The 66,991-nt window shown below is 29.1% G+C and overlaps 4 protein-coding genes, 1 long non-coding RNA gene and 2 pseudogenes across 6 annotated transcripts; 3 read left to right on the top strand and 4 right to left on the bottom strand.

Annotated features, from left to right (window-relative positions):
* Window positions 1-15,314: 15,314 nt before the first annotated feature.
* LOC122514982 lies at window positions 15,315-16,064 on the bottom strand (annotated as a pseudogene).
* Window positions 16,065-16,227: 163 nt separating this feature from the next.
* Window positions 16,228-16,708, top strand: LOC122514981 (annotated as a pseudogene).
* A 7,297-nt stretch (window positions 16,709-24,005) lies between these two features.
* LOC122514946 (gametocyte-specific factor 1 homolog) lies at window positions 24,006-24,804 on the bottom strand. Its single transcript, XM_043632097.1, has one exon. The coding sequence runs from the start codon at window positions 24,792-24,794 to the stop codon at window positions 24,399-24,401; it is 396 nt and encodes a 131-aa protein (XP_043488032.1). The 5' UTR covers window positions 24,795-24,804; the 3' UTR covers window positions 24,006-24,398.
* Window positions 24,805-27,369: 2,565 nt separating this feature from the next.
* LOC122514980 (telomerase reverse transcriptase-like) lies at window positions 27,370-37,471 on the bottom strand. The gene is made up of 12 exons (XM_043632117.1): window positions 37,142-37,471; window positions 32,411-32,467; window positions 32,153-32,325; window positions 31,514-32,064; window positions 31,106-31,428; window positions 30,812-31,020; window positions 29,712-29,968; window positions 29,451-29,644; window positions 29,126-29,356; window positions 28,778-29,037; window positions 28,491-28,685; window positions 27,370-27,416 (listed from the first exon to the last, which is right to left on the bottom strand). Exons 2-12 carry the CDS (start codon window positions 32,461-32,463, stop codon window positions 27,370-27,372), a joined length of 2,493 nt encoding a protein of 830 aa, XP_043488052.1. The 5' UTR covers window positions 32,464-32,467; window positions 37,142-37,471.
* Window positions 37,472-45,433: 7,962 nt separating this feature from the next.
* On the top strand, window positions 45,434-49,068 carry LOC122514941 (transcription initiation factor TFIID subunit 10-like). 2 transcript variants are annotated; one of them, XM_043632090.1, is made up of 5 exons: window positions 45,434-46,601; window positions 47,374-47,775; window positions 48,206-48,340; window positions 48,421-48,485; window positions 48,592-49,068. In XM_043632090.1, the coding sequence occupies exons 3-5, from the start codon at window positions 48,227-48,229 to the stop codon at window positions 48,791-48,793; spliced, it is 381 nt and encodes a 126-aa protein (XP_043488025.1). In that variant the 5' UTR covers window positions 45,434-46,601; window positions 47,374-47,775; window positions 48,206-48,226; the 3' UTR covers window positions 48,794-49,068. The 2 variants fall into 2 exon arrangements, 1 of the variants encoding a protein (XP_043488025.1); XR_006303154.1 differs by lacking the exons at window positions 48,206-48,340; window positions 48,421-48,485; window positions 48,592-49,068 and having other exon boundaries at window positions 47,374-47,640.
* Window positions 46,372-47,375, bottom strand: LOC122514958. Its single transcript, XR_006303174.1, has 2 exons — window positions 47,213-47,375; window positions 46,372-47,005 (listed from the first exon to the last, which is right to left on the bottom strand). It is a non-coding gene; the product is annotated as an uncharacterized LOC122514958 (long non-coding RNA).
* Window positions 49,069-59,187: 10,119 nt separating the features above from the next.
* On the top strand, window positions 59,188-61,977 carry LOC122514938 (sushi, von Willebrand factor type A, EGF and pentraxin domain-containing protein 1-like). Its single transcript, XM_043632085.1, has 3 exons — window positions 59,188-59,214; window positions 60,998-61,264; window positions 61,341-61,977. Exons 2-3 carry the CDS (start codon window positions 61,006-61,008, stop codon window positions 61,730-61,732), a joined length of 651 nt encoding a protein of 216 aa, XP_043488020.1. The 5' UTR covers window positions 59,188-59,214; window positions 60,998-61,005; the 3' UTR covers window positions 61,733-61,977.
* The last annotated feature ends 5,014 nt before the right edge of the window (window positions 61,978-66,991 follow it).

Genomic DNA, 66,991 nt, shown 5'->3' with positions numbered 1-66,991 from the left:
GGATTGAAAGTATGAGAAGATAAGCTTCTAATTATTATTATTTATTTATTTACACAAAAAAATAAAGGAAACCTATTTCAATCGACCGATAAATATATATATATATAAGAAAGAATAAAAAAATGATTTTAAAATATGGATATCAGTCGACGCAAAATATAAGAGAGGTATATCGAATATACTATACTTATTAGTTCACTGAAAAAGGGCCAAACTTACTAAATTGGGGAAGGGGGAGGAAATTGATCTAAGGGTAAGTCGACGACGCTGAATGGAATGGTGCTAATTTTTTTGCAATAGGATCCCGCGTTTTTTAGCAAAAGGGTAAAAAAGGTAAAAAAGGGTAACAATGGCCTTATCTTGGAATCTAGGCATTTAATCGAAAAAAGTTTTAAACAAAAGTTGTAGAGAATTGAAAAATACATAAAAATGTTCAAAGGGTTATCTTCGTATCTGCCAAAATAAGCGAGAAAAGATGGTAAAATATAATTGTAAGAGTGGGGTTAGTCCCGCCTCTCAGTCGGCTTTTACACGCGAGCGGGCTAGTGTGCGTGCGAGCGTCGTGTCTACTAATCATAAACGAAGGATCTTCGACAATCTTCGGGTCTCTCGGCCTTGAACGCGAGTACGAGTGAGAGAAGAAACCGATATTTCTCCCTTTTATATCCTTTTTATATCCCTTTTATATCCTTTTTATATCCCTTTTATATCCTTTTTATATCGGCGTATAAGCGCGGCGTTTTTAAATCGAGTCTTGATGCTTTTAGCACGCTGTTTCTTTATTTATTGTCAAAAATCATGAACCTTGAATAAAAAAAAAACAATAATTTTTTTTTTTAAACTTACTTTGCTACATTATAGAATCCTTTTAAGTTTATAAGATATATAATGAATCATTTTTTAAACAAAATTCATCAAAATCGAATAAAATTCTCCTTTCTAAAGGTATACTTTTCCACAATTCTGACAGTATTAAAAAATAAATAGAAAAAAAATGTAAAAGATACATTGCATTAGATAGAAAAGGAAAAGTACAGTGTATGACGTACCGTAAAAGAAAAATGGTAACGTTTCCCAATTAAATTTCACACGCCAGAAATAAATTGTGTATCAAGAAAGGAACAAAATATTCGTCTTGTCTTTTCGTCGTTTAATTCCAAACGAATCGCTAAAGCAACTGGATTGACACCAAGTCAGACGCACAACGTCCAAATCCTTTGAACAAAAAAAAACATAAAATTAAAACAAATTAGAAATAAATTTAATGCCTAATTATCGTGTTTATCAGGGCTTTTAAAAGTGTATACAAAATTAAATGAACAGAATTCATTTCGTTCATACATTCTTCATGTATACATTAATATTTCTATCTGCATAAAATGAAAAATTATCCTTCAAAAGAAAATATTTATATTAAAAAATTACGAATACTACCGTTACAGCGATTAAAATAAAATATTACTTTTACGTATCCCGAATTATTTTAATACGAAGTAAATAACGGAGATAATCAAGATTTTTTTTGTCCCGAATCAGACTGAATATTATATTTTCATTAAACGTGTCGTTATTAAAATGTTGCAAAACGTGAAACAAAAAAACTAATCAAATTTTACTTTCTATTCAAATTTCATAAGCAGAACACCATAATTTTAGATCTTTAAAAATTTGTAAATCCATATATAAATTAGCCTTTTTTTTTGCATAATATTGTTAAATTGAGACTAATTAGACTTACATTATTTAATTATTTTGTATTTTATTAATTCAGTAATATTTAAACTTACCTTTACTAGGGTTATGAAATCAACTTCTCCAAAGAGCGGAGACTTTTATTTACACTTTTCAAACTATATTTGCTGTCCTGTGTTCGCTATTATTAGAGATTTATTCCTTCTACTTTAAGCTTTGTTTTTCGACTGAGCAACGTCGATCAAAATGTTAATCACAAGAAATCGTAACTACCGAACAGATTAGGCAAAGTTAACTACGTCTGAAGATATGAGTGAGATAATTGTTAGAGAAAGTGATACGACAAGTGCCAAAATAATTAGAAATATTACTCAATACGGGATAAAAAGTTTCTAGCACTGCATTGATACCAATGATGATTACTTTGAACATCCTCTGTAACTGTAAATTCATTTTACCTTTTCAGCCTCAAGTGATCTTTGTTTAACTTGGAAGATCTTAATGTTAAACATCATTTGATTGGCCTCGATAGACGATATTTGAAAACAAGTATTAAATCATAGTATTTATTTTAAAAAAACAAAGATGAAATTTAAATCTCGAAAGCGACTCCACTTAGCAAGAAAAAACTCACGTCAGATAACAGCCCCCGTATTCCCATGCTACTTTTACTTCAAAAAAATTTCTATTACTATCATACTTTCCATATTATTGACGTTGCAATAGTTAGTGACTCACTCTGAACATTTAATATTTCCTTAATGACTTTTCCAATTTTTCTTTGAACTTTCTTTTGAAATCGTATACCGTGGGAGTAGAAAGTTATTCGTACATCAATCAATTTTAAACATAGATTTTAGAAATTCTTGTTCATTAACATATTTCTTATAAACAAGGAATATGAAAATATTTTCCGATATCGGTACAATAAGTAGGAAATAGCAAATAATAATTTAATTATATAAATAACCGAATATTTAAGGAAAACAAAAGATCGGCTGGAAAATGTATGCAATAAATATCCATACATCTCGTATGAAGTATTGTATTAAATGACTATACTATGTAACAAATACTAGTATTAATAAACAATAAATTGCATTATCGCTATATTTCCTTGCCTACTCCAAAATTAGATTTTTTTACGAATATTTTTAAGAACCACTGTACATGCCTTTTTTCTCTCTGTTATTCTATCACATTCTTAAGTATATCTCCCAAAAAAAAGTTCCCATTGATTTGAAATAGCATAGATGACCAAACTCGCCGACAATTTTTTGTTTTTTTTTTGTCTGAATATATCTTTTGTTGGTCAGGAATGTTGGACAGAAATCTTCATTCTTCTTTTTCTTTTAAAATAAAATTTTTTTATTCCGAAGACAGTGGTGAAAGTCTAGGATTTGTACTTTGGACAAAGCTCAGATAAAAGAAATACTTCAATTTAAGCATAACAGTGAAAAAAGGTAACCTTGATGACACGTTTTTCGAATAAAGAGATTTTCAGTTAAAGACTCCTGCTGTTTGAAAAATCCTCACGTACAATAACATCTTTCAATCGTTAGTCCTATTAAAACATTTCGTTATTCCATTGCTTGGAACAATCGTCAAGCTTCCTTGGAAGTATTTGTCCAGATCCTCATTTATTACAATACAGATGTTTGTTCTTTCATACATCCTTGACGGTACGTGTGGTCAAATTTAACCCTTTTTCTTTTAATACTTGGCGAGTTTTTCCTTTTTTATTCAGAAGTTTCGGTTTAGAGGGGCTAATGTTTTTGTCGTCGTAAGTTAGTTGAGGACATTAAGCGAAGTCATTTTATTTCAAACGATTTTACAAAAAATATTAACAGATTTTAAAAAACTTATTTTACGGAGTATAATTAGTGTGTCTTGTGTGTATATTTTAACATTTTCTTATAAAATGGACAATTTCAGTAAAAGGCAGGTATCAAACAAAAGCAAACAAAACGAATAAAATAATAAAAGAATAAAAATTCGAAAACGTTGAAAAATAAATTTAAAAGAAATTAAACTAATCACTTATACGCATACATACTGTACCATTTGCATTTAAGATCAGTCGCTAACTGTAAGAATGCAAGAAATCCATAGAGATTGTATCAACTTAACTCTTTTGTAGCGGCCCAGATACTGCTAATTATATAGCAAACTAACAACAAAGTTAATAAAGACATGACCCTTCATTATTGCCTTTGGGAACGCCAATGATCTAATGCAACGGAATCTTTTTTAAAAAATCATGACGTTCAAATAATGTTGATATCTGAGACAAACTTAACAGATATATTTTCAAAATCTAGGGCTATAAGGTGTACTTCACTAAAGGTACATGGTGGTAAAGTTATTATTATTAAATCAAATCTAAAAAATTACGAGACTCTAGAACCTTTTTAGGTTACTTACGAAATCAGTATTTTTCAGCAAATTTTTTCCGAGAAGGTATGTATGTTTGGCTAAACCGAAATTATAACGCTTACTGAAGATCGTAATTACTTATTTTATTGTAGAAATTCTTACATCTCTACGGATGTACATAGCATATTTACATCATATTTATATAAAAGGCGGTATTGCAAAAGTTACGCATTGTTTTTGATTGGAATCTTTATAAAGTTTCAATGTTTATTTAAATTCGGTATGTACATATGGATTGCAGAATAGCTTTGCAGATAACAAATTTGATCTACAGACTTAACTTAAAATTAATTAAAAGAAAGTTGGCAGTCTTACGCACGGACACGGTTTAAAGAAAGGTTCTTCGTCGCTATATACAATATTAAATTAATAAGAATATAAATAAATTAATAATTTTTTTAAAGGAATAATGAGATCGTCATTTTTTTTACATATATATACATTGCGGCGAATACAGACGTAGTTATAATTTGTCTCGTTGAGGAAACAGTAATCTTTAGAAAACGGTATTAAATTATAATAAAAAAAAATACTTATGAAAAATCATAAGAAACAATTGGCGATAAAAATTTTAAAAATTAACAAAAAATATCTTTTATCCTTATTTTATTCTCTATACACTTGTTTTTCAGAAAAGGACAACAGTGTACAGGGTTGATTTATTTTGCCGATGTATGGAGATAAAAATTATTTAAATTTCTATGTTCATATATTTTAATTAAGACCTCAAATTTAGGACAATCAAATGTTTCTAAGTTGCAACTCTTGATGGATGCCTGATTTAACAGATCTCTTTCGATATGTCCTCCTTTATATGCTATTAAAAGCTTCGACCTATGTCTTTGGCGTAATTTATTTAATTCTGGGTGCACTTAATTTTGCTCGTACTTTTCGCGACCGAAGTCCCGGAATGATATTCCATGAAATAATTTTGTCATGTAACACGCCGTTCTTCGGTCGCTCTCACATAATGTCGAAAACTTTTTTCTCAAAAAGAAATTGTTTTTACTAATACGATTTCCGATATTCACTTACACAATACTTATCTCTTTATACAAATATTGTTTATTTACGATAAAGCCATCGATGTCTATAATGCGGGTAATTTCATTGAATTGATCCATATCTTCCTTTCTTCAATTTTTACAATGAAATACTGAAACACGAAAGCAAAAAACCATGTTAACAAAACTGCTTAAAATAAATTCCAAGTATTTCTCTTATTAAAACTTATATACGTGACTTTCTTACATTTGTGCTTTAAACCTGTTTTTACTTTAAAACTATATTTTTAAAATCGGTGCAAACGATAACTAAACAAGATTTTTATCAATCAAGCGGAAATTATTTACACGTCTTTTCGATGAATTTTCAACTTTCTACATGAACATACTTAGTTCAAATTAAAAATTCCTTTAATCAACAATTCTCGCCGCGACACACCCAGAAGATTAAACTATAAATCCGCCCTTTTGAGATTTTAAGAGGAGAAATTTTTTTGTAAAAGTTAAAAGAATCGATAAATCATCCCTTTAAGTTAAAAAAATATAAAATGAATCATTTTTTAAACCAAATTTATCAAAATCGAATAAAATTGTCTTCTTTTTTTTATTTACAATTTTCAAACTATAATTACAGTCTTATGTTCACTATTCTGGGAGTTTTATTCCTTTTACTTCAAGATTATTTCCTCGACTGATCTAGACGATAGAAAATATTTTCCGAAATCGGTAGAATAAGTAGCAAATAGCAAATAATAATTTACTCATATAATTTACAGAATAATTAAGGAAAACTAAAGATCAGCTGGAAAAAAATAAATATAAATTAAGACTTAAATTTAAACTTTCCACTAAAAAATGGTTTGATGTCATGTTTTTCGAACAAACAGATTTTCAGTTAAAGATATCTGCAGTGAAAAAAATCCTCACGTACACTAGCACCTTTCCATCGCTATTAAAACATACCGTTATTCTATTGCGTCGTAAATCGTCAAGCTCTTTCTTGATAATATTTGTCCAAATCTTCTTTTACTACTATACAGATGATTTTTCTTCCACTTATCCTTGTTGGTAGGTGTGCTCATACTTTACCCCTCCCCTTTTAGTACTTGGAGAGCTTTCCCTCCTGTAATCAGAATTTTCAGTCTAGAGAAGTTAGTGTTGTTATCGTCTTTGGACAGTTAGGGAAAGGAGGCGTGGTCATTTCGTTCTAAAGATAAAAGATAGCCTTATTTTAGAATCTAGGCATTTAATCGAAAAAAGTTTCAAACAAAAGTTGTAGAGAATTGAAAAATACTAAAAAAATGTTGTAAGGTTTATCTTCGTATTTGCAAAAATAAGCGAGAAAGAGTGGTAAAAGTAATTGTAAGAGTGGGGAAGCAAGTCCCGCCTCTCAGTCGGCTTTTACACGCGAGCGGGCTAGTGTGCGTGCTTGCGGGCTAGTGTGCGTGCGAGCGTCCGTGTGCACTAATACACAAACGAAGGATCTTCGGCAATCTTCGGGCAATCTCGGTCTTGAATGCAAATGCAAGTCCCCTCCACTTTCGATCAAGGTTCACTATTCCCCCTCTTTTCAGAATTTTGGATAAAGGGCGTAATATTTCTCTCGTCTAGATCAGTCGAGGAACGAAGCTCGAAGTAGAAAGACCATATCTCTAGGAATAGTGAATACTGGTCTTTGAAAGTAGTTTTTAAATTATAAATTAAACTCTGTGCTCTTTGGAAGAAGTATCCACAGCTACAGTAAAGGTAAGTTTAAAAGATTACTGAATTACTAAATTATTCAACTATTATAAGACTAATAGTATTAATTAATAAGTATTATGCAGAGATAAGGCTAATTTATATATTAGATCGGTTCTTATCTACATCATTTTGTATAAATCGTTTGTGCACAGGTTGTGCATACAGTTACGCCATATTGGCTTTGCTCTAAGTTTTTCGACTAGCGTGCCAGCTATTCTTGTGCGATTTACAAATAATTTCTGATTTCCTGATTTTAGAGTTTGATATTCAAGTATCATAAACATTGTGTACAAAATCTTTCCTGCTATAAAACAATTACATATTTAGCATATTTACTGCTAATTAGTTCTATTAATAACGATTCCTTCTACGATATCAAATCTACACAACAGTACGAACTATTTATATTTATTCGGATTGGTCTACAATCCCAACAAATTACGACTAGACTGATATATTATAATCAACGTTAAACTTTTATATTAAGTGTTATTTTAATATTTGGATATAAAGATTCGTTTGTTATTTTCAGAGTTTCAAGTTCTTTGTTGAACATTTTTAAACATGGCTTCCCCGAAATTAGAAGAAGTGCTGTTTAAAGTGTGGAAAAATTATATAAGAGGTAAAAGTGCTGAAAATGCTACAGAAGAGCTTCTATCATCGAATTATTATCAGTTTCCTGAAGTATGTTCAGAGACAGTTAAATATTGGTATAAAATTTTCATTATTTGTGATTGGAAACATTTTTATTACCATCGAATATGGAACGAATACAACATTATACAATTTTTATTTTATCTAATAACGGATAATCCTTCCTGGTCGTATTCTTATTTGAGGGATGCTTTAAAAGTTGATGATAAAGTTATAAGAAAATATTTAAAAAGAGGCAGCTATTTTAAAAGAGATGGAACGTGGCGTACGCTTTTTTAAAAAGGAAAAACCAATTTTCTTTTTTCCTACCCTACGCACAATCGAGGATCGTGGTACGTCCACGCTCCATGGTACGTCCGAAATGAAGACATAAGGAAGGACCTATATATTCCTACGATAGAAGAAGAAATAACCAAGTCAACCAACAGATACAAAAGAAGAATTGATACTCACATAAACCCCCTAGCCAACGATAATTACAACCAATATATTCCTAGAAGGCACAAAAGAATCCACCCAAAAGACATACTAAAAACTATAACTAAGTGAAATAAACGACAATAGCGTCGCTTTCTCATTGGAGATACTATATTTTTTGCTATATTTTTACACTTACATAACAATTTACCAAATGTCTACGAACAAATTGTAAAGATGTATAGAGTTAAAAAAAAAAAGCACGCATTGAACGCCATTGTATTAATATTGACTTTTAAATTAATTTCTACAGAATAATTGTTGATCTGATTTTGCATAAAATATTATCTATATCTTGTTAGAAATTAGACAAACGCAGAGAAAAATAAACAATGGAAAGTAAAATCAATCAAAGTTTCAATGTTTGAAACATAACATATTGTAAAAATAATCCGGTAATAACGCGAAATCGGCGTTCAATGTCTTAACGTTTTCTGATCGAAAATAACAATAAAATACCAAGAGATTTATATTCATACTTAACCGCCGTAGAACTATAAACTGTAATCATCATAATGATAAAGCCATGCGCAGGCTATACAAACATATATTTTAATTATATTCTTATATTATTTGCTTCTTCTTATTTTGTTTATTTTTAGAAAAAAATTAAATATGTATTGCAGAAATTTCGTACAGGACTTATTCGTCTCGATTCAATAATCATAATCAATTTTTTGATGATTATTTATTTATTAACTACGAAATAAGTTTTATTTATATAAATTAATTAATTATTTGGCGTTAGGAACTCGAAATCTCATTGCCGCATATACCAAATCCCGCCAGTGTTCTGTGAATGAAATTTTTCGAAATTTATATTAATAAGATTATATGTAATTGTTATTATTATTGTAATAACTTTAAATAATTTTAGAAAATTGTAAGCGATTGAGCTTAAGTACAAAAGTTAAAAGTATGTATATTTATATAAGTAAATAGATAATTTCTTTAAAATAAATTTTTCACTATTTCTTCATTTTTTTTCTTTTATTTTCTTACTTTTTTTGTTTTCTTTTGTTTAATACAGACCTGTTACTGAAATTTTCCATTTTATAATAGATGTTAAAATAAATACAAGAGACTAATTATATTGTAATACATATATATACATAAGCGTGTAAAATAAGTTTTGTAAAATCAGTTACTATTCAACAGAAAATGACCCACACTATATCCAAGGCTATTAAAAAGAAAAATTTATATTCTAATTGAAGGGGAAACCTAGAAAGATATATCCAGAAAAGTTAGACGAAGCTCTTAAATGTCTGTATTTCAAGTATTCCTCAGTTACAGTTATAAGGGTTTGTATTAAAAGTATCATTTTTTTCTTAGTCGTATTAATTGTAAACTTTATTGTAACTTTTATTTTTATAAAAAGCTATATATTCATTATGTATATATTTGTCTTTATTTCATTTCTCATCTCCCTATCTTATAAATTATTTAGCGTGGAATAAGCAATAGTTACTGACTCACTCTGAACATTTAATTTTTCTTTAATGACTTTTCCAATTTTTCTTTGAACTTTCTTTTGAAATCGTATACCGTGGGAGTAGAAAGTTATTCGTACATCAATCAATTTTAAACATAGATTTTAGAAATTCTTGTTCATTAACATATTTCTTATAAACAAGGAATATGAAAATATTTTCCGATATCGGTACAATAAGTAGGAAATAGCAAATAATAATTTAATTATATAAATAACCGAATATTTAAGGAAAACAAAAGATCGGCTGGAAAATGTATGCAATAAATATCCATACATCTCGTATGAAGTATTGTAGTAAATGACTATACTATGTAACAAATACTAGTATTAATAAACAATAAATTGCATTATCGCTATATTTCCTTGCCTATTCCAAAATTAGATTTTTTTACGAATATTTTTAAGAACCACTGTACATGCCTTTTTTCTCTCTGTTATTCTATCACATTCTTAAGTATATCTACCAAAAAAAAGTTCCCATTGATTTGAAATAGCATAGATGACGAAACTCGCCGGGAACTTTCTGTTCTTTTTCGTCTGAATATATCTTTTGTTGGCCAGGAATGTTGGACAGAAATCTTCACTCTTCTTTTTCTTTTAAAATAAAATTTTTTTATTCCGAAGACAGTGGTGAAAGTCTAGGATTTGTACTTTGGACAAAGCTCAGATAAAAGAAATACTTCAATTTAAGCATAACAGTGAAAAAAGGAAACCTTGATGACACGTTTTTCGAATAAAGAGATTTTCAGTTAAAGACTCCTGCTGTTTGAAAAATCCTCACGTACAATAACACCTTTCAATCGTTAGTCCTATTAAAACATTTCGTTATTCCATTGTTTGGAACAATCGTCAAGCTTCCTTGGAAGTATTTGTCCAGATCCTCATTTACTACAATAGAGATGTTTTTTCTTCCATACATCCTTGACGGTACGTGTGGTCAAATTTAACCCTTTTTCTTTTAATACTTGGCGAGTTTTTCCTTTTTTATTCAGAAGTTTCGGTTTAGAGGGGCTAATGTTTTTGTCGTCGTAAGTTAGTTGAGGACATTAAGCGAAGTCATTTTATTTCAAACGATTTTACAAAACTTATTTTACGAAGAATAATTAGTGTGTCTTGTGTGTATATTTTAACTTTTATTATAAAATGGACAATTTCAGTAAAAGGCGGGTATCAAACAAAAGCAAAGAAAACGAATTAAATAATAAAAGAATAAAAGTTAGGAAGCAGTGAAAAATAAATTTAATAGAAATGAAACTAATCGCTTATATGTATACATACTGTACCATTTGCATTTAAGATCAGTCGCTTACTGTAAGAATGCAAGAAATCCATAGAGATTGTATCAACTTAACTCTTTTGTAGCGGCCCAGATACTGCTAATTATAACGCAAACTAACAACAAAGTTAATAAAGACATGACCCTACATTATTGCCTTTGGGAACGCCAATGATCTAATGCAACGGAATCTTTTTTAAAAAATCATGACGTTCAAATAATGTTGATATCTGAGACAAACTTAACAGATATATTTTCAAAATCTAGGGCTATAAGGTGTACTTCACTAAAGGTACATGGTGGTAAAGTTATTATTATTAAATCAAATCTAAAAAATTACGAGACTCTAGAACCTTTTTAGGTTACATACGAAATCAGTATTTTTCAGCAAATTTTTTCCGAGAAGGTATGTAAACCGGTATTGGCTAAACCGAAGTTATAACGCTTACTGAAGATCGTAATTACTTCTTTTATTGTAGAAATTCTTACATCTCTACGGATGTACATAGCATATTTACATCATATTTATATAAAAGGCGGTATTGCAAAAGTTACGCATTGTTTTTTATTGGAATCTTTATAAAGTTTCAATGTTTATTTAAATTCGGTATGTACATATGGATTGCAGAATAGTTTTGCAGATAACAATTTTGCTCTACAGACTTAACTTAAAATTAATTAAAAGAAAGTTGGCAGTCTTACGCACGGACACGGTTTAAAGAAAGGTTCTTCGTCGCTATATACAATATTAAATTAATAAGAATATAAATAAATTAATAATTTTTTTAAAGGAATAATGAGATCTTCATTTTTTTTACATATTTATACATTGCGGCGAAAACAGACATAGTTATAATTTGTCTCGTTGTGGAAACAGTAATCTTTAGAAAACGGTATTAAATTATAATAAAAAAAAAATACTTATGAAAAATCATAAGAAACAATTGGCGATAAAAATTTTAAAAATTAACAAAAAATATCTTTTATCCTTATTTTATTCTCTATACACTTGTTTTTCAGAAAAGGACAACAGTGTACAGGGTTGATTTATTTTGCCGATGTATGGAGATAAAAATTATTTAAATTTCTATGTTCATATATTGTAATTAAGACCTCAAATTTAGGACAATCAAATGTTTCTAAGTTGCAACTCTTGATGGATGCCTGATTTAACAGATCTCTTTCGATATGTCCTCCTTTATATGCTATTAAAAGCTTCGACCTGTGTCTTTGGCGTAATTTATTTAATTCTGGGTGCACTTAATTTTGCTCGTACTTTTCGCGACCGAAGTCCCGGAATGATATTCCATGAACTAATTTTGTCATGTAACACGCCGTCTTCGGTCGCTCTCACATAATGTCGAAAACTTTTTTCTCAAAAAGAAATTGTTTTTACTAATACGATTTCCGATATTCACTTCCACAATACTTATCTCTTTATACAAATATTGTTTATTTACGATATAGCCATCGATGTCCATAATGCGGGTAATTTCATTGATTTGATCCTTATCTTCCTTTCTTCAATTTTTACAATGAAATACTGAAACACAAAAGCAAAAGACCATGTTAACAAAACTGCTTAAAATAAATTCCAAGTAGTTCTCTTATTAAAACTTATATACGTGACGTTCTTACATTTGTGCTTTAAACCTGTTTTTACTTTAAAACTATATTTTTAAAATCGGTGCAAACGATAACTAAACAAGATTTTTATCAATCAAGCGGAAATTATTTACACGTCTTTTCGATGAATTTTCAACTTTCTACATGAACATACTTAGTTCAAATTAAAAATTCCTTTAATCAACAATTCTCGCCGCGACACACCCAGAAGATTAAACTATAAATCCGCCCTTTTGAGATTTTAAGAGGAGAAATTTTTTTGTAAAAGTTAAAAGAATCGATAAATCATCCCTTTAAGTTAAAAAAATATAAAATGAATCATTTTTTAAACCAAATTTATCAAAATCGAATAAAATTGTCCTCTTTTTTTATTTACAATTTTCAAACTATAATTACAGTCTTATGTTCACTATTCTGGGAGTTTTATTCCTTTTACTTCAAGATTAGTTCCTCGACTGATCTAGACGATAGAAAATATTTTCCGAAATCGGTAGAATAAGTAGCAAATAGCAAATAATAATTTACTCATATAATTTACAGAATAATTAAGGAAAACTAAAGATCAGCTGGAAAAAAATAAATATAAATTAATACTTAAATTTAAACCTACCACTAAAAAATGGTTTCATGTCATGTTTTTCGAACAAACAGATTTTCAGTTAAAGATATCTGCAGTGAAAAAAATCCTCACGTACACTAGCACCTTTCCATCGCTATTAAAACATACCGTTATTCTATTGCGTCGTAAATCGTCAAGCTCTTTCTTGATAATATTTGTCCAAATCTTCTTTTACTACTATACAGATGATTTTTTCCCACTTATCCTTGTTGGTAGGTGTGCTCATACTTTACCCCTCCCCTTTTAGTACTTGGAGAGCTTTCCCTCCTGTAATCAGAATTTTTAGTCTACAGAAGTTAGTGTTCTTATCGTCATTGGACAGTTGGAGAAAGGAGGCGTGGTCATTTCGTTCTAAAGGTTTTCAGATCTTAGAAAACTTTTCCCCTCCACTTTTCCATCATGGTTAACTATCCCCACTCTTTTTTTTAGAATTTTGTATAAAAGGGCCTAATGTTAGCTCTTCTAGATCAGTTGAGGAACGAAGCTCGAAGTAGAAGGACCATATCTCTAGGAATAGTGAATACTCGTCTTCAAAAGTAGTTTTCAAATTATAAATTAAACACTGTGCTCTTTGGAAGAAGTATCTATAGCTACAGTAAAGGTAAGTTTAAAAAATTACTGAATTACTAAATTATTCAACTATTATAAGACTAATAGTCTTAATTAATAAGTGCTATGCAGAGATAAGGCTAATTTATACATTAGGGTGGACCTTATCTACATCACTTTGGAATTTTTTTTCCGTCCTCTAAATATTAGGTTGATGCATATAAAATATCGGATTTTCTTTAAATGTAAACGTTTTTTTTTCCCCTATTTTCGTTACTTGCTAATTTTTTACGTAACTTTGTTTGTAATCGTATTGTCCATTGCCAAAGTCACATTTCAACAATGCAGATTTTCTCAAAAGTGTTTAATTTTTTATTTTTTTTGTAAATATTGTAAACATATCAATACAATCGTTATTCGTGTAATTTTTTGTATATGAGTGTAAACTTGATAATATTGCTGCACAACTTGTTCGCGATATAAACCAGTCGTTTGGGAAGAATACTGTTAACAGTGTAATAGTGCATCGTTGGTTTGAAAAACTACCGTCTCGTGAATTTTCCCCTTAAAATAAGACCCAAAACGTCTGTGAAAAATGATGCTATGAAAGCATGGGTGGAAACGAATCTAACTTTATCTACAAAGGAACTTGCTTTTAGAATGAAAATTGACCATATAACAATATTGTGGAAGTTTTTTGAAATTGACAAGGTGAAAAAGTTAATAAATAGGTACCGCATTACTAACCAAACGAAATAAGTTCGATCGCATAAACGTATTCTCATCATTACTAACCCGATTTTTTCAAATGAATTAAAATATGAAGTTTTGCCGCACGTATCTTATTCACCAGATTTTTCGCTAACTAAATTTAATTTTTTTAAACATTTACAACAGTTTTTACGATCTGAACAATTTACAAATGAAAACAGTGTGGAAATGTTCCTATTAGAGTTTATTGATTCTAAAGATCGGGATTTCTTTAAGACAAACATTTGTGCATTATAATCTCGTTGCGAAAAGTGTATAGGAGCAAATACAGTTAATTTTGATTAAATAAACAGATTTGGAAAAAAGATATGAAGTTTTCTAAATTTACTTTAAAACTCGACGTTTACAACGCATCAACCTAATATCTTGTGGATACATACAAAAAATAATACCTGTAAATTTTCTCATACGCGCCACAAGAAGCATAACTACAAAAACAAACTATTCATCGTTGATTTTTTCATCTATGCTATTTAAGGGTTGCGATCAGCGTCATCAGATGGTCGGCAGTAGAAGCTATCTCTCAGCGAACTTCCCACAGAGCCGGCTGCGCAGGAAACAATGCCAGCGTTATTAAAGCATGCTGAACAATAAGAATCTTTACTTACTGATCTTATTTGTTTTATAATTTTTGAGTTGGTGCAGAAACTAAAACGATTAAGACCAACCCCTCGACTTGATCGGGGGTTCCAGTTAATATATATATATAACTATACATACTGTAACTTTTGTACTTAAGCTCAGTCGCTTACAATTTTCTAAAATTATTTAAAGTTATTACAATAATAATAACAATTACATAGAATCTTATTACTATAAATTTCGAAAAATATAATAGAAATATTTTTCTAATTATGTATTATTGTTTATACTGTACTGTATACTTAATAATCACTACAGAATTGGAAATTGAACTAAATTACGTAACATTTTCTGTAAAGTTTACGTAGCTTTAGTTGGGCTGCTAGATGGTTAAGACGGATGAAAATCTTCTGCAAGCGCTTGTACTTCTTTGGGCCATTTCGCCAAACATATAGAAACTTGACGATCTTGTCTGATTTGTTCGATAATATTCCTAATTTGTGGTTCAAATCCCATATTGAATTCTATCAGCCTCATCAAGAACAAGATATGTGCATCTTTGTAAATTTGTTGTTCCTTTTTCCAAAAAATCAATAAGCCTTCCTGGTGTAGCAATACAAATTTCAACACCTCTTTCGAGATATCTTGCATATAGCCATTTTTGAGAACCTCCAAAAATGCCAGCGTTTCGAATGCATGCTGAATCTTTCTTACTGATTGTATTTATTTTTCTAATTCTATAGCTGGTGCAATAACTAAAACGACTGGGACCATCCCCTCGACTTAATCGAGGGTTACAGGTAATATGTACAGTTGCAGGATGGATATGCGCTATCGTTTTGCCTGAAGCAACTTGAGCAATTCCTACCATATCATGCCCTAATAATACATTGGGTCATTATTAAGCTTGTGTAGCAGTCGGTTCAGCAAATCCTTGCCCATTTATTTCTTCCATTACATAATCTGGGAAATTGCTTTCTTCAAAAGCTATAATGGGAGGCAGGGTATTTTTCCTTTAACAGTTATCTTTTTACCAATATGGTATTTGTCGATTTATTCTGACGAATATCGGAATTATTTAATTCTGTGGATTACGTTAATTCTTATATTCTTCAGGTGAAATCAACAAATACTATACATGCAGAACGATAACAGTTAAGGGAAAAAAATCCTACGTCCAATGTTACCTTGTAGAGAAAGCAATTTTTCAGATTACGTAATGGCAGAAATAAAGAGGCGAGGATTTGCAGAGCTTACTGATACACAAGCTTAATAATGACCCAATGTATTATTAGGGTATGATATGGTAGGAATTGCTCAAGTTGCTTCAGGCAAAACGTTAGCGCATATCCATCCAGCAACGGTACATATTAACTGGAACCCCCGATCAAGTCGAGGGGTTGGTCTTAATCGTTTTAGTTATTGCACCAGCTATAGAATTAGAAAAATAAATACAATCAGTAAGAAAGATTCAGCATGCATTCGAAACGCTGGCATTTTTGGAGGTTCTCAAAAATGGCTATATGCAAGATATCTCGAAAGAGGTGTTGAAATTTGTATTGCTACACCAGGAAGGCTTATTGATTTTTTGGAAAAAGGAACAACAAATTTACAAAGATGCACATATCTTGTTCTTGATGAGGCTGATAGAATTCAATATGGGATTTGAACCACAAATTAGGAATATTATCGAACAAATCAGACAAGATCGTCAAGTTTCTATATGTTTGGCGAAATGGCCCAAAGAAGTACAAGCGCTTGCAGAAGATTTTCATCCGTCTTAACCATCTAGCAGCCCAACTAAAGCTACGTAAACTTTACAGAAAATGTTACGTAATTTAGTTCAATTTCCAATTCTGTAGTGATTATTAAGTATACAGTACAGTATAAACAATAATACATAATTAGAAAAATATTTCTATTATATTTTTCGAAATTTATAGTAATAAGATTCTATGTAATTGTTATTATTATTGTAATAACTTTAAATAATTTTAGAAAATTGTAAGCGACTGAGCTTAAGTACAAAAGTTACAGTATGTATAGTTATATAAGTAAATAGATAATTTCTTTAAAATAAATTTTTCACTATTTTTTCATTTTTTTCTTTTATTTTCTTACTTTTTTGTTTTCTTTTGTTTAATACAGACCTGTTACTGAAATTTTCCATTTTATAATAGATGTTAAAATAAATACAAGAGACTAATTATATTGTAATACATATATATACATAAGCGTGTAAAATAAGTTTTGTAAAATCAGTTACTATTCAACAGAAAATGACCCACACTATTACCAAGGCTATTAACAAGAAAAATTTAAATTCTAGTTGAAGGGAAAACCTAGAAAGATATATCCAGAAAAGTTTGACGAAACTCTTAAATGTCTGTATTTCAAGTACACCTCAGTAAATGTATTAAGGGTTTGCATTAAAAGTATCAATTTTTTGTTATTCGTATTAATTGTAAACTTTATTGTAACTTTTATTTTTATTAAAAGCTATATATTCATTATGTATATATTTGTCTTTATTTCATTTCTCATCTCCCTATCTTACAAATTATTTAGCGTGGAATTATGAATTTCTGCAATATTAACACTTCTTAAAATCAAATCCTTTTGTAGCGGCCCATATACTGCTAACTACAAAGCAAACTAACTACAAAGTAAATGAAGACATGACCCTTCATTATTGTCTTTTAGAACGCCAATGACCTAATGCAACGGAATCTTCTTTAAAAAATCATGACGTTCAAATAATGTCGATACCTGAGACAAACTTTACAGATAAGCAATAGTTAGTGACTCACTCTGAATATTTAATATTTCTTTAATGACTTTTCCAATTTTTCTTTTAACTGTCTTTTGAAATTATAAACTGTGAGAGTATATAATGATCTCATATGATTATCATTTTGATCGTCGTAGCTCAGTCGAAAAACTAAGCTTGAAGTAGAAGGAATAAATCTCCCAGAATTGTGGACACAAGACTGTAATTATAGTTTGAAAATTGTAAATAAAACTCTCCGCTCTTTGGAAGTTGATTCCATAACTATAGTAAAGGTAAGTTAAAAAATTATTGAATTAATAAAATACAAAATTATTCAAATAATGTAAGTCTAATTAGACTTAACTTAAAAGTATAATGAAGAAACAAATCTAATTTATACATGGATTTACAAATTTTTAAAGATCTAAAATTATGGTGTTCTGCTTATGAAATTTGAATAGAAAGTAAAATGAATAAACTTTTATTAGCTTTCTTGTTTTACTTTTTTTCTTATTATGTTTTGCAACATTTTAATAACGACACGTTTGATGATAATATAATATTCAGGCTGATTCGGAACAAAAAAAAAAGATCTTGATTATCTCCGTTATTTTACTTCGTATTAAAATAATTCGGGATACGTAAGAGTAATATTTTATTTTAATCGCTGTAACAGTAATATTCGGAATTTTTTAATACAAATATTTTTTTTTTAAGGATAAGTTTTCTTTTCATGCAGATAGAAATATTAATGTATACATGAAGAATGTATGAGCGAAATGAATTCTGTTCATTTCATTGTGAATACACTTTTAAAAGCCCTGATAAACGAGATTATTATGCATTAAATTTATTTGTAATTTGTTTTGATTTTTTTTTTTGTTCAAAGGATTTGGACGTTTTGCGTTTTGCTTGGTGTCGATTCAGTTGTTTTGGCGATTCTTTTGGAATTAAACGACGAAAAGACAAGACGAATATTTTGTTCCTTTCTTCATATACAATTTATTTCTGGCGTGTGAAATTTAAGTGGGAAACTCTAACATTTTTCTTTTACGGTACGTCATACACTGTACTTTTCCTTTTCTATCTAATACCTAATGTATCTTTTAAATTTTTTTTCTATTTATTTTTTAATACTGTCAGAATTGAGGAAAGATATATATTTAGAAAGGAGAATTTTATTCGATTTTGATGAATTTTATTTAAAAAATTATTCATTTTATATCTTTTAAACTTAAAGGGATGATTTATCTATTCTTTTAACTTTTACACAAAATTTTCTCCTCTCAATATCTTAAAACGGCGGATTTATAGTTTACTCTCCTGGGTGTGTCGCGGCGAGAATAGTTGTTTGAAGGAATTTTTAATTTGAACTAAGTATGTTCATATAGAAAGTTGAAAGTTCATGGAAAAGACGTGTAAATAATTTCCGCTTGATTCATAAAAATCTTGTTTAGTTATCGTTTGCATTGATTTTTAAAATATAGTTTTTAAATAAAAAAAGATTTAAAGCGCAAATTTTGGAGCGTCACGTATATAAGTATTAATAAGAGAAATACTTGGAATTTATTTTAAACAGTTTTGTTAACATGGTTTTTTGCTTTTGTGTTTCAGTATTTCATTGTAAAAATTGAAGAAAGGAAGATGTGGATTAGTTCAATGAAATTACCCACATTATGGACTTTGATAGCTTTGTCGTAAATAAACAATATATTTATAAAGAGATATGTATTGTTGAAGTGAATATATGAAATCGTATTCATAAATACGATTTCTTTTTGAGAAAAAAGTTTTCGACATTATGTGAGAGCGACCGAAGAACGGCGTGTTACGTAACAAACAAAGTCCATGGTATACCATTCCGGGACTTCTGTCCCAAAAAATACGAAAAGAATCATGTGCACCTAGAATTAAATAAATTTCGCCAAAGACATGGGTCGAAGCTTTTAATAGCATATAAAGGAGGACATATCGAAAGAGATTTGTTAATTCAGGCATCAATAACCGGTTTCAACTTGGAAGACTTTGATTGTCCTAAATATGAAGACCTAATTAAAATATATGATGATAGCAAATTCAGAAATTGTTATCTCCATACATCTGCTAAATCAACCCAACCTGTACATTGCCCCGTTGTGGAAACATTAGTATACAGAGAATGGTATAAGGATAAGAAAAAATTATTCGAAAATTTATAAAATTTTAATCACCAATTTTTTCTTATGATTTTTTATAAGTATTTTTTTTTTTATAATTTAATACCATTTTCTAAAGATTACTGTTTGTTTAGGAAATAAAATAAAAAATGAGATGAACGCCGAGCACTTTACAATTGCAGATTTGAATTTTAAATAATTCCGTTACAAATAGGTGGTCGACTAATGTTGCCATACGTGAAGCGATTTAAAGCTAATTAGGATTATATTAATCCCGCGAGTAGACGAAAAGTGATTATATTAATCACTTGAGTGGTCTGAGAATCGGAACGAGATCGCGAGTAAGTTCTTGAAGATCACGTCGTAACCGTTTTAGAATTTCAACTATAATGGCTGCCGGGTAACGGCTGCCGAAAAGGCCGGCGTTACGGCTAGGCGTCAAAAAAGTCGCTCGGGAATGAAGCGTGTTCCTCGTGCGGCAACTGTAGGTTGGCGCCGTTCCTTGGGAATGCTTATTCCCAAACACTGTTTCCACAAAGAGACAAGTTATAACTATGTCTGTTTTCGACGCAATGTGTATCTATGTAAAAATATGACGATCTCATCATTCCTTTAAAATAAATTATTATTTTATTTGTATTCTTATTAATTTAATATTGTATATAGCGACGAAGAACCTTTCTTTAAACCGTGTCCGTGCGTAAGACTGCCAACTTTCTTTTAATTAATTTTAAGTTAAGTCTGTAGAGCAAAATTGTTATCTGCAAAGCTATTCTGCAATCCATATGTACATACCATATTTAAATAAACATTGAAACTTTATAAAGATTCCAATCAAAAATACTGCGAAACTTTTTCAATACCGCCTTTTTTATAAATATGATGTAAATATGCTATGTAAATTCGTAGAGATGTCAGAATTTCTACAATAAAATAAGTAATTACGTTCTTCAGTATGCGTTATTACTTTTGCTTAGCTAAACATACAGACCTTCTAAGAAAAAATTTGATGAAAAATAATGATTTCACCATTAACCATTAAATTAGGTTGTTTATTTGTTTAGTTTGTTTTTCAATTAGTATTTCCAATTTATTAAGATTTTTAGAAATTCCTGAACTATTATTTTTGTTTTCATTGTAGGTAGAAAGCGGTCTAGGAATTTATCCTTTTTTTGCTTCTGCATAGAACATAGATGGATTGATGTGATGCTGTCTGCTATTCACTGAGTTTGTCTGTATGTTTGATGGAATGTTCCGACTTTCCCTGAATCTGGGTGCCGGAAACGTTCGTTTGATCAGCTTCTGAAACTTAGGGCACTTTTTGTAGTTAGCAGCATGGGGGCCGCTACAAAAGAGTTAAGTTGATACAATGTCTATGGATTTCCTACATTCTTGCAGCTTACGACTAATCTTAAATGCAAAAGGTACATATGTATGCATATAAGTAATTAGATTAATTTCTTCTAAATTTATTTTTCACTTCTTCCTAATTTTTATACTTTTATTATTTTATTCGTTTTGTTTGCTTTTGTTTGATACCTGCCTTTTACTGAAATTGTCCATTTTATAAGAAAATGTTAAAATATACACACAAGACACACTAATTATACTCCGTAAAATAAGTTTTTTAAAATCTGTTAATATTTTTTGTAAAATCATTGAAAATAAAATGACTTTGCTTAATGTCCTCAACTGACATACGACGATAATAACATTAACCCCTCTAAACCGAAACTTCTGAATACAGGAGGGAAAGCTCTCCAAGTACTAAAAGGGGAGGGGTTAAGTTTGAGCACACCTACCAGCAAGGATAAATGGAAGAAAAAACATCTGTATAGTAGTAAAAGAAGATCTGGACAAATAATGTCAAGGAAGCTTGACGATTTACGACGCAATAGAAAAACGGTATTTTTTAATAGGACTAGCGATGGAAAGATGCTATTGTACGTGAGGATTTTTCACACTGCAGTCATCTTTAACTGAAAATCTCTTTGTTCGATAAACATGAAATCAAGCCATTTATAGTGGCAGGTTCAAATTTAAGTATTTATTTATATTTATTTTTTTCCAGCTGAGATCATTTGTTTTCTTTAATTATTCTGTTAATTATATATGTAAACTATTAATTGCTATTTGCTATTTATTCTACCGATTTCGGAAAATATTTTCATATTCCTTGTTTACAAGAAATATGTTAATGAACAAGAATTTCTTAAATCTATGATTAAAATTGATTGATGTACGAATAACTTTCTACTCTCACGGTATACGATTTCAAAAGAAAGTTAAAAGAAAAATTGGAAAAGTCATTAAAGAAATATTAAATATTCAGAGTGAGTCACTAACTATTGCTTATCTGTAAAGTTTGTCTCAGGTATCGACATTATTTGAACGTCATGATTTTTTAAAGAAGATTCCGTTGCATTAGGTCATTGGCGTTCCAAAAGACAATAATTAAGGGTCATGTCTTCATTAACTTTGTAGTTAGTTTGCTTTATAATTAACAGTATGTGGGCCGCTACAAAAGGATTTGATTTTAAGAAGTGTTAATATTGCAGAAATTCATAATTCCACGCTAAATAATTTGTAAGATAGGGAGATGAGAAATGAAATAAAGACAAATATATACATAATGAATATATAGCTTTTAATAAAAATAAAAGTTACAATAAAGTTTACAAATAATACCACTAACAAAAAAATGATACTTTTAATACAAACCCTTAATACTTTAACTGAGGTGTACTTGAAATATAGACATTTAAGAGTTTCGTCAAACTTTTCTGGATATATCTTTCTAGGTTTTCTCTTCAACTAGAATATAAATTTTTCTTGTTAATAGCCTTGGTGATAGTGTGGGTCATTTTCTGTTGAATAGTAACTGATTTTACAAAACTTATTTTACACGCATAGGTATATATATGTATTAAAATATAATTAGTCTCTTGTATTTATTTTAACATCTATTATAAAATGGAAAATTTCAGTAACAGGTCTGTATTAAACAAAAGAAAACAAAAAAGTAAGAAAATAAACGAAAAAAAATTAAGAAATAGTGACAAATTTATTTTAAAGAAATTATCTATTTATTTATATAAATATACATACTTTTAACTTTTGTACTTAAGCTCAATCGCTTATAATTTTCTAAAATTATTTTAAGTTATTTCACAATAATAATAACAATTACATAGAATCAAATTAATATAAATTTCGAATAAATATAATAGAAATATTTTTCTAATTATGTATTATTGTTTGTACTGTATTGTATGCTCAATTATCACTTCACAATTGGAAATTGTTCTAAATTACGTAACATTTTCATTATAATGTTATAATAATTCGATATTGTATTCGGTGTAAAATCCTACTATTTTTTATCTTTTTGATTTTGTTCAATGTTAATATATCTTAAAAATATAAATGTATTATTATAAATTTTAATCAGATTTATATATATGTTATAGTTAAACGCATTATCTTATTAGAAACTACTTAAGTAAAATCCTACTATTTTTTATCTTTTTGATTTTGTTCAATATTAATATATCTTAAAAATATAAATGTATTATTATAAATTTTAATCAGATTTATATATATGTTATAGTTAAACGCATTATCTTATTAGAAACTACTTAAACAATCTCTCCCTTCCACTCTTAGTTAACCTTGGTGGGATAGTTTTCTATTTTCTCAAAGGTTTCGATTTTTTGTAATTATTTTTCGTCGTAATTCTGTCGAAAACATAAGCTCGAAGTAGAATGTCCAAATCATAAAAAACAGTGTTCACCATTAGTTGAACCAGAGTTTAAGGTGTAATTTTAAAATTTCAAGTCAAACTCATGTCAGTAATCTGTGAAAAAAAAACTATAACTCCAGTAAAAATAAACTAACAAAAAATTGCTTAAATTTAAAAGTATTCAATAAAAATTAGGCTTAATTATACAAAAATTCACAAATCCTTAAAGATCTAAAATTATTTTAACAATTATACGATATAAAAATAGAACTCCATCAATAATGCTACTTTTTACATTATTATAATTAATACCTTTTTTTATCTGAAGAAATTACGTAAAGAGTGAAGAAATTATTTACAAAATTTTATAAGAAAATTTTAATTTTTGTTTATTAGCTTAACACATCTAGATAACACACAGTCTTAAATAAAGAAGTAAAAGAAGAAGTTTTTACTTCCCTTTTACTTCCTAGTCACAGTTATAGTTTGATAAAAATTTTGTTCTATCGTAATCTTTCAATCTGTAAAAATGAATACGAAACAACTGGACTGGTCTGTTATGTCAAAGGTCTTTGTTCATTTAACTTTTCATCTTTTTGGAAATGTTTCCTTTAAAGATGATCTTCTATTTTGCAAAAATGCATGTAATACGATTGAGCTGGCCATCTTTTGAGCAAAAAGATGTGAAAAATAAGATATCAAAGGTCCTAACTCGTTCCAATTTTGTAAAAGTCATGTAATGTTTTGCGTAATGTTTTGCAAGCTTTTCTTGCAAGCAATTCTTTTCGATGTAGATTAATCTTTTTTTAAAATTTGTCTTTATCTACAAAATTTTGACGTCGAGTAACTGGATTGGTCACACCATTACAAGCAAGATACGAATGGTAAGATACTACATTTTCTGAATTGTCCCAATTTTCTGAAGATTGTGAACTTGTATTTACAGTTTCTGTGAATGAAGTATTTAACATTGTATTGTCCGTTTCGTAAACAATATTTTCAAAGTTTTTACGGTCTTCGCATACAGTTAGATGATACTTGTATTGATGCGGATCCAGTAAATGTAGTTTGTTATAAGGACAAGTTTGCTTATGCGTATTAGGATGGTTAACTTTACATTTTATTAAATGTCTTGCCATTCGAGTCTTATGAATGCGATGACTAGAATCGTAAGGACAAGTAGCGAATTCTTTATCACTCATCTTGCTTCAAATTCTTGAACAATTATATTATAGTATATATATATATATATATAATTATATAATACTCTCCTTTTAAAGCTGTAAGACAAATAATAAATCTTATTTAAGATATTTACAAACATATATGCATAAACAGAATGATAATTTTGTTGACTAATAACTTACCAAAACTTGTTGTTATTTTTTTTCTAATTATTATTTAAATTAATTCGTTATATTAAAACAAAATCGATTACGTTAACACAAAAACGTTAGAAGTATTATTAAAAAAAGCACTTGAATTACAATGAAATATAATTGTTCCTCGAAATATATAATTTAACTCAATGGTAAATGGATAAAGACTCACTGGTTTCTTTGTACGTTTCTTTGTTTTCGAGATTCTAAAGAAACTTTGATTTAAGATGTATTCTCTTGAGACCTCTCAACGTCTGTTTAAAAATATTTAAACGAATAGGGAACTCTAGTTTCAATTACTAGAGAGAGGGGGAATTGTTAAATTGCGATAGAACAATTTACTAATTTGTCTAATTCTCGCTAGGGGGAATATCAGTCGTACTCTTGACTCAATCAGAATCGGTTAGTTTCCGAACTCAAGATTATCTTGAGGTACTGGATCTGATGCTGTCTTTGCAGAATTTGATCCCTGTTGGAAAAAGAAAAGATATAAATAATAATAATAAATTAAATATAATAAATAAAATATCAATTTATAATTTTCTTATTTTATTTTTTATTTATTTATTTATAATTTATTCTTTTATTTATTTATTTATTATTCTCTTATTTTATATTTTTTATTTATTTATTTATAATTTATTCTTTTATTTATTTATTTATTATTCTCTTATTTTTTATTTTTTATTTATTTATTTATAATTTATTCTTTTATTTATTAATTTATTATTCTCTTATTTTATTTTTTATTTATTTATTTATAATTTATTCTTTTATTTATTTATTTATTATTCTCTTTTCTCATGCGAAAAACGTACACGCGTTAATTAGTTCGATGAACAATATAACTAATATATATATACAATTTACGTACAATTGTTATATAATAATTTATGTACAATTATTATTATTACAAATATACCTCTCTCTGTTGTTATAACTATTTTTATACCAATCAAATTTATTCCACGAACTTTCAAAGATCCAATAGTAATTAAACTGAGGTTATACACAATTTGATCAAGCACGTGGTGTTTCTTAATTACTCATTAACATTATTTACACTCTGACGCAAATCTTATTCTCTCTCATGTGGTACTAGTGAAAACAGCAGAAATGAAAGAAAGCGAGAGTATGTGGGGATAACCCACAAGATAATTAACTTACGACTGTTGGCAACAAGTTCTAGGGACTTTTTTTAATAATGCATAGTTTACTAAATAAATACTTTTAATATCTACAAAGTATTATTTTATCTCTTTTCATTAAAACAAATAAAGGATTTAATCAAATCACTTACTTTCTTTAAAGAAATTAACAACAACATATATATATATATATATTTACATTTATATAATACTTCATATAACCCCAGATTACATAGTTGCAGTTTCCTTCTTCTTCTGATCTTCTTATCTACTAATATCTAAAAAGTTTTTGACGATTAAGCAAAATTTATTGATCTATTAATAAATGTATTTACAAGATCTGCATTGATCTTACAAAAATATATTTTCAATATATTTTCAATAGTTGATACGAGCGCACTATACCGGGTGTCGCGCCGAAAATGCACACATAGCACATGGTCAGTCCTCTTTTGTACGAAGATTTTCTTAAGGGGGGGTTTGGGGGGGCAGGGTATTTAATTTTTTTTTTTTCGATTTTTTGAAACTTTTTGAGGCGAAGGTATCATATTTCAGAAATATTCTGTGAATTTCAAGTCGATCTGAGAAAAAATTAACGGAGATAAAGCACTTTTAGTATGCTTCATATTACATAAAAAGTATTAATCGAGCTGAAATCAAAACTACGTTTCAAAGCAAAGAAGGTCGGGTTAGACATAGACAAGAGCAGCAACGTATTCTGGACACCTCTGATAACATTTTCATAATGTACAGACCCGGCATTGACGACTCTATGGACGTAAAAAAGAAATACCTCCTTATTTATGATGAATTTTGAAATTTCTCAATGTCAAATTTTATATCGATTTTCCCACAACTTGCTTTTTAAAAGTCGGTGGACACTGTCACTCAAAATCTACTGAACCGATCGATTTGATTTTTTGCACACTTTTTCTACACATATTTAGCGAGGTAACGCTGTCGAGTTTTTTTTGTCTTTTTAATTTTAAGTATTTTTTATACGGGCTCAAATGTTGATTTTTTGGTCGAAAATCGGGTTTTTGACTTTAGAGTGCTACCAAAAATCCAAAAATTAAAAAAAAATTTTTGTCTCGACAGGACTACCTAGATAAACTTATAAACTAATAGAATAGCTTGGGTTTTTTTGTTTTCGATGATCCAGTCTTGAGTTCTGATGTCCACCGCAAAACACGTTTTTTTCGCGGCGCCTGACAAAAGTTGCTGCCACTGGCTCAAATCTTTATATTTTTTCACGAAAATTTCACAGAGTATTCTTGAAATGTGACTTGACAATACCCTATTGGAATAACATCATTTATATTACCAATTTCTTCAATAAAAATTCATAAAAATATGCCATTTTTCGACCGAATTAACCCTACCTCCCCTTAAGCGTTAAATAAGAACTATACTTAATAACACAATATTTTTTCCAACAAGTATTATTTTTAGCCTTAATCCTTTCGCTTTGGCAATCCAATCCGCCGAAGTATTAACACTGAATGGAAACGCACGTCAGAAGTATGCACAGTGCGCGTGATTTTTGTATATACATTTTCGTAAGTCTTAAAATAATAACTATGCTGAATAAAACAATCGTTGCTTTAACATGACAAGTATAATTTACATTTTTAATATATGAAAAGTTTAACAAAATTATAGGTAATATAAGTATTTATATATTTATAAAACTATACACGTGAACGACACATATGTGCCGCGCTCGTCGTACCCACCACAGATCATCTCGTGGATGCCGAATAATATACGGCACTTGTGCCGAAAAGGTTAACGAGAGGAAAAGAGATTGTATAAAAATAAAAATAAAATATATATAAAATAAAAAAAAATATATATGTAATATATATATAAAATATAATATATAGTACTAAAAATATTGTATATATTTCTTTAACACTTTACCGACCGCTTGAATTTCAACAACATACGCACGTCCGACCGATCGCTCAGCAGATTCTACTAACAGATTCTAATAACAGATTTTAATAAAGTATTAATAAGATTCTAATAACAAATTACTGCTCATGTAATGATAATGACTGTTCATCGCCATAAGCTATCGGTCGACGACAAAAAGCTGATTAATAAATGGGTAAGTGTAGATGCTAAAAAAAGCCTATTAATAGGCTAGCGGTCGGTAAAGTATAAATATACAAAACAGTTTATTGTGCGTAACATTGAGCATAGCACATACAAAAAAGCATGTCGAAAATGGTATTAAGCAATAATTAATTATGAAATTTAATAATAACATTTTATTAAAAAAGTTAAAAAATCAATGTTTTATATATATATATATATATTTAATTTATAGAAATATACTTCCTATATTTATGAAGATATAACTTACTTATTCTAGTGATTTGCTTATATTTTAGTATGTTAAGGATTTTCTTGTGTTTATTGATTTCCTCTCTGATACCTTTACCAAATAAGTTTTGCATAACTTTATTATTGGAAAATACGTGCCTGTATCCACTCCACAAAAACATAAATATTTTATTTTTTATTTCGTTCGCATCAAAATCACTTTTATTTGCTATATCTGTAAGATAACAAAATATACAAGAAATAAATTAAAAATATCTATATCTCTTTATATTTTGTGATATTTATAATTGAATTATTGCAACATACCTTCCGTATAATACCTTAGAAAAGTTAATACAATTTTCTCATTACTTTCTTTAATAATAAGAAAAATTTCTTGATAATCTCTGTATAATGTACGTAAATTTCCAAATAGTTTTGAAATATACGTAAAAGCTCGCCATGCTTGCATAATTGATATTTTCCGTATAAAATGTATCAAACGACGTTCAGAAGTATTTGGATTGTGTAATATAATTTTTGATAATCTAAGATACGAGCAATTAATAATTCTCTCTTTGAACATTCTATAAAAAGAAAAAATAATTCATTAAAAAACTCTGTTTAATAATTTTAAAGTGTTACTTTTTAAAAGATAATTAGTAAGAGACTTACAAAACAGCACTTTTGCCTATCTTATTTCTCATAGCAAGTGAAAACAAATAAGAAGGATGAGCATTTTTGAAATATGGTAAGGATTCTAAACTATTACAATTTATACTGTATCCTAAAAAGTTTATTTCATTCGTAGTAGGAACTTTTTGATCAGGCAAATTAGTCTGTATTTTAGATCGTTTGAAGCTGCAATTATACTCGGGAAATCCTTCGCTTATTATTTTCAAAAACCTATAAAAAAGAAGAAATAATATATGTATATATATATAATAGTAATATATAACCTTAAGATATTATTATTAATTAAATTAAATATATTTTTTACTTTTCAGCAGACTCTCTGTTTTCACTAAGATATAATGTATCATCTACATATCGAAATAATAAACCGGAATTCATAAATTCAGACAATTTCTGATGATATACATAATTATAATATATATTAGAAAATACATTTGAAAGAATTGTACCCTGTAGAATACCTTTAGCTACAATATATTCTTTTTCCTTTATTGTTACCTATAAAAGTAAATTATAATTAGTTGTAGTATTACATATAAATGTAGACAAATTTGTTAGTACATACTTTCTGGCCAAATATGCACTTCCTAATATCATTTAACAATTGCTTCTTCATCATATAGGTAGGATGATTACCAATTTTTTCTATATTTGAAAGAGAAAAAATTGTCCCAACTGGTAGTGCTACAGGTAGCGCAGCAAAATATTGTTCATATCTTGCATCTCCAGTTCTGCTTTTAATAGGCACGCATATCACCCACTTAAGAAACAGTACATCAGGAAGATCTTTGCATAATATTTTAATTATATTATTTAATTTATCTGAAAAAATGGATTAAAAAGTAAATAGACAATCATAATATATGTTGTAATAGACTGTAATAATTAAAACATTGCGTACGGTGGCTCTACTATGTTTAATAACATCACTCAAGATTCAAGAATGTTGCTATCATCAGTGAGTTCATTTTCGTCTAAAGTGTTATTTGGTGCATCCGATAAATCATCAGACAACAATTCACTTTGATTTTCATTTTCTTTACTTTTATATCTCATTTTGCTATTATTTTAGAATTAGAAGCCTATTTCATAAAATAATTCTTATTATAAATTATCATTAAAAGATTGAAAATATAAATGATTTTTAAAAAGCAGTTTTCTTATAAATTAAAACGCGATTTTTGAAATAACAAAATGCTGTACTACACTTTATGAAGTACGATACAGTGCTACCGATGTTAATGGCTATAATGATCGACTGATTATTATTTTATTACGTTTTCAGAATATCGACATTCAATTTTTTTCGTTAACCATTTGTTAAAAAAACATGAAAAAAACTAGATATCTCGTCATCCGTATGCAATGTGTAAAAATATGAGCAGCATTATGAATAACGACAAATAAAATTAGTCAGTAATAAATTACAATGTCAGAATTGTGTTTTTATAAGTGGTTAACAAATATAATAATAAATAAATCTATAACAAATTTATAAATAATTTTAAAAACATTAAAAAAGTAAAAAATGTGTTGCTCTGCCAAATTTATAAATAAATAAATTTATAACAATTTTATTACTGCTTGCCTGTTACTGTTCGTTATTAATAATGCTCGTAATTAATTCGTAATATAAATAATAGCTATATAATTATATAATTTTACCTAATCTTATTGAACCAAAAGCATCATTTATGTCACAAGATACTAGCCACGTTTTTTTATACTCACTGCCAGAATTATGTCTTTCACGAGCAATAGTTTTAAATTTGTTATGAAATTCGCTCATTGTTGCAATTCCGTATTCCTTGATACACAATTGACTCAAGAATTTCAATAACATCATCATATGTGTTTTTTCTTTCGCACTATAACTGTGAGTAAAAAAATGATTCGTAAAGATACGAAATAATGGAAAACGTCAAAAAAAAAAATAAAATAAAATAAACAATGTAATACCTAGTTTTCGCTATTGGCCTTATGCCAGAGTACTTTAAGAAAAGTTTGAACTCGCATTTCGGAGAAATTAAATTGTTCTCATACGTATCAATCAAAACATAACTACGGATTTTATCTCTAACAAAATTTTTTTTTATAACTTTCCATTTCCCACTTTTGATGAACAACCTTTTGCCAATAGCTGCAGGATGTACTGTCCAAAAGAAAAGCCTATTAATAATGTAATACAAATATTTGGTAAGGAACCAGATAATTAGTTTACTAATGACGATCCATTTGACGGATTTGTCTTTAATAAATTCTAACCATTCAATTTTCTCAATCTGAAACATAAAATATATAGAATCTGAGTATTTGTACATGGTTGAAACAACAATTAAAATGATTAAAAGAACGAAGAAATCTTACGTTCAGTCTACTAATGTAGTTTTTCAAAAATATCGGCTGAAATCTTGCACTGTTAAGAATTCCATAGATCAACTTAGTAATAATTCTTAGGTTTGTAACGGTACCAAATAGTTTAATTGGCACTACTCTTCTTAACATATGATAAAAAAAATTATTCATTTTTTTAACGTTTATTTCAATGTCATCAATTTTGTTGCTCGATTGTTTTCCACTGTTTCTAAATTCACCTATATTGTTCTTATTTAGAAATTTATCTAAATGTTCCTTGTATAAGTATTTTTTATGATTTTTTTGAAATTCTTTCAAAATAGGAATTAAATGATCCAAAGTTCTCGGATCGATTTCGGGTGTATCAAATTTATTCACTCTGGTTTTTATCATGTTATCGTATATTTCCCTGACAGATAAGGCTCTATCGAGAATACAATTGTTCGAGGTATGTCTAAGCGATATGTAATTAGATTTTTCCTTTAAAGTCACTTTTATATTAATATTTATAAGATAAGGATTATCTTCTTCGTATAATTTTTGCTCAAGAGGTAAAATTTGTACTGAAAAAAAAAAAAAAAAAAAAAAAAAAAAAACAATAATTAGAATAGAATATTGTAGTAAAAGTTAATTTACTTCCTTGATACTTACCTTTCGGTGGCAATTTTGGAATACCGCACAACATTGCATAATGATTAGAAAATAAGGGTTCTTCTATTATATTTTGTAGAATTTTTGCACATTCCATAACATCCGTACATTTATCCAATTGAACAGCACCACATTTTACTTTCGTAAGTTTCAAGTTCCTGTATTTACAATATCTGATTTGAAAGGAAAGCAATGTTATTACAAAAATTAATAACGTATAATATACTTAATTAAATAAATATATTATTATAAACTAACTCTAATACTGGTAGTTCATAGAACTTTTTTAACTCTTGCAAAGTACCTTCCATCCTTCTGAAAAAATAAAATAGTTTAGAAGATAAGAACAATAAATTAAGATATTAGGTCGAGTCATAAGTAACTTCCGACGCAGCTATGTAGAATCTATTATTCGAATTTACCCGCTATGAGTTACCAATACAATGAGTTTTTGATTTCAATAGTTACACGAGGTTTCCGTTAGTCTTTTGTCGACAACTTTGTATGATACACGTTAAAATAAACTGCTTCTTTATCCTCTGAAATGGAGAGCCAAAAAGTACATATTCGTCGTGTGATGCTTTGGGAATTTAAACAAGGCAATAGTGCTAAGGCGACAGCTGAAAAAATATGCAGAGTGTATGGTGAAGGATTGATAACTGATCGGGCAGTTAGAAATTTGTTCGTAAAATTCCGTTCTGGAGATATGACTTTAAAAGATGAACCGAGGGCGGGACGTCCTTCCGACTTCGACGACAACTTTTTAAAGGCAGTATTGGAGCAAAATCCACGTCAATCGACAAGATGTATAGCAGAAAGGTTGAATACATCGCAATCAACCGTTATCCGCTACCTGGAGAAATTAGGGAATCGTCAATTGCAAAAATGTTATCCTTCTGCACGACAATGCGCGACCACATACAGCAAAGGTGACTCAAGACAAAATTCTTGAGCTTGGATGGTCTGTTTTAGCACATCCTCCTTACTCCCCGGATCTTGCCCCGACAGACTACCACCTTTTCTGTTCCCTACAAAATTTGTTGAATGGAAAAACTTTCAATTCTGAAGAGCAAATCACGCAGGCTGTCGAAAACTTTTTCCAGTCCAAACAAGCCACATTTTACAAGGAAGGAATTTATAAACTGCCAGGAAGATGGGAGAAGGTTATAGATAACGGTGGTGAATACGGAATAAATTAATGTAATTTTTGTATTTAATGAGAGCAAAATAAATATATGATAAAGAAACGGAAGTTACTTATGACTCGACCTGATATTTTACTCATTGTCAATCAACGTTCTAGTCATTTTTTTTCTTTAGACCCGCGTTAGATCGATAAAGTATAAAATATGAATGGTGGGATTCCTCGTATCGACGAAATAAATATTCCTCAACTTGTACGATTCTTTTTTTTTTGTTTTCAACAATGTTAATCGATCGATAATATTAATTTCGGAAAAAGAAAATTGATCTTATTCGATCACGTAAAAAACACAATTATTTTATGAATTAAAAAAGTAAACTTCAAATAACAAAATAAAAGATGTTAAACGTACAAAATCCTTCAAATAAAACATTATATAAATATAAACGAAGCAACCAAACAAAATTACTTGGAAATGTCGAGTGAGTACTGACCTCCTTTTACACAATAGACACATGGACACATTCTGTTAAGTATTTATTTTATAATATTATTAAGTTATATTATTTATTATTATTAATTATTTATATTAATTATATAAGGATATTATTAAGTTAGAACGTGCAATGTTTCCAGTTGCGTGCTTTGCAAACTCGTTAATTATTTAATTAAGTAGGAAGTTACGTCATTTTCGGCAGTTCTTTAACTGGAACCTTAGTTCTAAACTCAGATAGGCTTCTCATGTAAAGATTAGAGCCTATAAGAAATACAGTTCGGCAAGTCGTGATAATACACGACAATTTTTCGTTACATTCAATTGGCCTTGTGTTGTACTGCAACCCTGAATATGTCCGCACGATCAGTGAGAAGGTTATTGAAAAGAATTCGAAAAATAAGTGAAGCGAGTTCAAGCGGGGGAAATTCTATACCAGAAGATGAGCAAAGTGAATGTCGAAATGATTTTCCAGACAACGAGGAAAATCAGCATGATGATGTGTTTGACGATGAAGATGAAAATGTTTTGAATATCCGTAAAGGACAAAAGCGCCGAAGATTTTTATCGAATTCTGAAAATGATGATGAGCAGAATGTTAAAGACAGTGTAACGGTTCGTGATGGAACTGTTTGGCATAGAAGGAAAATTAACGAAAAGAAACATCAAGCAGCTCCAACAATAACTTGCAATCATGAAAAAAACGTCAAATAAGATTGTATACAGGCAATAAAACAACTCAAACTTGTATAATTTGTAAAAGATTAATTGTCTGCGGGAAATGTTTTTTGTATATAGAAAAAAGAATTTGTTTTTGATTATTTTATTAGAAATCAAAAATCATGTTGCAAATTATTTCCTTCAATAAATTTGAAATTTCTTTCTGAAAATCAACGTTTATTTTATAAGGAGTCAAATAATTCCTCATGGTAAGAACAAGTAGATGTAAAATACCGATACGTTTAGTGTTACATGAAATTTGATCGATTTCACAACAGCTTCCCATTTACCGCCCGTATGCGTTGCTAACTGGTGGGTTGAACTCTTCACTGGGCTGTGACCTTGAGAGAGAACTGGGACGATGAGTTGATGTTCTCGTCTAAACAATTATCGGAGAGCAACATCTGCACCAACGAAATTTGTGCCTCTAATTTGTTTGTGCAGCCAAAATCTTAAAGGAACATCTTCGAGCGAACCGTGATTAGTAATATGAACCCTAGTGGATCAAAAATCTGTGCCACTTCAGACGATACGATTGCTTATGAAATATGTTCCGATATAAAGGTGAGCTTTGAGCCCAAATCCACCAATAAACGAACTTGTAGAGACGTTATTGTTGCGTTGAGCTTAGCGAAAGCAGTAAATAATGTTGAGCCGATTGCAATTGGCTGAATAGATGAACTAACGACTGCAAAGTCAAGTGACGTTACCAAATCCTTCAGGTCAAATTTTCTTGACATCGTGCGGACGAGACTGTTCGCGCCAAGCCTCGTGAGTTTTCCCCCTCCTTTGGAAGCACCACTAGATAGGTTCCTAATGATGTGGTAGAGGGTTGCTCGACCGAACGAATCGACGACATAGCCCGAAAAATTCCGAAAAATTCCGAAGACAAAAGCGCGCAATTTAAACAATCCGTGAGCGGAACGCAACACGCGAGACACCTCATGCACAAAACGATTATTTTTTAGAACAATTGAGTACTACTGACCATGAGAGAAACTACTAAACAGTTAACATGTTGAGCACCACGCAAATTCTTAAGATGGGGGGGAAATACGTGTAGAGGCTTCAAAAAATTTAATTTTTGTTTTTTTTATAAATCGCTTGTAAAATTATTAAAAAATATAGTCATAAAATTTCAAGTCAAAAATCCAAGTCATTCAAAAATTATAAACGATTAAGTGATCGCCCGTCGTTCAAGTGTCGGAACGCGTGGCATGTAATACGAAACGGTCGAGCTTTTTTCAAACGCGTTTTTCTCGAAACGACTTTTTTCGGATTTGTGTACACTCTAGCTTACAAAGTTATTAACCAATCATTTTGAAATTTAGAATATAGTTTCTTTATATAATTACGCTCTATTTGAACATAAATCATAAGCGATATCTTTGTTTAAAGTATTTTTTTTAATAATGAACAATATATGAAAAAACAGTAAAAAATCATGCTTTATGTTCACACCCCTCTAAAAAATACAAATTTTCATTTTTTCTAGGGAAATGAGGTTCAAATAGAAGATACACATATAAAAAAAGTAATTTTTCTTTGTAATTGATTTCTGATCAAAATTGTGGCTTCCAAGATGTACACAAACTGCTCAGTCGGATAGAAACCTAAAATGCGTGAAAGCTGATATCTCCGCTAGTTTTTGAGATAAATCTTTAAAAATTTTGGAATATGTTCTCAAATATATGTGTAATATGACTTTATAATATTAATAAATAACATAAATTTTTAATACGTTAAAAAAATTCATGAAAATCGTAATGAAAACATCGTTTTACACGTATTTCCCCCCTTAAGGAAATTCCAGTCAGGCCACTACGCGCGTTATTTACTATTGAAAAAACAGTTGAATGTCAGTCGCCGACGTCTTTTTTCAATAGTAAATAACGCGCGTGGCCTGACTGGAATTTCTTTAAGAATTTGTGTGGTGCTCAACGTGTTAACTCTTTGCTCTAGAAGTTTTTTTATTCATTCATATTACCAGCAACTCAAAGTAATTTCAATAGAAAAATCATATTCACATATTATAAATAAATGATATATGCGTATTAAAAGAAAAGTCATAGTTGGTATGTTGTAGACTAAATTGAATTTGCTTCAGTTTTTTTTTTTATTGTCTCCATAGCGGAGCCCTCGAGTGCAAAGGGTTAAGCACCCCTGGATCTTCCCGAACGCGCGAAAAAGTTGAAACGCGTCGTATTATCACAACAATATACGCGTAAAGGTTGAACTTTACCTCGCGAGGAAGGACGACCGATAACTACGACGCAAAAAGAGAACAAGGGTTAAGGAAAACACGTAAGATGTTTAAAATGAGATTTTACAAATGCGCAGACATTATTTTTTACTGGTTTTCACAATTATTCGCAAACTTATCAATCCGACTCGGCCTGAAGAACCAAATGTTGACGAATCCTGACGATGAGAAGTGGTGATGGAGATGTTTTAATAACAAAACACAGAAAAGAACAGAGATGAATGGAAATAAATCGTAAATTTATTTCTGCGAAAATCAGTATGAATGCAAAAGTGTAGGTGAGAAGGCTAAATCATCTCGCCATCGATGAGAAAAGAATCGTTGATTCGTTCTCATCGCAGGTGAGCAGTAAATGTAATAATCGCTTACCTGATCTCGAACTGAGTGGCGGCTGTATTTGCAGGTTCTAGCTGCTGACTGGCACAGAATAGAATAGTTACCTGAAGATTTTTTTTTTAATGTGAACTATCTTGCACAAGCAAAAAAAAAGTAGACCGAATTCTTAAATGAACAAACTATTATACGCGGATAATCCAAAATGGCGAGAACCGTTGGGAAAAACCACGAAGAAAATGACTTCTTGAAAACACGTGTTCGCGTTGCCGTTTTACGAGATGAATTGAATGTAAAAATCGCTGCCGGGAAGAAAAAAAAAGAAACGCGCGAGCTGCCAAACCGCATGCGCGAGCAATGCTCGATTTTTTTTTCTTACAAGGGGATGTTAAAAAATTTATTATTTCTAATTTTTTTATAATAAATAATTTTCTCTTTCCTGCATATATTTAAAAATTAAGAAATATGAAAAAAAAATTAGAAAACAGATAGAAAAAAATTATTAAAAAAAACTTCCCCCACGAAGGATCGAACACTGATTAACGGTACGAGAAGCAAGAATGCTACTACTGACGCTACTGACGCCACTTAGTAGACAGTCGAAATTAAGATAATATAAACATATATACAACAAAAATCAAAACTTTAAAACCTTCTTTCTCAAAAATGGCTGCACATTTTGAAAAAACCCTTTACCACGATAACATCCTAAAAGTATACTACTAATATACCAAAGCTCATTAAGATCTGTGGGGGGTCCCAGTGTAAGGTCCCCTTGTTAATGAAAAAAGTTTCTTAAAGTTATATTTGCAAGTTAAATAATAGATTTTAAAAGAAAAATAGTAACTTCTCTCGCAACAAACAGGTTAATTTAATTGAAATATAAAAATTATAAAAGCGAAAATTTGTTTTCTTTTGTTAGCAACGTCGAATAAAAAGACAAAGAATATACGTAGATGGGTTGTAAAGATGCAGGGCCGGCGCAAGGCAAGTTCAGCGCGTTCGCTCCGAGCTTCTTTTTTTTTTTAATTTTCTATGAAAATTACCCAATTAAAAAACACCGATTTTAATTAACTTTTTACAGAATAATAATACCATTAACAGATGCAAGACATTTTTTTAGTAGCAATAATTCAATTTAAAGGAGTGAAAAAAATCATTTCGACGGAACTGAAATGTTTGAAGAAATTAAGATGTTCCGGATCAAATAACGCAAACCAATTATTCGGCTTTAGATGAATTACATTGTAAAGAACAATCTCTCGGAAACATATCCAAATTTAATATCATTACAAATTATGTCAACGACGTCAATAACCGTGGCTTCGGCAGAACGTAGTTTCTCGTGGTTGGAACTAATAAAAAATTATCTGCGATCATTGATAAGCCAAGAAAGATTTTCATCTCTGGCTATTCTGTCAATAGAAAGTGAAGTAACAAATTCAACAGATTTTGATGATGTCATCAAAGATTTGGCGTCGAAAAAAAATGAGAAAAATTATTTAATATTATTATTAAATTGTATTATTATTTGATATTCATCTTATACAAAATATATAATACTATATAACAGCATTTGTAAATAAATAATTCCTCGTTGCAAAATTTAAGTGTAGGATTTAAATGTGTATTCAGGCCCCGAAAAATTTTTGAACCCGGCCCCGCAAAAGGTCACGCCGGGCCTGTAAAGATGATTACGTTCGGAGTGTGTGTGTGTTAAAAAAAAAAATATGAAAATGATTATTTTTCTCATTATAAGACAAGACAATTATATGAGCACGTTAAAAGATATTAAATAATTTAACGATGAATTATTGCACGATATATTTGTAACCGTAATAAGGAGGAGCATGTAATTTTACATGTACCTGTATAACAATTAAATCAAATACCATTTATGTGGTGTGTGAGAAGCGAGTGAGATAAATTTCAAGTATGTGCGAGAGTATTGGATGTAAGCAAGAGTGGGGCATAGGTCCAATAATATAAACAATCGAATAGCGATAGAATGTTTCACGACAAGGACAAAGACCAAATATAAAGCAGGCATATCAAACTCATATGATATTACGGACCACATGATCTATTTTGTATTAAGTCAGGGTTTAAAAAAAAAAACAATTAAAATAAAAATTCTAGTAAAAAAGATAGAGAAAAAAAAAGTAAGCCTAAATTGCTATGATTATTATATCTCATTTGCATTATAAATTGTAATATTATTATATCATTATGATCATTTTTTTTCTTTTTCCTTTTTTGTTGTTTGTTTAAATTCAATCCTCGTTCTTCGTAACATTACTACAGTCACACTCTTTATAAAATTCTTATACATATTTAATTATCAATTTCTTAAAAAAAAATTTACGAAATACAAAGAAAACTGAGCTATTTTTATTTATTTATACGTATATATGTGTATTTGTAAAAGAAAAAAAAACAAATCTTCGATGCCGATTTTAGGAAAACCAAAAAAAGAAATGAACAAAATAGACATTTTATATGTAATCACTTAAAAAAAATAATGATTAGTGATCTCTTTACAATCCCTTCTATTCCCTCTATCTTCTTTCATCGAGAATAATTAATATATCTTTTTTTTTTGTTGTAACATCAAGCATGCAATTATTCATTTTAGGCCCCACATAGTATGATAGTTTTTTATGCAGACTTTGATGCTTTATTAGAATTTAAAATAAAAAATTAGGCATTCCATTTAAAGAAAATAACGATGACCTTGATATCTCAGAAAAAAATGACTTTAAAAAAAAGTTTTGTTTACCACTACATTTGCTCCATAATTTAGTTTAACTAAGTAAGTAAGAAACATTTTTTTATAGAATTTATATGTTACTGGCAAAGTACGAAATCTGGCATTCTACAGAATTAATGGGCTAAATCAGAAAATCTTATTGGAGAGATTATTGGTCAATGAATCCTTTAGTTGAAGCACCAATATTTCGAACAACTATGTCCAGAATGCGATTTGAGCAAATACTTACATTTTTTCATCTAAATGATAATACACAACATAAATCTCCTGGAGACAGACCTTGCAAAATTAGGCTGCTTTTGGATTATACCATTCAAAAATTTCAGTCTTTATACATACCCAAACAGGAGCTAGCTTTAGATGAAGCAATGATACCATACAGAGGATGCTTCAGCTAAAGCTGAAGGGTTAAAACCCTTTGCGGTTCTATGTCGAGTGTGACTCGACATCGCTTTTCATTCTGGTGCATCCTATGTCGAGTGTGACTCGACATCTCTTTGTGTTCTGTATTAAGTTTCACCCCACTATGTCTCAATCTTACGTCTTATCATTAGTAAGTTACGTTAGTAAGGTCATAAATGTTTTCCAAAGTAAACGCTACCAAGCGGATAAGCAACTAGTGAAATCTGTGCGGACCAGCTGGAACGAAATGGTGAAGAGCGCTCAATCCGCAAAGGGTTAAAATGTATAACCTGGCAAAAATAACGAAATATGGAATTTTTATCAGAATGCTTTGTAAAAGTGAGAGTGGATATATATGCAACTTAGAAATCTATTTGGGAGGAAGCGAAAAGCTATAAGAATCTATATTGTCTGCGTTAGAACTGTACCTTGGTCATTGGCATCACATATACCAAGAAAATTATTATAACAGCGTTTCTACAGCTGAACTATTGCTCAAAAAGAAACACTAGTGTGTGGTACCATACGGGAAAACTGTGGCTTGTCAAAAGTTCTGATAGAAATATTCAAAAGTCTACGCAGAGGAGAAATGACTTTTTTACGGTAGGGACCTGTTGTTCTTATTGCTTGGAAGGATAAAAGAATGGTACGCATGATATCAACTATTCATGATACTTCGATGAAATCAAGTGGAAAGCGAACAAAAAATTCTATAGATGATACAATTAAACCTACGTGCATATTACAGTACAATAAGCACATGAAAGGGATAGATCTTGCTAATCAATATTTGAAGAACAGCAGTATTTTACGAAAAAATTTAAAATGGCCAAAAAAATGAACATTCTTTCTGATAAACTGTACCTTCTTTAATGAATATAAAATGTACTATACTTATCTGCCAACAAATAAAACAAGATACAAGAAATTTCTATTGGAAGTAGTAAATGAGCCGTTTATTTTGAAAGTGGCCTAAGTCCATTTACACTTAAATTAAGATATTTATCATTGATTTTTAGTATTAGGACATTCGTTTTTATCAAATGATAGAGATTTTGGTGTGGTAGAAATGGCATTAAAAAAAAAATAATTTACAGTTTGTCTCCCGAGATTATTACAATATTATCAAAAAGTGTCGGAAAGATAATAACTTTATTGTACATGAAATGAGACAAGAAGATTTTGTATCAATAAAATTATTAGAAGACGCAATTTTTAAAAGGGTAAAGAATTCTAACGGAGAACCAATAAACTGGTTAAAAATATGTTGGATGCGTTTTGTCAAAAATGAACCGTATAAAATTTTCTATAAGACATCAATGAATGAGAACGAAAATTTGAAAGTCCTGAATTTATTACCACGTCGGGGTAGACCAAGAAAGTTCGAAAATATTGTATTGACACCACTGTATAAAAATATAAGACAAATTATAACCGCAAAATTCAAGGACATAATTGACTTATTACGATATATACCACCGGAACATCATGATTTCTTTAAATCCCTTTCACATACACAAAATGTAGATGAGTAGAAAATTGTTTTGTAATTTATGTTTGTACAAAATGTTTTGAATCGCATAATTTATGTTTTTAAAGTGTTATAAAGGTATATAAAATAAAATGAGTATTGTTTTTTCTCAATTTGAAGCATCTTAAATTATGTTGAATGGACTTCGGTTCCTTCAAATTTTATAACAAATCTGGTTGTTAATTTTAAAAGTGGCCTAACTCCATTCTTGGTAAGAAAACGCATATTATTCACTTAATAATTGCCATTATTTTAATAGGAACTGTAAATTGAACACCTTTAGATACAGTTAAGCAGCATAACTCATTGGTATTCTGTACGTATATTTTTAATTGCATTGAAACGCAAACCCTTAAATATCTCAATTTAAGTATAAATGGACTTAGGCCACTTTCAAAATAAACGGCTCAGTTAGAGAATGAATAACTGTGGATTCAAAAGAATACACCATTGCACCAGACACTTCTCAAATTTCTAAAACAGCTCCTAATAATGATTCATCCTTCAGGCTTTCCGGACAAATAAGAGACCACATCTTGGAAAAAATAGTCACTAGCAGAAAAACAAATCCGACTAAAGCGTGTAGAGTATGCTATTCGAAAGAAAAACGCAGCGAAACTAGATATATTTGTAAAAGTTGTTGTGTACCATTACACATAGGTGACTGTTACGCTGTTTATCATACGAAAAAGAAATATTAAAAGTTGCATAATGAATAAAATTTATGAAAGTTTATTTATATTGTTTTACTTCCACATTCAATTATGAAATAATAGCCGGTGATATAAGATAAATTCTCAAAAAAAAATTGCCGGTCAACAATGTGTTAACCAGCACATCAATTTTTCTTTCCATTCAAATTATTTTCAAAAAAGCTACAATTGTAAGAATTCAAATATGCATAGTTCTATTTAAAAAATTTACGATGACCTTCAAATCTTCTATTGTATATAGTAGTTATTGTACAGTTAGTGACACATTATCACTTTGAATCATTTCGAGCATTATTCGAGTTCAGTAATTTTTACAATTCTTGAGTTTGCAATATTACGGAAGTTCTGAATGTCTTTAAAATTTTGAATTCTTGAAACACTATGACTTTACATTATGATTATAATATATCAAGGTTGTAATAAATAAGAATAAGTACGTTCTAATACGATAATACGAATCATTGAGAATCACAGAGTTCACATGTATCTTCATGGAATATCAACAATGCATATAGCTGCGATTTATATTCTTTTAACATGAATTGTTCATAGACATAGAAATAAACGTAGACTAGTTTTCATTAAAGTGCTATTTAATATTTGGAATTAGAGAGATTTATATATTATAAAAATATATTTGAATTATTATACAATAAATATCTTTGTTATTGTATTTTTTACTACTGTTTTATTCATGTTAAAGTAATAATATTATTATGTATTACTCGATTATAATTAGTTAGATGTTAAAACGATCATATAGGTTTGCAATTATTATAATAAATTTTTATTAAGACTATCAAGACTCAAAATTTTTAAGATTTCTAGACTAAATAATTTTTAAAACTTTCAAGAAATTTAAAACATTCAAGACTTTTAAGAGTTTCAAGAATTTTTGACTTTGGATAAATATCGAATTGATTCAAGATACTGTGAAGATTAAATTTTTCAAAAAGTTAGCAAAATAGATGCCAACAATATTCACAACACTATCTTCAGTATTTTGGATATAAGATAATATTATTATTCTATATAAAAGATATATATAATTCAGATTTTAACAAGTATTTAAACTTCTTATTCATATACAAATTATTTATTACATCATTCTAATAAATAATTTTGTAATGTATGATAATGTAAATAAGATTTAACAAATTCAAAAATATACAAACATATATATATAATAAATATATATTTATATATAAATTCTTAGAATATGTTTATATATCTCTTATATTTTAATTATTATATATATTACATCTCAAATTATTTATAATATATATTTTATTATATATATATATATATATGTACATATATATTTGTCAAAATTATACGATGTTATAGACGGTTAAACTCATTAATGCAATTTATTTTCTCCATTGGGAATTAATGAGAGCGTTATTATTTTGATTGTTTAAAAATATGTAAAATATTACCTGTATAACCTCTTTTACGTTAAAATTAACGAAATAGTTGAACTGATTGTATTGAACTGCTACACTTTTTTGTCGAAAAACAAAGCATTAACCTATTATTATGTTTTCGAATGAATTGAAGATCATACTTTACAGTTAATACTTATTTTGTTAGATGAACGAGAGTTTTGTAACATGAACGAGAGAATAAATAAGTGAGAGAATAGATGAGTGAGTGAATAAATGAACGAATAAACAAATGAGCATGAGACAATTGACATATACACAAACACATACGTGTTGCCGGCCATAACATTTGTCACGCCAACTTTGGCGCTTCAACACTTCTACTGCCACGCCTCTGGCGGTGGAACTCGACACTAAAAAAACCCTCCGTAGTTGAATCACTCACGCTATACGTTCTCTTCCTTCTTATCACCGAACGAGACACATTGTACTTAACACATACATGACATACTTAATCTATTCCGACGATACATCGGCGGAATAGATTAAGATCCTATTGAGATTCTATTTAATAAAAAATTGTATGCAAACTAAAAAAAATGTATAAATTGTATAAAAAAGTAAAAAATTGTATAAATTGGAACTTATATAATATTAATATTAATAGGGATTAATTTTAATAGGGATATTCCCTATTAATAGAGAATTTTAGTTCTTAGAAAATAATCTCTAGACATAGAGAGCGCGGGAGTTGGCAAGAAAGCCATGCGGTTTCATTGAATTATACAGTCGGAATAAAGGCGTCGTATATAGAACGTTGTTGTACAGTAATTAATCCCCCCCTCCCTTCCAGCAGATACCATAATCTTGGTATCCTGGACTATTAATTCGTCCTTTTAAGACACATTAAAACGTTTACATATAATTTGAATAGAATTCAATAATTCAATAAAATTAGCAATATACATTTTCTTTTCACCGTCATGGATGTGAAAGAAATGCGGGAAACGTTTGAACAAAAGCTGACTAAACTCATAAGTAAAAAAAAAGATAACAGCACCTTCCTTAGCAGTGATCAGTATAAAAATCGAATAGAAGCTGTTAAAGAAGCTAAAGATATTTTAAGCAGTAGTAAGGGAAAAATGAAACTTCCCATGCATTATTGGCTTTCAGAACGGTTTGACATTATTAACGATGGTGGTAAAGAGAAATTAATTAAACGAATTACAGATATTTCAAAACCCATCTTGTTCTTTGTACATCAAGAAGAACTGTTTGATATTTTGCATAGCACTCATTTAAACATTGGTCATGGAGGACGGAATCGCATGATTGAAGAACTACACCGCAAATATTTTAATATTACTAGAGAAACAGTTATGATTTATCTCAGCTTGTGTAATTTTTGTCAAAATAAGAGCATTACGCCCAAACGTAATTTAGTTACAGGGCCTGTTTTGCATTCTACTTGTTTTTCTAGAGCGCAAATTGATATCATTGATATGCAATTACATAGTTACAATGATTACCGGTTCATCATGGTACATCAAGATTATCAAACCAAATTTGTAATTATACGAGCTTTGAAGACGAACCAGGCAGAAGAAGTGGCCAGTCATCTTTTGGACATTTACACAACTTTCGGGATACCTATTATTCTCCAGTCTGGTAATGGCAGAGAATTTGTAATTTCTGTAATAACGAAATTGCATGAAATGTGGGCTTCGGTAAATATAGTCCATGGAAAACTTCAATGTAGCCAGCCGCAAGGTTTAGTGGTAAAAGTATCCAGGGACGTTGAATCTATATTGGCTACATGGATGGTAGAAAACAACACCCGAGATTGGCCATCGGGACTGAAATTTGTGCAGTTTCAGAAAAACCATGAAGTACATTTAGGTATAGGAAAATCTCCATTCGAAGCTATGTTCGGCTCACAAGCAGTATATGGCCTTAATTCCATCAGTATTCCCACTGAACCAGTTGACTGTATACGTTCAGAGGAAGACTTGGTACAAACATTGACAATTGATAACTCGGAACGATCTATCCAACCAACATGGCATCGTGTTGTGAAAAATGAATAATATACCACTTGTTAAACCCTACTGACAAAATAAGGGGCTGAATTAAAATATCTGACTTGCATTTGGAATCTATTCAAAACAACAGAAAAAGTGCAGGTGAATGTTTTGGAAAGCAGATTAGGAAAATATTGAAGCGAACATGAAACAAGTTTCCTCCAGTTGAACTGGAAGCGATGGTTCGTCTATCAATTTTTAACGTTGACAGGAGTCGTGAATCTCCAAACAATATTCTAGCCATGACGAAGAGTGTTGATGAGGACCTGTACGCACTGTGCTCTGAACATGAACAATTCAAGCACAAGTACATGCACGCAGAAATACATTTGTGCTCTGAAAAATTATTAGACTTAGCTATTGTTACTGCAAAAGCGGATAACATTTGAGAAAAATCAATTTTTATTTCTCTGAGGAAGGTGGTACTTTTTAACAGTGTGCTAAGATTACAGGTGTATAAAAAAGGAAATGTAAAAACAAATGTGTTTAATAGTGGTGTATCAAGGTCACAGGGGTATAAGAAAAGAACTGTAAAGCCAAATGTGTTTTAAAAAAGAGCCACCGGTCAACTCCGTAATTTCAAGTGCTGCAATAAATGGCACTTATTATTAATTGTGATTATAAATGACTGTTTGTTGATTTTTACTAAAAAAACAACAGAGGAGACATTCATTTATCTTTATCCATCATCGCTTCTACTCTGCCTATCGCTCTTACATATTCTTTTATTCTGATAGATGTTTTCTTATCTCTGTCATCTCACAATCATTGTTGGCTTATTTCATTTTTAATAGCTTGAGAACTTTTTTTTAAATAATTTCCAACCCTCCCCATGTGTTCTAAACATGGTTAACTCAAACATATTTTATAGATTAACCGAAACTTAAATTTCCTTGTCAGAGTGATTCAATACATTGAATACTATCCTCTGGGCATTCTTTATAATGATCAGACATTTTATAAATTGATCAAAACATGTTTCAGGCATTGTATATAATTCCCATGTTAAATACATTGTCTGTAACATAGATATCGACACTTTATACTTATATTTAAGTAAGATGAAGAGAAATAGTGTTTATTTTAGAATATCTTAAATAGAGTAAAATTGTAAATTAATGAGATTAGATCTGCACATCAACAATATTAGATCGAGTATTAACTTACATTGATATTTATAAATAGTAACTAGAAACTAAACAATAAAATTTTACAATATATTTACCCTTTTCAATGTTATAGTATTAAAAATCTTTAGAGGTTATATCTGCTGAGAATAACATCATGGAAACTGTCATTTCTTTTTTTCATAGATGTTACTTACGTATTTTGGATTTGAATATCAGATGTCACTCAATTTGCTTTTAATTACGAATATGTTTGTAGGGACCAATGGAAAGTTCCTATCATCTAGTGACGTGAGCAGCGACAACTTGCGGTAGTATTTAAAACTAGTATTGATATCTCGTAAAGATCGATGACCTAGGGAAAAATAACCAGAGACATTGAACGTGCGAATCAGAGCAAGGATATAGTCGTGCAGTGTGAGAATAAATATTACTATCCCGAATCTCTACGTTACACAGTTTGTTAGTGCTTACAATCGTACGCAAGTCTTATGCATCAAAGTGAGGAGGAAAGTGTTATAACAAAGAAGAAAAGTAAAACTTGAGTGCATAGAAAGAGAAAAAATAAACGGCACGACCTTTTGTAAATTTTCTAGCAAACAAATATATTTAAATATATATATATATATATGTATATATGGTGTAAGGATATATATTGTAGGTTAGGATTTTCATAAATTCTAGAACACATACAACAAGTTTTTAATAATAATTTTAATCAAATAATCGTTATACAGGGTGATTCACGAATGATTAGTCGAAATTATTGTTATTAGCTCTGTTATTAATAGTCTGGTCGAAAATAACGTAATGTTACGGTACTTACTGAATTTGTTTTGAAATTTTTTAACAGATAGGCATAAAAAGTTAATTAAAGCAATCTTGAAACCATTCAATATCTGATAAAAACACTTTCTAACGGATTGTTAATATCAAAATAATCTTTACTGATTATGATTTGTGAGTCACTCTGTATACATAAATATATTTATTAATTATCAACATTTCCTGGCAATGTTTAAATAAATGTCATCCTCTTTTAATTTCAGATTATAATTTTCTTATTTAATACTTTGTTTTAATGTTTTTAGAATTATTTAAACTAAAACAAAATGGCAGAAAATTTTGAAAGAGATATTCCAACAATGTACACAAACGAAGAACCAAAAAAAGCTGGTCAGCCACTTTCTGATTTCCTTTTACAATTAGAAGACTATACACCAACGGTATTAAAAATATTAAACATTTCATTTCATTTTTTATATATTATTTGATCTCTTTTATTATTAATTATTTATTATTTTAGGTACCTGACGCTATTAGTGAACATTATTTGCACACTGCTGGTTTTAATTCTACTGACCCTAAAATGTAAATATACAAATTTTACTAGATAATAAAATGCAAATAATATATTACATATTAAAAAAACAGCTAATAACACAATATATCGTTATTCATTAATGTTAAATTACAGAGTGCGTTTAGTATCATTAGCTGCTCAAAAATTCATATCGGAAATTGCTAATGACGCTCTTCAACATGGTAAAACACGCGGTGCTAATCAAAACACAAAAACAAAAGGAAAGGATAGACGTTATATGCTTACTATGGAAGATCTGACTCCTGCAGTTGCAGAATATGGCATTATAGTTAAAAAACCACATTACTTTGTTTAACCCATTTTCATCATGACTCTACTTAAATTACTGTGTTCAGACATCAGCGTCATTCAACTGAAGATTGACCCGTATCACAGTTTTGTTATTTTTGTTAACTTCTACAGTACAAATGTTCTACAGTGCATAGTTAAATTTTACAAAAAATGACTTTAGAATAGTTTAAGAAGTTTATTTAACATGGTATTGTTTAAAATGATCGATGTATAATGTTACATCGTAAACATCACATTTAAAAACTAGTTTTTTTTTAATAAACATAGATAAACATTCAACGTATCGCTTTGATATTTTTATCCTCTTGCTAGTGTTGGAGGTATCCGTATAGGAAAATTCTAGCTAATATATTGTGTTAATGAATAATTCACAGATGATGCCTTTTTCACTCTTATGTTTGCTAAATATTTTTCAATAATTTTTTGGGCTAATCTTTGCTTGTAGACATGGAAAGCTCGATTTTTTTTATTGGTTTTGAAAATTATATAACTGTTTATATAATAATAATATAACATCATGTCTATAAAGTAAACAAATATTTTTTATAGGCTCTTTTACATCTTCTCGCATAGTGTGAAATTTGTTTAACATTTGATTGCCATCATTAACTTCATCCATATTCTTATTGTAATGTATTACTACTGATGGTTTTGAAATTTGTTGTTCTGTATATATGTTCATTTTTTTCATTTCGGCTAAATCTAAAGTATACATAGTTGTTAATAAAACAACATCTTTTTTATCTTTCTACTTTATAGTCGCAATATCTGATGTGGAAAATACATAATTTCTGTCTTTACAAATTGGAGACATTTAGTTTCTAAGGCATTTCTTTTTTATTCATTCTTGTTGTTTCACATACGTTTGTTTGCACATTATATAATTTCCGATATATAGTCAATGAATTATATCAATTATCAATAAACAAACAGTTTTGTTTGTACAGTAGTCTATTCTCTTTCAACAAATTTATTACAATATTTCTGCTAGCAGATCCAGTCTTGTCATTTCTTACAAATATTGTAAAGTTATATATTTATTATATATAAAGTTATATATTTTTATAATTTATAAAATTTATTGTCAAATCTCGCTCGTTTAGTTCAGATGAATAAATTGTATATTATGTAAACGACTTCTACATTGCATTAATGATTCATCAATTGATATATTTTATCGATTATTATATCAAAAATTTCTCGAATTTTTATTAATGGGTTGGAAATATTATTATTGGTAAAATGAAAATTTATTGTAATACAGATAAATCGATTACAGGGTATTACAACTTTGTCCAATAACTCTGAATAGTAGGCTTAGGAATTAAACTCATTAAAATGTTTAAAGCAATTAATGTTTTTAGTTTGTCGTTTGTAACTGGTACAAAATCTGCGTTAATTGCTCCATACTTATTTGTTTCTGAGATTATTTTGCTAATTAGTTTCTTTATTAAAAAATAATTCAAAAATTTCTTTTCTTGACAGATTTTGTGTATTTGCAATTATACACCGCTCCTGTCTGAAAAATTATGTACAATCGATATATGATTTTGGGGTTTCCATACAAAATCTCCATTTACCAAACTACTGCGTTGATCATCTTCGTTGTCATCATTTGATGAAAAATGATGGATACGTCTTTGAGTGTATCTTTTTTCTACACTTGAATCTAAATCGTCAAAATAGTTGGAATCCATTGGGACAACTAAATGTTTTAGATTATAAGATAAGGGTCTTTTTAAATTTGGATTTAGATTGACACTGTTTACTCATAACATTAGTTAGAAAATTGACATCATTTATTCTTAACGACAGTTAGATGGATCTCCACAATGATTAATAAAAGTAAAATTTGTTAAGAACGCAATGACGTTCTCTGCGAACTCTGTCATACGTAGAATTTTTCGTGCCTGATGATAAAAGAAAATTGAAGCTTGCAGAATAATCTGTGCTCGATGCTAGGAGACAGTTGTCATGTTGGAATATTCTGCTTATAGATGCAAATAGGTTAAATAAAATCAAATATGTTCTTTATTGTACAATTAGTCTTTCGCTATAGGTATTTTATGAAAATATTTTTAATATAATGACAAATTTGGAAGGTTCTTTGGATAGTTTCGGCAGCTATCCTTTCTCCGAGGTCATACCGGTGCCCTTTGGTTGGGAAAGACTTATAAGCAGCAGGTGAAGACTGCTATAACTAGTTGATCCAAGTTCAGTAATTTCAGTAAGTTGATCCGTACTCAGATTTTTTAGGTGGATTCAGATTCAGTTGATCCACGTTCAGTTCAGTTGTGTCATATTTAGTCAGTTGATTCAATTGTTATAAACAAATTCAGTTAGTTAGTATAAATCAAAGGTTACTACTAGTAAGAAAGAGAGTAGAGCAGATAAGTGGAACAAGGGCTAAGTACCACGCTGATCTGCTGTATAACGAATATTAAATATATCTTCAATTAGTTATAATTGAAGCATATTTTTTATGGATCAACTTCTTCCACCCTTATAAGGTGGAAGTCGAAAGGGATTGTATTCTCTTTCCTAGCAGAATGAGGAAGCGCGTGCTCAAGAGTGTGCACAGTACGGAAGTGCACAACAATGTCTGACGCATAAAATGTAAGCTCCTAATACTATAATAAATAATATATTAAAATTTCATATTTGTTAAGATACATTAGAAATTTGATATTTTTTTCAAAAGTGTCTGCGATAACTTTAGAATCGTCATAATTGTCTGCCATTATTTTTTTTTTGAACAATAATAATAGTAAATAATAAAATATCCAAATATCAGCCTTAAAAAAATGTTTTTAAAATTGGTCTAAATTTTACACCTTTGCTACCTGAGTGATGTCATAGGAATCGTTACCGAGCTTAGTTAGTTTTCCTCTAATATATGGTAGGTATGAGAAATTGATTAGACGAAATTTGGACTTTGATAAAATATGTTTTGCCTACTTTCCATGAGCTCTTAAGCTGTTTGATCTTGCTGGCTATTTGTTTCAACTACTGAAAAAGGGTATTATTGGCCCTTTACCCGAACTATTATAATTTAGTTTCGCTAATTTTTCAGTCGAAATATTGGAGTAAACTTTCTTGTGGTACAGTTCTATTACTGCGTTAATTTAGTATGGAAAATGAGGCGAAACGTCTTATTATGCAAAATAAAAAATACACATTTTTGATGTATATAAATGACGTAATAAACTATCCAAGTTCAACAACTTTATTTTCTTCCATCAAAAATATACATTTGCATAAATATTCGTAGTCTATTAATAAGAAACTAATAGAGGTAAACTGTTATGCTCTGATATGCAACGAACTCTGTGCCATTTTCTATAATAATATTAATATTCATGTTTATCAATATTAATTGGTATAAAAATATTCGGTCAGAAGAACGACAATCAAATTATTTTAAATTGTCCAAGATTCAAAAGAGATTTTCTTCATAATAAATGTCTTATCAAATATTTGTCTTTTTTTTTTTACACGTAGAATCACTTCTTGCCCGATTCAACTACGATTGTTGATCAATCATTTATAATATTTCATCATTAATGATTGAGTCATATAGTTCTATAAGATATTGTTGTTTATGTATTTTGAGAAATTCTGATTAGTGCTATTAACAATGACTCCTCCTATCAAATCAAATCTACACAACAGTACGAACTATTTATATTTATTCTGATTTGTAATATTTCAAAGTCATCTACGATCCCAAGCAAATAAGACCAAATTGTTAATTAAGCAATGTTAAACATTCATATAAAGTGTTATTTTAATATTTGGATATAAAGATTCGTTTCTTATTTATGAGTTTCATGTTTTCTGTTGAACATCATTAAACATGTGTTTGAAATTAAGAGATGTGCTGCAAAAATTGTGGATAAATTTTAAATGGGGCATAAGTGTTAGAAATACTGTTGAGGAGTTTCTGTCGTTGGGTTATTTTAAGTATTCTAACGTATGTCTTGCGGCAGTTAATTATTGGTTTAAACTTTTCATTCAATATGAATCTACGTACCCTAATATATATCCATTAAACGTCGTAACTGACGACGAACGTATGCTGTTTTTATCGGAATTAATAGCAAAAAATCCTTCCTGGACGACTGCTCACTTTATGGATGCATTAAAAGTTACCAATCAAACTATATATAGGTATATGGATCGACTTGGCTACATTTATACCCATGTAGGATGGTCCAAGAAGCCTCAGTAAAAAGAAAACAATTTCTTTTATCAAATTTTCGTGTATGATTTGAATTCTTAGCGAAAAATAAAAAACATTCTTTGAAAAGATTAGTAAAGGTGAATAAGAACTTTTTATTTGAATTTAGAAGAATTATTATCTGAATAGAACATTTTGCATTATAATAAATTTTTTTTACTTACAGAGCGAGAAATTTTTTAAAGCGAAAAGAAAATGATTTAACTTGTTTTTTATTCTTTACTATACTTATGTTAAAAAATGAAAGATTTTTCGACAATGAAATGATTTGGAAATCAATGAACATACACGAAAATGATTGAAACTTTTGTCTCCATTGACAAATTTTAATATAATAAATAACTCAGTTTACACACACACATATGCATGTGTCACTGTTCTTAAAGAAAATAATGTACTTTATGAATATAACTTCATTTTGTTAGATATCATAAAGAAGTAACGCAAGCCTGGAGGCTTCAGACTAATAACAACTTCTGGGTATTTTTGAAAGAATAATAAATAATTCTTTTTTAAAAATGAATAAAAATGTACACTTTTGTGTACATTTAAGAACAAAAATAAAAAATATAAATTTTGGTAAATTTAATGGCGACTTTAACATAATTTTCTTAAATTGCAAATTCTTGAAATTTCAAAAAAGTATCATGTACATTATTTCTGTAAAATGATTATTTTAATTTATATAGTTTGAAATATTTTAATAATCGTTTACAAATACTGTGCTATTAACTATTAATTAGACCATTTATCATTTGGTTTATGATCAACAATCGCTAAATGGAATATATTTGACAATTTAAAAAAATATGTTTAAGACCATGCCTACGAATTTTTACAATTAAACTATCAAATTATTAAATACATTTTAGCAATGTAAACATTTGTAAGACAGTAAATATATACAGAATTGATAATTTTATTATTACATTAATTAGGTAACAAGTAACAAACGTTAATAAATTTTTCAATGTCAAAAACTTGATTAGTGTAGATTTTTCATAGATGACAAATATGTTGCGAACACTTTTAAATTTGGATTTGTATCACCAGAAGCCTTCGTATATTTTAAAAAACATAATTATATACAAGACGGTAACAATATACCTACAATTTAGCATGCTAAAAGAAATTGTTACCAAGAATTTTAATTATATCAACGAAATATTAATTGTATTAGGGATATTAGATTAATTTTCTACAACACTTCGTTCTTTTACATATTGACTGCCAACTACGAAATAACTTGTAGAAGACCAACTACAAATTATCTCGTAGCAAAAGATTGAAACGTGTTAAATTGGCATTAAACACCGGAATCTTGAAAAGTTTCGGGTCAGTCAGCGTGATTGTTAATAGAGATAAACAATTTAATTTTTAAAATAAAAAATATTACTGGTGATTGTAATTTGGCATTTTTTTATTATATTCTCGATAAAATTTATATAACATATTTCAGGTAAAATAGAAGAAGAAGAAAAATAAAGTAAGTAAAATAAACTTTACAATAATGAAAATAAGAAATAAAAAATAAAGAAATAAAGAAATAAAATAAATTCAAGGAAACAAATTTCTGATTGTCGTGACTCGATCCGCGAGATACATCGCTGATATGAAATAGCTATTCTATTTGTTACGCTGCCCATAACCCATATTAAAATTTGAAACTATAATAATTAAATAAATCGGTATATAAGAGTGTTTACGAAACTTCTACTATCGTTTTCTTAGAAACAGTTGGCTGTATGCCCCAATTTCTAGGGCGCAATGTATAGTTCTTATAAACCCTAACACGTGTGTAAAGTTTGAAAAATGTCTGAGCTTACAATTAGTATAAAAACAAAATTAAATTGCGAAAAAAAATAAAAAAAAAATTTTTCAATTAGGAACAAAAATAGTAAGAAATTTCGGCCCATCAGGCGAAGCTCGGAATTAAGTTTAGAATGAAACAAAGTTTAAAAGAAAAAAATAAAAAAACAATAAAAAATAACAGAATTTGAAAAATTGAGGTTTTAAAAAAAAAAGATGAAATTTCTTGCAAAATTAAGGACCAGAACATATCTCTATATTAATAATATGTCAGTATAAGTGTTCTATAATATACTTATTATAACGAATAAAATATATTATTGCAAATAGATATTCAGATATTTTCGTGAGTCACTGTATTTCTTGCTTTAGTGAGCAATTATTAACAATGTAAAGTAGAACTCGATTAATTAGAATGTTCGAGGAACAGTTAACGGGGATAAATCAAAATCCTACTGTACATCTTGACTCGACTAGATACGTGTTTATTAATTAGCATAAGACAACAAATAACCAAGATATTCGATAACTTTAAGTAAGTATAGGATTTCGGTTAATCGAGACGTCGAATGAACGCGAGCCGTTTAAACAAATTCGTACTATATTTCTGAAGGTTTGGAATATCACTTAGTAAATATATACTTTTTATATTAATATTTCGTTTATTTCGTTTATTTAAACATTTACGGAGATAACCCATTGTTACATAAAAAAAATATGGAAAGATAAAGATAATATAAAGATGGTATAATTATAATACTGATAATAAAATAATATAAATATAAATAAACAAATTAATTTAATAAGTAATTAAATTTAAATAAGTATAAAAAAGATACATAATAATAATGATAAGTATAAATAAATAAATATTATATGTGTACATAGAATAATATAAATATAAATAAATAAATAAAATTAAAATATAAAAAAGAGGAAAACAAAAGAAAGAATACATACAAATAAATATAAATAAATATATAGATAAAATATACATAGAAATTAATAATTAATATTATTAGATTAGTAGAGAAGGTTATGTCGTTTTTCTGTTGATGCAATTGAAATGTTCATTATTTCGTTGTTCTTTATTGAAATATTAAATTTATACTGTCAAACGAGATGAGTCAATGAGATGATGTATTTGTATGTGTGAAAAAAGATTGTTATGAAAGTAAATATAACCAATGTGTTGCTTAAGAGTATGTTTTGGTTGCCAGGCGACACCGTTTGAGATAATGATGTGTGCGGTCGTATCGAAACCTTCCGAATATTCTCGATCCGTAAATAGATAAGAATCTAAAATGTTTATGGACGGGAATGATAGAGAAACTTCTATTAAGAATACGAGGAAATAACAAATGATGATAGAGGGGGAGAATGAGTACACAGAATCTTTCGCCTAATTCGACCACTACACCTACAATATTTCGTTTATTTCGTAAGATAGGAAAAAACATATCAAAGGAATAAAATATTTTATTCCAAAGGCACCGATATAGCGAAAGGTCGAATTTTTTTTTCAATGCCATTTTTGTCGAGATATCAAGGTCATCGTATTTTTTTTAAACGGTACTGTATACTTATACTAGAAATATTCTTATAGCTTATAAAAAAACGAATCTAACGATGTACAACATGTTGACCATCGGGTGACCTTTACCGAGAAAATTGTGAAATGTTGTCTCTTGTACATGAGAAGATTTTTTGCTCGTATGAGTGTCTTACACGTTGATTTGCATTTGTTTCTTCATTTACCGTCCTTCGAGCGCGTACTGAAATTCCTGACAAACATTTCACAATTTTATCGGTAAAGATCACCTAAGGATCGTCATGCTGTACATCGTTGGATTCGTTTTTTTATAAGCTATAAGAATATTCTAGTATAAATATGTAGTCCAATTTAAAAAAAATACGATGACCTTGATAACCTGCCAAAAATGACTTCGAAACAAAAATTCGGCCTTTCACTATATCGGCGCCTTCGAATAGAATATTTATTTCTTCTGACATTTTGTTCTATCGTACGAAATAAGCGAAATATTTTAGGTGGTCGAGTTAGGTGAAAGACCCAGTATATCAGCAACGGAAAGGACCAGCGGACGCGTTCTGATTTTGTATCGTGTTTACGATGAGTGTGCGCATGTGTTTGTGATTTATAATAATGAAGTACAAATACAAAGTATAAATACAATGATATCCTCATCAACATTAACATTCTTCATGCGATTTAGATAATGTTCGGGTTATTTAACCCGTTGGAAGGAATTTGTACTTCGCGCAAAATTGTTTTTGTAGATGCGGCGTTAGTGGAGTTGCGTGGGCGTGCAAGGGCTTGCGAGGTAATGGTGGGGAGTGGGTGGGGAGTCGTGCATTGGACTGTGTGGATGGGCAGGACACGTACGCACTTCCATTCTGGATAGCTAACTGTAATGTCTACAGTAGACCCTCCTATAACGCGTTATTTTTATAATGCGGTTTCCATATAACGCGGAATCCAAATTGCGACAGTCCTCCTATAACGCGGTACTCTTATAACACGGTTTCCGTTCAACAATATTCTATCAACGTAAATTGGTTAAGAAAGTTCTCTATAGCATGAATTTATCTATGTGTTAGATTTTTACAATTGAAATTAACGGATAATTCTCTTCTTTTTGGTGATGGTACATAACCGTTTTTCAATTTCAATTATCAGTGAATTCTCCTATAAGCGAAGAAACGCTTTATTTTAATGCTTAAAATAAACTGTATGATTGGCTGTTTCGTATTTGTGTGAACTTTTGTATCCAATAGCGCTGCCGAACTTTCGCTGTTGCAATCATCCACTTTGTCATCAATTTTAATTGCAACTTACATTAATAGTAAGCAGTCCTGAACTGAAGTAAGTACGTGTCCAGAGCGGACTTAAGAGTGGGGGGGGTAGGGTTAATTCGATCGAAAAATGGCATATTTTTATGAATTTTTATTGAAGAAATTGGTAATATAAATGATGTTATTCCAATGGGGTATTGTCAAGTCACATTTCAAGAATACTCTGTGAAATTTTCGTGAAAAAATATAAAGATTTGAGCCAGTGGCAGCAACTTTTGTCAGGCGCCGCGAAAAAAACGTGTTTTGCGGTGGACATCAGAATTCAAGACTGGATCATCGAAAACAGAAAAACCCAAGCTATTCTGTTAGTTTATAAGTTTATCTAGGTAGCCCTGTCGAGAAAAAAATGTTTTTTTCACTTTTTGGATTTTTGGTGACATTCTAAAGTCAAGAACCCGATTTTCGACCAAAAAATCAACATTTGAGCCCTTATAAAAAATACTTAAAATTAAAAAGACAAAAAAAACTCGACAGCGTTACCTCGCTAAATATGTGTAGAAAAAGGGTGCGAAAAATCAAATCGATCGGTTCAGTAGATTTTGAGTGACGGTGTCCACCGACTTTTAAAAGCAAGTTGTGAGAAAATCGATATAAAGTTTGACATTGAGAAATTTCAAAATTCATCATAAATAAGGAGGTATTATTTTTTTTACGTGCATAGAGTCGTCAATTCCGGGTCTGTACATTATGGAAATGTCATCAGAGGTGTCCAGAATACGTTGTTGCTCTTATCTATGTCTAACCCGACCTTCTTTGCTTTGAAACGTAGTTTTGATTTCAGCTCGTTTAATCCTTTTTGTGTAATATTAAGCATACTAAAAACGCTGTATCTCCGTCAATTTTTCTCAGATCGACTTGAAATTTTCACAGAATATTCCTGAAATATGATACCTTCGCCTGAAAAAGTTTCAAAAAAATGGAAAAAAAAAAAAAATTAAATATCCCCGCCCCCTTTAAGGCCCAAGCACGACACCCCATCTTTACCCCGACGCAAAGTACGAATTCCTTTCAAAAGATTCAATAACCCGAACAGTAGTAAGATCTGGAATCATTTTAATGAGAATCTAAATTGATTAATAAATCAATAGTTCGAAATAAAAGAAATATAATGTTATTTATTATATGAAACTGTAATTATGTCATATGTGATATGCTTTGATTATTACAAAATAATAACATCGAGTAAAAAATTTAAACTAATTTGGTGTATCATAATATATAATAATAATTCTCTTACAATTATTTTTATTTTTCTCATTTAATCTAATGATATTAATCATGAGACTTATAGGTCGCGTGTATTGATATCATGTAAAAAAAAAAAACAGTAAACGAATAAAATTGTCGTCGGATCAGTAGTGAATCTAAGTTTATGGTGAACAACACGATACGAAACTTCTCTTTGAATATTATTTCAAATTAAAAGTTTATTTTCTATTTTTTCCTTTTGATTATTATGGATATCGTGAAAAGGAATGGTTTACTTTCAATTGCATTTGGCTGTAAGTAATACAATTAAATTATATTATTTTATATTTGAAAAGATTTTTACAATTTTTTATACGATCAGTGATAATTTTCATATCATAAAATTTAGATGACCTTGAAATTTGTTCTATTTTCTTGCGTAAGCAAAAGAAATAGGCATTAACGTATGCACCTTTTCATGCCAGGAAAGTTTCGTATTAATCATTTTTTCGTACTATATTTATATAAAAAAATAACAGAGATATATTAGAGATGAATAAATGAATTATTTTTACATTCGAATAACATGAGAAAAAATGATCGCAATGATATGTTCGTTTAAGTCATTTTAATTCGTTGTTTCGTACACTATATATAAATATCATCATAACATTTGTTTTTTTATATTTATATATATTTTACATAACCTTGAGAAAAAAATTATTTCAACTATTAGATCTCCTCATTATTAGAAAAATGTACTTATTTTTTTAAAATTTTTTAATACGATTGAAAACAAAGAAGATATTAAATATGAACAGAAATAGAACTATAATCTATATTTACTGTACGTAATATTTAAACGGTACGACCAGATGTCTTCAATTGTATGGGTTTTCCAAACAAATCTTTCAAATACAATTCTCTTCTTTTTAAAAAAAAACTAAATATATATCGCAAAGATTTCATACAGAATGCATTCCTCTAAATACAAAAATCATAATTAATTGTTTGTATAAAAATCGATATATTAACAACAAAATTAATTTTATGAAACATAAACGTTAATCTAAACTGCATCTAACTTTCATCTTTCCATCAAAATTTTATAAGATTATAACACGATAAGCATTTACTAACAAATAAGTTTTTCAGTTAATGTTTTGTATGTTAAATAATTTGATTATTTTCCTTAATGTATTTTTCATTTTATAATCATTAAATTATAAAATTAAGACACGCTTATATATATATATATATTCGCGATAACGTTACGTTAACCTCCGCAATCATTTTAAAAAAAGGTTATCAGACTTTGGAAAACCCAAGCGTCACTTATAAATCTATTTATAAGGATACTTTTAATTTTCGAAATATGTTCATTTATTTTCAAGATATGTTATATTCTTACATATATTAATATCAATTTGTTTAAATAAAATCTAATAAAAAATATGCTGAATCTTACAAATGTTGCATATCGGTATACGTGTTTTATATTTATATACGGTGTATATAAAAGAAAATTATTTTTCTTATCATAAAAATTTTGATTTGATACATTGAAAGTATTTGTATGAAATAAAACAAAAATACAATATGTATAATAGATTAATAAAACAAGTCTTCGTGGCTCAAGTGGTAGAGCGTTCTTTCGGTATGCAGAAGATCCTGGGTTCGAATCCCCCCAGGTCTCTCGACTTTTTATTAAACAATTGAAGCTCGAATTTATTGGGTGGGTTCTTCGAACGAACAAATGCGGTTAGGATTGCGTCACTAAATAATAATAGATTAATAAATTATTCAATCAGCGGAATATACGACACTTCTTGTTCCAAGAAATCAGAAAACAGTTTTTATGTAAGATTTATATAATACGTCTTTGATTATTTATAATGAACGAATAAAACAATCATCATGAAAAAATCAATTACAAACAGTAATTGGTGAACGTTTGATTCTCGCATTAATCTACAAGCTGATGAAAGTAAAAGAAACTTTTATTTTTAAATACTTTTATTTATTAGTTTGTATGATTCTTGTAGGATACATACTTGACAAATGATCAAATACTTAAACGATTGTTTCGTTTCACAGATTTCTTAATGTTCATACCCGCTTCAAGTATGGAATACGAAGAAATTTATTGTACAGTACCTCCCCAACCAGCAAATGGTTATCGGCATTTACGTACAGTCCAATGCCCATTGCAACAAAGCAATTGTTGTAATCTACAGGAGGGTGCAAAATTACCAATTTTGTCTCATTTAATTTATACCTGTAATTCTGGATACCAATTAAACAGTTCCGGTGATGTATTTTGTGATGAAGAAGGGAACTGGTCAAATATTCCAATTTGTACTGGTAAGATTACAAACTTTTGTTTTATAACGACAATTCTTTACTAATCATTTTCATAATAATTTTTATATTATTTTAGAAATACGTTGCGAACCATTGACTTCAGCATCAACAAACGCTGATTGTACATTAAATGGTCAATGGGTATCTTGCAAATCACCTGTTTTGCCTGGAACCACCGCTAAATTGAGTTGTCGTGACAATTATCAAGAAATTGGAAATTCTCAATCCAAACAAGTAGATCAAGTTATATGTAACAATAAAGGTCAATGGGAACCACAACCAATGCAATGTTTACCAAATACACTGTCTTATAATAGAAATATTCTTGTTAAGAATGGTACCGTAAAGGTTCAAATTAATATCGAGAGAAATAACCCTTTATGTCATTTATTGAAAGTATTGCCTGATAAAATTATAATTGAAACAGATGCTTGTGACTGGAATTATTCTTATATCGATATTAGATAACTTACATTAATTTTATTTTCTTACTTGTTTACTTTTCTTATATTTTCAACATGATTATAATATCATGATTATAATACACAAAACAAACATAACAATTAACCGAATAAATAAATAATTGTAAATCAACGATCAGAGACGATTCCCAGTGCACGGTTTGAAGCAAATATATGATCAAATTATGCTTACTTAATGGTGCAATCTAAATTGTTTACTTTGAATTACATAACAATTGGTTCTTACGACAAGCACACCTATTTGTGGTTTATTATTAATTTATTATTAATTTAGATTTGTATGTGCACATTTTTTGAAACACTGCTCAATACAAAGGGATTGTTTTATTGCTGTTTGACGTAAAGATATTTCTACAGCAAGGACATCTTCTGTAACGTTACGGAAAACCGTTAATGTGTACATTACGTTGATAAAATGCGGAAAACTTTTGATTCCGCACGTTGACAGAGCAAATCAGTTAATCTACAGATTAGCTAATTAATATTCATATTGACAGCTTTCGAGCTTTAGCGGTAACGTATGTAGTCCTAGTAAACAAATGCAATCGTTTTTCGTATCGATCACACATAAAACAACTAGTAAGTTCAAATATTTTCGATACTTTTCTTGGCTTTTAAATGTTCTATTTCACATGACATATTCGCATCTAACTTAATGACGCTTGAATCTTCGAAACTATTCCTTCAATTGTTTCTCATCCTGCATACTAACCCATACAAATGGTTATGTACCAAGCATAATTTCCTTCAAATCTCAAATAACTATATACTTATGCATTAAATCGTCAATTAATCAAAAATTGTATAAATATTATTTTTCTTATATATAGAACAAAGTATTTTTTATTTGACATAATTATAATAAACTGATTTTTCTTTTCGATACGTCTAATTCGTCAAATTATTGTTACGTAGTAATTAAATCATTAATCTCCATAAACTAATTTTGGAACTTAAGAAAAAATAAAACACAATAGGAAGGGTTAAACTTTTCCTTATATTCGCATATTCGTTTACGTGGTATGAGAAAATTAATTATATATATTTTTAAGGGGTATAATAATTTAAATTAATGTTTTACAAGTATAAGAGATCTTGAAAATATTTCAATACTTTTTTTTGGAAATATAAAACAATACAATAATCATATTACTTTAATTTAATAATTTAATATTAATTAAATATTAATATTAATATTAAATTAAAATTAATTTAATATTTTATTTAATAATAATTACTTTAATTACAATAATAAAATTACTTTTGGATCTAAATATTTATATTTTCGAAATGAGTCACAATATTTGTTGTCTAATGAATTGCAAAAAATAAAAGTAAAAAAAGCAAATGTATATTTCACACATTGCTAGAGTTAAAATTTGTGACGTCTTGCCGTGTTTTCTATAAAAAATTTCAAAAGATCCAACCTACGCGATAGCATTTATCTTAATCTTTCTTAAGAGAAAAAATTCAAACGGTTAGTATCATGTATATACTTCGCTTATTATTACTGAGGTTATTATTATTTTTGAGGTGTGGATGTCAAATAAATATAAAGATACACGAAATATTTTCAAAAATAATAATTTTATAGGTAAATTTGTACATCATTTATCATCAAATTTGTAAATCATTTTAAATTAGCAATAAGGAATACACGAAATAAGCAGCAAGTCGTTTAGAGTTGTTGGTAGGCCTCAGCGAAAAAAGCATTGAGCGTAAAAGGTTCAAATGTGGTCAAATGGTTCGTATTATAATACTTAATTCTCATTATAGTATTCAAAGATATTTATTTTCTCGTATCTATGTGTTCAGATACTTTGAAGCCTTGAGAATCGATAGCTATTAATTTACTATATCGTATGGTATTATAGGATAGTATAATCCTATGGTGTTTATCTGTTCACGTCTATTAGCATTAAGAAAACAAATAAATAATTCAGAATAAATTGTTTGATGTCAAGCCATTTTTTCATTTAACATTACATTTGCCACTTTTAATGTATCCTTTCATTTATTGTATCAGTAATTAATAATCTAATAATTCAATAAAGATAGCGCATTTATTTTTATATTGTTCTTTCATTTTTTTCTCTCTTGAAGAATTGTTTATGTTTTAATTGATAATAATATCGTCCGTGTCTTCCGCGTTGTTATTTGGGGCAATTGGACGCCCGTCCCCCGGAAATAGTGCCGCCACAATTCCCATCAGGAGAGAAGGATCCAGTGCCTCAGTAAGGGGGGGGACACCGCGAGCCCTTAGCTTGTTCATCACTAGCTTGTAAGGTCTCCCCCAGGGATCTTCCTCGATGGTAGTGAGGAAGTCCCTCCAGGCCGAAGCCTTGGCCCTTCTGATGGCACGGACCAGACTCCTCCTAGTTTCCCTCCTGTCCATCAAACACTTACCAATCCCGTCCAGATCCCCACTACGCCTGGCCCTTAGGTAGCGCCTTCTCGCCGCCGTAGCCGCCCTCCGTAGGGCCGCAATTTCCGGCGACCACCACGGCACCGCACGTCCCCAGTTTACCGTAGATCTAACCCTCGGCATGGCTATTTCACATGCCCTCAGTAGGGTTTTATTTGCCCACTCCACTAAGTTTTCTACACTGGCACCATTGTCCCGTGTCCAGTTACCGGACACGAGGGCTGCGGCGAGTCTATCCTCGTCCACAGCCCTACCAAAACATACTCTTACGCAACACATTGGTTATATTTACTTTCATAACAATATTTTTTCACACATACAAATACATCATCTCATTGGCTAATCTCGTTTGACAGTATAAATTTAATATTTCAACAAAGAACAACGAAATAATAAACATTTCAATTGCATCAACAGAAAAACGACATAACCTTCTCTACTAATCTAATAATATTAATTATTAATTTCTATGTATATTTTATCTATATATTTATTTATATTTATTTGTATGTATTCTTTCTTTTGTTTTTCTCTTTTTTATATTTTAATTTTATTTATTTATTTATATTTATATTATTCTATGTACACATATAATATTTATTTATTTATACTTATCATTAATAATATATAATATATTGTTATGTATCTTTTTTATACTTATTTAAATTTAATTACTTATTAAATTAATTTGTTTATTTATATTTATATTATTTTATTATCAGTATTATAATTATACCATCTTTATATTATCTTTATCTTTCAATATTTTTTTTATGTAACAATGGGTTATCCCCGTAAATGTTTAAATAAACGAAATAAACGAAATAAACGAAATAAACGAAATATTAATATATACTTTTTATCATTTACTATGTGATATTCCAAACCTTCAGAAATATAGTACGAATTTGTTTAAACGGCTCGCGTTCATTCGACGTCTCGATTAACCGAAATCCTAAACTTACTTAAAGTTATCGAATATCTTGGTTATTTGTTGTCTTATGCTAATTAATAAACACGTATCTAGTCAAGTCAAGATGTACAGTAGGATTTTGATTTATCCCCGTTAATTGTTCCTCGAACATTCTAATTAATCGAGTTCTACTTTACATTGTTAATAATTGCTCACTAAAGCAAGAAATACAGTGACTCACGAAAATATCTGAACATTTGCAATAATATATTTTATTCGTTATAATAAGTATATTATAGAACACTTATACTGACATATTATTAATATAGAGATATGTTCTGGTCCTTAATTCTGCAAGAAATTTCATCTTTTTTTTTTAAAACCTCAATTTTTTAAATTCTGTTATTTTTTATTTTTTTTTATTTTTTTCTTTTAAACTTTGTTTCATTCTAAACTTAATTCCGAGCTTCGCCTGATGGGCCGAAATTTCTTACTATTTTTGTTCTTAATGGAAAAATTTTTTTTTAATTTTTTTTCGCAATTTAATTTTGTTTTTATACTAATTGTAAGCTCAGACATTTTTCAAACTTTACACACGTGTTAGGGTTTATAAGAACTATACATTGCGCCCTAGAAATTGGGGCATACAGCTAACTGTTTCTAAGAAAACGATAGTAGAAGTTTCGTAAACACTCTTATATACCGATTTATTTAATTATTATAGTTTCAAATTTTAATATGGGTTATGGGCAGCGTAACAAATAGAATAGCTATTTCATATCAGCGATGTATCTCGCGGATCGAGTCACGACGATCAGAAATTTGTTTCCTTGAATTTATTTTATTTCTTTATTTTTTTATTTCTTATTTTCATTATTGTAAAGTATATTTTACTTACTTTATTTTTTTTCTTCTTCTATTTTACCTGAAATATGTTATATAAATTTTATCGAGAATATAATAAAAAAAATGCCAAATTACAATCACCAGTAATATTTTTTATTTTAAAAATTAAATTGTTTATCTCTATTAACAATCACGCTGACTGACCCGAAACTTTTCAAGATTCCGGTGTTTAATGCCAATTTAACACGTTTCAATCTTTTGCTACGAGATAATTTGTAATTGGTCTTCTACAAGTTATTTCGTAGTTGGCAGTCAATATGTAAAAGAACGAAGTGTTGTAGAAAATTAATCTAATATCCCTAATACAATTAATATTTCGTTGATATAATTAAAATTCTTGGTAACAATTTCTTTTAGCATGGTAAATTGTAGGTATATTGTTACCGTCTTGTATATAATCATGTTTTTTTAAATATACGAAGGCTTCTGGTGATACAAATCCAAATTTAAAAGTGTTCGCAACATATTTGTCATCTATGAAAAATCTACACTAATCAAGTTTTTGACATTGAAAAATTTATTAACGTTTGTTACTTGTTACCTAATTAATGTAATAATAAAATTATCAATTCTGTATATATTTACTGTCTTACAAATGTTTACATTGCTAAAATGTATTTAATAATTTGATAGTTTAATTGTAAAAATTCGTAGGCATGGTCTTAAACATATTTTTTTAAATTGTCAAATATATTCAATTTAGCGATTGTTGATCATAAACCAAATGATAAATGGTCTAATTAATAGTTAATAGCACTGTATTTGTAAACGATTATTAAAATATTTCAAACTATATAAATTAAAATAATCATTTTACAGAAATAATGTACATGATACTTTTTTGAAATTTCAAGAATTTGCAATTTAAGAAAATTATGTTAAAGTCGCCATTAAACTTACCAAAATTTATATTTTTTATTTTTGTTCTTAAATGTACACAAAAGTGTACATTTTTATTCATTTTTAAAAAAGAATTATTTATTATTCTTTCAATAATACCC

The sequence above is a fragment of the Polistes fuscatus genome, unplaced genomic scaffold (assembly GCF_010416935.1).
Source record: "Polistes fuscatus isolate 324 unplaced genomic scaffold, CU_Pfus_HIC Scaffold16, whole genome shotgun sequence".
NCBI lineage: Eukaryota > Metazoa > Arthropoda > Insecta > Hymenoptera > Vespidae > Polistes > Polistes fuscatus.
This window is presented reverse-complemented; position numbering and strand designations above follow the sequence as displayed.

Excerpts from the sequence above, each read along its gene's own strand:
- LOC122514938 (XM_043632085.1), top strand. The coding sequence starts at position 61,006 with ATGTTCATACCCGCTTCAAGTATGGAATACGAAGAAATTTATTGTACA. Across the intron at positions 61,265-61,340 it reads AAATATTCCAATTTGTACTG|AAATACGTTGCGAACCATTG; the intron begins GTAAGATTACAA and ends ATATTATTTTAG.
- LOC122514941 (XM_043632090.1), top strand. The coding sequence starts at position 48,227 with ATGGCAGAAAATTTTGAAAGAGATATTCCAACAATGTACACAAACGAA. Across the intron at positions 48,341-48,420 it reads TAGAAGACTATACACCAACG|GTACCTGACGCTATTAGTGA; the intron begins GTATTAAAAATA and ends TTATTATTTTAG. Across the intron at positions 48,486-48,591 it reads AATTCTACTGACCCTAAAAT|AGTGCGTTTAGTATCATTAG; the intron begins GTAAATATACAA and ends GTTAAATTACAG.
- LOC122514980 (XM_043632117.1), bottom strand. The coding sequence starts at position 32,463 with ATGGAAGGTACTTTGCAAGAGTTAAAAAAGTTCTATGAACTACCAGTA. Across the intron at positions 32,065-32,152 it reads TCCAAAATTGCCACCGAAAG|TACAAATTTTACCTCTTGAG; the intron begins GTAAGTATCAAG and ends TTTTTTTTTCAG. Across the intron at positions 27,417-28,490 it reads TAAGCAAATCACTAGAATAA|GGTATTGTCAAGTCACATTT; the intron begins GTAAGTTATATC and ends TTATTCCAATAG.
- LOC122514946 (XM_043632097.1), bottom strand. The coding sequence starts at position 24,794 with ATGAGTGATAAAGAATTCGCTACTTGTCCTTACGATTCTAGTCATCGC.